The sequence below is a fragment of the Mytilus trossulus genome, unplaced genomic scaffold (genome assembly GCF_036588685.1).
Source record: "Mytilus trossulus isolate FHL-02 unplaced genomic scaffold, PNRI_Mtr1.1.1.hap1 h1tg000233l__unscaffolded, whole genome shotgun sequence".
Lineage (NCBI taxonomy): Eukaryota > Metazoa > Mollusca > Bivalvia > Mytilida > Mytilidae > Mytilus > Mytilus trossulus.
The window spans coordinates 2212535-2273482 of NW_026963314.1; the positions used below are offsets into that span (position 1 = coordinate 2212535).

Sequence of the window (60948 nt, forward strand, 5' to 3'; positions counted from 1 at the left end):
CACAAAAATACTGAACTCCGAGGAAAATTCAAACCTGAAAGTCCCTAATCAAATGGCAAAATCAAATGATAAAACACATCAAATGAATGGACAACAAATGTCATATTCCTGACTTGGTACAGGCATTTTCAAATGTAGAAATTTTGAATTGAACCTATTATTTTTTTTGCGCTAAACCTCTCACTTGTATGACAGTCCCATCAAACTCCCTTTATATTTACAACGATGTGTGAACAAAACAAACAGACTAGGTAAAATAGTCACAACGTCTACAAATGCATCAATAAACAATCAGCAGAACTCGTCAAAGTGTTTTGCTTATGAAGTTTTGAAATCAATAGATGTTACAGAAATTTAACGAACTTAAGTTGGTAACAATACTCTCCCCCAACAAAAATTGTTCTAATACACATTCTACACAAAAATACAAAAATAGTCTTATGAATTGTTGATTCATCTGTTTTGTTCTTTCCATCCCAGTTTTTATTCATAACAAGCAACACTTCTTGTTCAAATGTAATGGAATATTTCTTTTTTACAAAACAAGACAAACATGGGGAATAACAATATATCCAAAAGGAATGGCTTTACTTGGTCTGCTTGAATCTTAAGCAATTAACAAAAAAGCCATGCTATATCTGTTAAGTTATCGTTTATTTTTCGATTGCTGTTTGCTAAATATTCATTAGTAGTTGTATCTTTCATATGCACGACCTATACAAAGATATCATTGCATAATGTCGTGTGGTAGTAAGCCTGTCTGCAGAAAAGACGAGAATTAATTACATCCATCGCAACAAGCAAGATTCCATTTTTTTTTTAAACCAAACGTCAGCAAATGCTGCTTACATATAGTTTTTTTTTATCAACAATACGTATTTAAATTCGCTAAAATTCAACTGATTCATTATTGAAGCTTGTATACTTGGTTTCCTCGTTTGGATTGATTTGAATTTGTCATTTTGGGGCCTTTGGTTGCTGACTTTGAGGGTGGCTTTTGCTCATTATTAAAGACCGTACAGAGACCTACAGTTGATAACGTCTCTTTCATTTGGGCACATGTGGAGAGTTGTCTGATTCGCAATCTATCACATCTTGTTTATATTTTATAAAACTTTCATGGTAAGAAAATATCAGAGGCACGTTGACAGCATTAGTTATATGATTAGTACATAATTACCTCTACAAATGTTAGAAACGAGTTAATGATAAGTTAATTGCATTTGAAACCAGGTTCAATCCACCATTTCATACATGAGAAAATGCCTGTACCAATTCAGGAATATGACAGTTGTTATCCATTCGTTTGATGGGTTTGAACTTTTGATTTTGACATTTCATTGGGGACTTTCCTTTTTGAATTTTCCTTGGAGTTCAGTATTTTTGTGATTTAACTTTTTCATGAACTTATTACAGGAAAGAATAAATTCATTATCAAACAAATTATCATTCATGATAAACAACAACATATTAGGTAAACCCAGAAAAGCGTTTCGGACGCATTTAAATTGATGAAGTGTTGTTGTCACTTTTATGAAATACCTCTCAAATTGTCTGAAAATAGTTCAGTTATAACAATGTACAAATATAATACCTCCATTAAAAAATGTCTTTTGATAATTTCGTTTTTACAAGTACTTAATAGCCTTTTTCGTTTTTTTTCTAGATAATTGTATGAAACTGTACACAATGGCATCTATTTGCTTCGTTGTAGCATTGTATATTAATATTCGATGAGATTTGTAATACAAAAAACTGGTATTTGTATGCCCCTGTCTAAATCAGAAGCCTGTTTTAGTTGTTGTCGTTTTTTGTGTGGTTCATATGTGTTTCTCGACCGTTGCTTGCATGCCATTGGTAACTGTTTGTACATTGTGACTTGGAATGAGAGTTGTTTCATTGGCACGCAATCACATCTTCTTATTTATACAAATAAAGGCAACAGTAGTATACCGCTGTTCAAAACTCCTAAATCCATGGACAAAAAACAAAATCGGGGTAACAAACTAAAACCGAGGGAAACGCATTAAATATAAGAGGAGAACAACGACACAACACTGAAATGTAACACACACAGAAACGAACCAAGCATTAGACAAAATCCCACGAGAATAACAAATATAACATCAAAACCAAATACATGAATTTGTGATAGACAAGTATCGTGACACGTCTTATCGCAATGTGAATTTACACTAAACACTAAAAAAATAAGAGAAAAGAAAAGACATAACGTTAAAATGTAACATACACAGAAACGAACAATAATATAAAAATGGCCATCTTCCTGACTTGGTACAGGACATTTTTAAAGGGAAAAAATGGTGGGTTGAACCTGGTTTTGTGGCATGCCAAACCTCGCACTTTAATGGCAATGTCAAATATAATATTGAAATGACAACATAATATAACAAGACTACAATACAAATAAATAGGAGAACATATTAGACAAAGAAACACATGATTAATAGATAACAAAAAGCATCAGTTTTAAAATTCAATACGCCAATAAAGAGCCTCGTCCACACAAGACGCCCAGATATAAAAGATCGAAAGTGAAAAAAAGGTACAAAGTTGTACAGCACTGAAGATCAATAGTTGAGAAAGGTTGTGTCAAATACGGCTATGTTTTTATGCTTGGGAAAAGAACATCCTTATTATTTAGAACAATTAAAGCTATTGCAAGAACATCCTTATTATTTAGAACAATTAAAGCTATTGCAAACAGTAAATTTCATCAATTGAATATAAAACAGATATACATAATGAAACTTAATTATTAACTAATTACAGAAAACTAAACCCGAATACATAATGCTAAGACCAACACAGAATAGACACACCCGACTCAGTCCAGGCCTAACGCAATAAAGAGAGAGATATAAGAGAGAAACTTATAATTATAATACGGATAATTTGTGCCATAAAGAACTCGACAACAAACACAATCACACATTAAATGATAATACCAGTAGCAATAGTAAATAAAATACATTTACTGAGATCTTGTAGAAGTAAAGAGATTTAATTTACAAAGATACAATTATATCATGAACTGTGTGGCGTCTGTTCATCTTCACGCAATAGTAAATTAAAGTTTCGTATCAATTGTAACATTGTTAATTGCTATTCGAGAGATACCTTCCCAAACAAATATGGAATAATTAAAATATAACTTTTAACACGGTGGTTTTGGGCCAACAAGAACTTAACTATCACAAAACTACAAACGTAGAATAGACATTTTCTGATGACTTTAATAGGTAAAAAGATATAAATTAACAAAGAATAATTATTAAAGCGTCTCATACTAGATTATTTGTAAACTTTGCTGATTGAACTATAGTGACTATTTTGTTTAATTTTGTTTGTTATGATATGAACTGATGTTTGATATATAAGTTTTGTTATTAAAACACAGATCGTTCTCTATGATTGTCAATCGGCATACAAAGGTCGGTTGCAAAATGATAAAATATTTATAAAGTACATTATAAATCATATTTTTGTACACTATACTAAGCTAAATTGAAAAAAAGGTGGAGATAATCTTCGCAAATGACTGTTTGCCTCGTTCTCTGGTCCCTAATGATTGGTCGCAACATTTGCAATTACAGCGTTTATATGTAAACTTATATTCGTATGATCACACGACGAAGAAGATTTTAGGAAAATGCTTGAATTTGTCATCGCTGTTATCCATTGATTAATTGATTGATCTGAACGCCATTTGCAGCACTGTTCGGATCATCGTGGCGGTCTGATGTTATTTAGAAAGGAAGCCAAGCTTTCATGGCTCCAAAATGTTCGTCGAATTTTGTGCATAAGTGTATTGAACGCAAACTTGCTTTTAAAGTTATTACTAGTTATACATCACTACTCGCAAGCTTATTGTTATATATATATAAAGATGCAAAATGTGTATTTCTTTCAGATAAAAAAGCAATTTTTAAATATCGCACCTGCTATATCCGACAAGGATTTATACAGTGTAGTAAACTACTTTTGGGACTTTTTTTCAAAATTAAAGGAAAGTCTAACGACTCTAACTCACATTTTGAACATTTCATGTAGCGGAGTCTGTAATCAGTTTGACAGATTCAGACATACTAATTTTTGACCTTTTCGAACTGGATCAAATCACTCCTGGGCCTTAGAAATCATGCCATAATTGTTTTACATGTAATTTCAACCCACTTACTATTGTATCCATAAACTTTAAAGAATTTGGAAGGTGTATTAAACATATTGCAAATTGTACACTGTCATTACTAGGGACTCTATTTGTAGACAACACCAATCAAAGAATGCTAACTGTGTCCCTGTACCATACGGGGTTAATATAGCAAATATGTATCAACCGACCTGGACATATGTTGACTCATCATTCATGTATACAAAATTACAAATATGATAATTTCATTCAAACAAATACAAATATTAATGTTTAGTATCCAATGTAACAATATAATTTTTGTAAATAATTCGAAAGCCTTTTTAAGTTATAAAAAAACCAAGGTGGGATTGAAAATATGATTTTCAAACATATGATTTTCAAACGATGAACTTGTGCCAGAAAAAATCTGACTACGACAAAACCAACAATTATGATAAGCGGTAATAATCTAGAATAGATAATTACTAAGGACTTTTAAAGTTTAAAAGATTAAATCTAGAAGGAATACTTAATTAAAGCGTCTTATTTCTCGAACATATGTTAATGTAGTTGATTAAATTATTGTGATTATTTTGTCTAATTAAAGTTTATAATAGTATTAACTGATTATTGATAAACATGCATTGTTATTAAAACACAAATCATTATTTATTATTATCAATTGACATTCAGAGTTTAGTTACACAGTCATTGAAACGTGTATATAATAAAGGATAATTGATATGTCATATGTTTTTACCCTCTGTTACTCTAGATATCTCGGTCTAGAAAAAAATATTGACTGCAATATTTCTCGTCAAACAGTGATTATCATGTCCTTTGGTTTGAATGAATGTCTCATTGTCAACGCTAGCACAAACATGTATTCCTACGTGCATTTCACTAAGTTATACATGAAAATCGAATTTTGTCACTCATTCAAAGTCGCCTGAACAATGAGGCACGACATCGAACTGATCGTTAAACTGATATATGCCGATGGTAATGCAACTTCAAATATCAATGATTTATCGCAAGTAGTTCCCATCAAACTAACTTAATCAGAAAACTTGACAGCTATTGACACCAACACCACCGCCGTCGCGGAAGAAATATATATAAGTATATATATCCGTCCATGACATTTGTCGCAGGCAAGACAAAATAAAATTAAACTCTTTATCCACGATAAACATAAATGTAGAAGATGAATAGAAGGAATTACAAACGTTTGCCCCTAAAAAATATGTATACTAGTACAGTGATAATAGACGTCATACTTAACTCCGAATTATACACAAGACACTAAAATTAAAAATCATACAAGACGAACAAAGGCCAGAGGCTCCTGACTTGGGACAGGCGCAAAATTGCGGCGGGGTTAAACATGTTTAAGAGATCTCAACAGCCCTACCCCTACACCTCTAGCAAATGTAGAACAGTAAATGCATAACAATACGCACATTAAAATTCAGTTCAAGAGAAGTCAGAGTCCGATGTTAAAAGATGTAACAAAAGAAAATAAATAAAAGGACAATAATACATAAATAACAACAGACTACTTGCAGTTAGCTGACATGCCAGATCCAGACCTCAATTAAACTGATTGAAAGATTATGTCTTCATCATATGAATATCAGATGTTGCTTTATCATTCAGTCATTCAAATTAAGTGATACAAATATAATTCTGACGTTCAAAAACAACGCTGTTCTACTACTCACATGTTTTATTTAACTTTATTTTTTGTAACTTTGCCTCTTTTTAAAATACATATAGCACAGGTGTATCATCAAGTATCATCGTAAATTAAAAGTAACCTACGTTCAAATCTGTGGATATGGATATTTTACAACCCTGAGGCAAAGCCGAAATGTGTACATGGTACTGAAGGCTGTTCAAATATCCATATCTACAGATATGATTGTAGATAACGAATTTATCCCCGTTCATAGTCCAAATTGGGTGATTTTTTAGAAAAATTCAACTACAAAATTGAACGTGAAAGAAACATGTTTTTTTTCAAATCTTTTATTGAACTTTATTAGGAATTTGACATCTTTCTAACGGGATGTACTATCTTTGGTACAACACTACAAGTAGTCAAATATAAAACGTTTTTAATCCAGAGACACTGGAATAAGTTGAATTGGCGCTCAATGTTGTGAGAAACACACCATAGACGCTGTGACGTCAACCCATAGCATTTGCAAAACTAGGTCAGTGGTCTCATTCATTTTCAATGGGGCAGCCAAGTGATGCATTTACTAAATTGAATGTAAATGATTGACATAATAAGATACAACTGTTAGTGGATTAAATATTTAATAACAGACATCATGTCTTATCTACCGAATTTCATATATCACAAGGAAAATCCCGGAACTAACAACATACACGTGTAAAGTTCTCCGGTTTACGTGTAGCAACGTCCGGGTTTATGGATGAGCAACATCCCGAGGTTATGTGTTTTGTATCGACCTGAGTTAACCAATGAAAATAGTAGAAACACACTTAGCATGGGATCCTGCTGTTAACATCCTAGCTCTGTTGTTCTAACAGGGGCGATCTGAACCTGATCACCCCTACCAGATCACACCAGTTTGAGTTTTCTTTGTTTTGCATGCTTTCCTTTGTTCTGTTACATTTTGGCGGGAATGACAAATCCACTATAAAACTTACAATTAATTATACGGAAAAGGCTATCTATTAAAATTTACGTAGAAAAAAATCCAGTTTATATGCTGGGATTCGAACTCAAGAACCTTACCGTATACAAGATATTTTGCAATTGGGGCGAGTTGGTAGACCTTTATTCAGTGGGGTTTAAACCTTTTTCGTTAATAAGTAAGTTATCAGATTGATTGTTTAATTTGATTTTATACTTTTTCAAAAGTGGGGCGAGTCGGTAAACAAGAGTGGGTCGATTCTTTTAAAAAGTTGCTATCTAGTGTGGGCCGATTGACCAGTGGGACGAGTTGACATTGTTTTATTTTTAAATCATAAAGTTATACATTAAATAATAATATAAACAGTACATTATAATGGTTGTGTTGCGTTCTAAACTTACTTTTATGAATTGTAAATGATTTTTCGTCTAATCTTAAACAGCTGGGATGTAAAATAGTTATCCCATTCGGACTTGGTGTGTCAGCGGTAGATCACCATCCGGTCATCGGGGTGATCTTGCACTGACACACCGCGTCCTCGTTTGATTACTGACAAACACTCGTAATTACAAATCATTTCAAGTGGACAATCATAATTGTCATGTGATTAGTGTATTCCAACAAAAACATGACTAGATGCATGATATGTTCAACGAACACGTGTCATGATAATAACAAAAGCAAATAAAAATAGACTTATACTGAGGTTTCTTAGACCCCTTTCGCACTGCGACATATTTATCGATCTAATCTAGACCGGTTCACTTTAGATAGGTTAAAAGCAAATTTAAACGCTTTGGGTCGATCTTTAATCGGTCTAACCTAAAACACCAAAAGAGGTAGTTTAGTTTGAATCGATCTAAAGTAAACCGATCTTACTTTAAATGTGAACGCAGATATCGGTTGAAACTAGTCAATTGAATCAAAAATAACGTATGCGCATGTATAGCGGCAAAACAATCTCAGGTTTTCGTTGTTTGACCCATATGTCTCTGTTAACAGACCTTTAAACCAAACTGAAATCATTTGGTCGTCGCCGTAGCATATTTATAATAGATTTGCAAAATCTTTGTCCTCTTTTCTTATGTTGATTTTTTATTCTTTTTAGGAACCGCAGTATTTCGTCATATTCTAACTTAGTTACTGCAGTTACTTTTTCTAAATTAAAGAAAACTGCAATTTCACCAGCATCAACATTTAAAGATTTAAGAGACACAATATCTTTATCCATTTTTTTAAGTGTGTGTATCAGTGTATCAACACACACGAATTTGATACATCAGTTCTATTTATACACACTGTTTACAGTTTTACGATAAACAGGCTAGATCGATTGCGTTTTTAATTTAAGGGTGAACGCAGTGGTTCATATTAGACCAATAGAGATCGTTATGATAAGAGGCCGGACATTTAAACATTGACGTATCCGCATCTGCAGATATATCAACAAGTATTATGTGATATCGAGCTTAAAACAATTATATGTTTTGCTTCATTTAAAAAAAACTAATTGGAATCTCTTCGAATTAATCAATCATCCACTTTCAATATTTACGATAGGTGTGTTTTGTAAAACAAAATAAGGGGGTCTATCAACTACTTTTACATTAGGTAGCAATAAACAGTTAGGAAAAAATACTAAAATTTGCCCTTATGAATTTTACCATTCCCTTTTCATTGCTTTCTTGCAATATGAAGCCTACTGTTTGTGTCATATATGGGCATATGTATGTAATCAGAATCTTCCATAGATTTTATTTCCAGTATATAAAATGGTAAAATATAATTTCTTTTTGGTGTATCCATGGCAACAATCTGCATTTATTTGTTATAAAAAAATGCAAAAAGGGGGGGAAAGATGTCACATATTTCCCCAAAATTTGACTAAAAGTAGAATTTTAATTGCTTGAAGTAATACCTTTTCTGAAACTGTGTACATATATCATTCAGCAAATCCAATGAAAATCATATGTCTTTCATCTCATTTTTTGGTAAAATTGCGTCAAAAACTTCGTGTAGAAAAAGAGTGTTTGTAAACAGTACATTAATTTCTGGACCGATGGCCGGTCTAGCTATGAAAATACGGACTGTCAAACAGAAAACAGCCCATAAAACATGTAAAAAATAATCTTGATGCTCTTATAAACAACCTTTGAAGGCTAAATTAGCACTCATCTGTCTAAAAATGAATTTTATTCCACAATAACTTTCCTATTTGAAAAATCCACAGGGGCCATAATGCGAAACTAATCTCCTAACTGTGTATTGCTACCTTAATAGTAAATATTTTTTTCAAATTCTCCCTTTTAACTTATTTTCTGAGTTCTGCTAGCTAAAACGAGTAAATTTGCCTTTTATTTTTGAAAATTGGTTGAGTAATGAATATTTTATGAAGGTTAGCAGTTGACACTGAAACGCGACAAAAACTGATTTAAAGAAAGGTGCCAAGTCAAAGTGTAAAATCTTGTCCCTACCTCAATTTTTAGCCAAATCTTAACAATTGTACCTCTTTTGTCAGTTTTTTAATGTTGAATATCATAATAAGATCTTTGATAATGCACCATTGTACAAAATTGAGCAATTTTAAGCATAAAAATGTTAATCTTTATGCTTATTGCATACCAAAGACTTGATTAAAAAACTTGGTGATAGGGAATCAATTTCTTACATCTGATTTAACTATACATCTAATATATGCCAAAATGTAACATGAAATCTTGATAAAAACAATAATATAATATATTCGCAAGAAAAAAACCAACGCGTTCAATACTTGGGCTACTACATGCAGCCCAATCCATCAGAAGCAAGCGTTAAGCCGATAGAGAACAAATAAAAGCCTAGTGTCAAAATGTCTAATTTTGGTTGCTAAGGACTGTAAACAAGAAAATTGACACATATTGTCATTGTTAAACACTTTATTTACTCAGAAGTTGATTTTGAATCTAAATATCAATAGATTTGTGGCATGAAAAGTCTTAAATTATACAATTCTGAGCTTGGTAAGTATGCCATAAGGTAGCAATAAACAGTTAGGAAAAAATACTAAAATTTGCCCTTATGAATTTTACCATTCCCTTTTCATTGCTTTCTTGCAATATGAAGCCTACTGTTTGTGTCATATATGGGCATATGTATGTAATCAGAATCTTCCATAGATTTTATTTCCAGTATATAAAATGGTAAAATATAATTTCTTTTTGGTGTATCCATGGCAACAATCTGCATTTATTTGTTATAAAAAAATGCAAAAAGGGGGGGAAAGATGTCACATATTTCCCCAAAATTTGACTAAAAGTAGAATTTTAATTGCTTGAAGTAATACCTTTTCTGAAACTGTGTACATATATCATTCAGCAAATCCAATGAAAATCATATGTCTTTCATCTCATTTTTTGGTAAAATTGCGTCAAAAACTTCGTGTAGAAAAAGAGTGTTTGTAAACAGTACATTAATTTCTGGACCGATGGCCGGTCTAGCTATGAAAATACGGACTGTCAAACAGAAAACAGCCCATAAAACATGTAAAAAATAATCTTGATGCTCTTATAAACAACCTTTGAAGGCTAAATTAGCACTCATCTGTCTAAAAATGAATTTTATTTCACAATAACTTTCCTATTTGAAAAATCCACAGGGGCCATAATGCGAAACTAAACTCCTAACTGTGTATTGCTACCTTATATTAAAAAGGAGCCAATGAAGGGCATGTACACGAATATCGTACATAATCCTTTAATAATCTATAGTTAAAAAATATTTCAAGATCTAAAAAAAAAAATGAACACAAAAAACATCCAATGTACTACTTGTATACGTGTAAGGAACTATTGATACTGTTCATTTGAGATTTCATAAAAGGTGATAGAAACATGCGTTGTCTTCGAATTGTCTTCAGATGTCAAATAATATCATTTGAAAAAAACAGTACTGAGTATCAATCTATTTGTCAAATATCAATTTAGTTGTACGTGAGCACAAGTAAGCACACAAACAAACAAGTTTACCGTATTCACTCCTATCATGCATGTAAACTGTTCTAACTATCCGGAATATCTTCGAAAGTCGGATTACATGTTTCACAAAAACTCGATATTTCCTAATTGTTTTGTTAATTTTTGGATTAGAAATTAATCAGTTGCAGATTTGCATTATTGAAAGGACATAGAATTAAATTTCAGGATCACATACTGTGTTTTGGTATATCTGCAGATGCGAATACGTCAATGTATATGATACGGTTGATACGTCTTTAAATGACCGACCTCTAACAAAGATAATGTGAACGCAAACTGGTTTAATTTAGATCGATTCTAGTAAGATCGATTAAAAAATGCTAGAGTGATATGAACGTGGTCCTATAGGTTAAAAGATGCAATTAACAAGTAACATTTGATAAAAGTGATAAGAGTTTTGTAACTTTTTTGTTCATTCGAAATTTAATAGATTACCAATGATTGTTAAAGAATATTGTTACTAAATATACATTTTTCGTTATAATTGCCAATCTTCATTTATATTTTCGTCGTAAAAAGATAAAATAAGTGTTGATACTGTATGATTTGTACTAAAATTTTATTGTCAAATATTATAGCTTTCTTCACATATATATGTTCTCCTTGCCCAATTTAATAAAGTGAGTACTTTAGACCATTGATCAACACATTCTACGTCATCGCGAATAGCTTTTACATACCGTGTCTCCCCTATTTTTATTTGTTCACAAAAATTGTAACAAAAGATCCATATTATTTGTATTTTGTAACAAAAAGTCCTACACTGTTAAAAGAACAGCGTTGTTCCAATAACAGAATAACCAGCTGCGCCATGAGCGCATGATACGTCCGCCTTCTTGTGTGGAAGTTTTATGCAATAATCATCCGTAGTTTCTGAGAAAGTTTTGAGCAATAACCATATATTGCTTTTGAAATACGGCGGGACATGTGAAACCCCCTTTTTTTTTTACCAAATATCACTAAAAATAAATTTTGAATCAATACCAAAACGTATACAGATCTTTAGATTAATATAAAAAAGAAGGGTGTAAAGTTTTAAGCAATTATCTTATTTATTTTTTTGGAGATACGGCACGACATGTGAAAAAAATCCCCCTTTTTTACAAAATACTCAATGAAATGAAATTTTGAGTCATCACCAAAAAGTATACAGATCTTAAGATTAATATAACAAAGAAGTGTGTAAAGTTTTAAGCAATAATCAAAATTCGTTTTTGAGATACGATGCGACATGTGAAAAAAAACACACCCATGTTTTAGTTACAAAGTGCCGTATCTCAAAAAAATTTAATATAATTTTCACCAAAAGATATACAGATCATTTGACCATCATAAGAAACAAGTATATTAAGTTTCATAAAATTTGGATACGTCATTCTCAAGTTACGGTGCGACATGTTTAACAGACAGACGGAATGGTCATTTGTATACCATAATACATCCGTCAAAATTTGAACGGGCGTATAAAAACTAATGATGAAATAAACAAAATGTTTTATTCATGGTTGAATTATTGGTTGATAAATATGCAGTGGTAGATATTTTATGCATATTAAGGACAAGAACAAATAACCATCCCTTTGGTATCTTTCGTCCCTCTTCTTTAAAAATAAATATATAACGTTTGACTGCCAATAGAATAAAGGGTAAACTAGAACCGGACAGAAAGTTAGAATTATATGGACCTAAAAGCAATCCACAATCGCGATGGTTCAGAACAGGGACCTTAAAATAGATACACAGTCTGACTTGATCAGTATAACGCTGGGTCAAAATAGGAACATAACCATAATAACAAAGTCTTGCTTGGTCAATACAGGTTCTTAAACATCGGTACACAATCGCGATGAGTCAAGACATCATTACACCATTAACAGGCTGGGTCAGTACAGGGGCCTTACATCATAACATATTCACAATTGGTCAGTATATCAGTACAAATCCACGGTTAGACAGTAAGGGAACCAAACAGCATAACACAGTCCAAATTGGTTAGTACATGAACCTTTATACGATTATGACTGATGTACCCATATTTTGACTATTTTATTTATTGTGTTTGTTTATTTAACGCATCAATGTAAATTTAACGGAATTTGATGAGACTGTCATTGAAGTGAGAGGGTAAGCGCTATAAAACCAGGTTTAATCCACCATTTTCTACATTCGAAAATGCCTGTACCAAGTCAGGAATATGACAGTTATTGTCCATTCGTTTTTTATGCGTTTTGTTATTTGATTTTGCCATGTGATTATGGATTTTCCGAATTGATTTTCCTTTAAGTTCAGTATTTTTGTGATTTTACTTTTTACATCAATATACAGTCACAACGGGTCAGTACAAACACCTTAATATCAATACACAATCTTGATGGGTCAGTACATGGACTTTAACATCAATACAAAGTCTCTAACACACAGTCTTGATGGATCAGTACATGGACTTTAACATCAATACAAAGTCTCTAACACACAGTCTTGATGGATCAGTACACGGACTTTAACATCAATACACAGTCTCGATGGGTCAGTACACGGACCTTAACATCAATACACAGACTTGATGGGTCAGTACACGGACTTTAACATCAATACAAAGTCTCGATGGATCAGTACACGGACCTTAACATTAATACACAGTCTCCAGTGATAAGTACGTTGACATTATTATTCATACACAGTTTCGATGAGGCAGTACACGGACCTTAGAATCATTACACAGACTCGATAGGTCAGTACATGAATCTTAACAAATATACATACACCCAACGGGTCAGTACACGGACATTACCGTCGACACTCAGCCTCGATGGGTCAGTACACTGACTTAAACATCGATACACTTTAACGAGTGGTCAGTACATAGAATTTTACATCAATACAATGTATCGATGGGTCAATTCACTGGCCTTGACATCAAAACACAGACTCTATTAGTCTGTATACGTACCCTTGTATCAATCAACAGTCTCGATGGGTCAGTACACTGACCTAAACATCGACACACGTTAACGAGTGGTCAGAACATCGAACTTTACATCAATACAATGTATCGATGGGTCAGTACACGGGCCTTGACATCAATAAACAGACTCTATCGGTCTGTACACAGACCCTTGAATCAATTAACAGTCTCGACGGGTCAGTACACGGACTTTAACATCAAAACACAGTCTCGATGAGTCTGTTCGTGGACCTTAACATCAATACACAGTATCGATGGGTCAGTACACGGCCCTTGACATCTATGAATTGACTATATCGGTCTGTACACGGACCCTTATATCACTGCACAGTCTCGATTGATTAGCAACGGACTTAAACATCAATATACAGTCTCGATGGGTCATTTTGTGGACATTAATATCAAAACACAGTATCAATGGGTCAGTGCACAGCCCTTGACATCAATAAATAGACTATATCGATCTGTTCACGGACCCTTACATCAATACACAGTCTCGATGGGTCAGTACACGGACTTTAACATCAAAACACAGTATCAATGGGTCAGTACACGGCCCTTGACATAAATAAACAGATTATATCGGTCTGTACTCGGACTCTTACATCAATACACAGACTCCATGGGTCTGTTCACAGACCTTAACATCAATACACAGACTCGATCGGTCAGTGCAAAAGCCTAAACATCACTACACAATATCGATGGGTCAGTACACAGACCTTACCATCAATACACAAACTCGATCGGTCAGTGCAGAAGCCTAAACATCAATACACAGACTCGATGGGTCAGTACACAGACCTTAACATCAATACACAGACTCGATGGGTCAGTACATGGACCTAAACATCACTACACATGCAGTCTCGATGGGTCAGTACACAGACCTCACCATCAATACACAGACTCGATGGGTCAGTGCAGAAGCCTAAACATCAATACACAGACTCGATGGGTCAGTACACGGACCTTACCATCAATACACAGACTCGAGGGGTCAGTACACGGACCTTAACATCAATACACAGTCTCGATGGGTCAGTACACAGACCTCACCATCAATACACAGACTCGATGGGTCAGTACACAGACCTCACCATCAATACACAGACTCGATGGGTCAGTGCAGAAGCCTTAACATCAATACACAGACTCGATGGGTCAGTACACAGACCTCACCATCAATACACAGACTCGATGGGTCAGTACACAGACCTCACCATCAATACACAGACTCGATGGGTCAGTACACAGACCTCACCATCAATACACAGACTCGATGGGTCAGTGCAGAAGCCTTAACATCAATACACAGACTCGATGGGTCAGTACACAGACCTTAACATCAATACACAGACTCGATGGGTCAGTACACAGACCTTAACATCAATACACAGACTCGATGGGTCAGTACACAGACCTTAACATCAATACACAGACTCGATGGGTCAGTACACGGACCTTAACATCAATACACAGACTCGATGGGTCAGTACACAGACCTTAACATCAATACACAGACTCGATGGGTCAGTACACGGACCTAAACATCAATTCACAGACTCGATGGGTCAGTAGAGGGACCTAAACATCAATTCACAGACTCGATGGGTCTGTACACAGACTTTAACATCAATACACAGACTCGATGGGTCAGTAAATGGACCCAGTAAATGGACCATAACATCAATACACAGACTCGATTAGTCAATACACGTACATTAACATCAATAAGCTGCAGACACGATAGGTCAGTACACAGACTTTAACATCAATATTCAGTCTTGACCTAAACATCGAAACATAGACTCGATAAGTCAGTGAATGAACCTTAACATCAAAACACAGTATCGATAGGTACATGTACCTTTACAGCAATACACAGACTCGATGGGTCAGTACACGGATTTTCATGTCAAAACAAAGACTTAATGAGTCTGTTCACGGACCTTTACATTAATACACGTACCCGACGGGACAGTACACGGACCTAAACATCAAAAGACAGATTCGATGGTTCAGTACAGGGACCTTAACATCAATACACAGACTCTATGCGTCAATGCAGGGACCTAAATATAAATACGCAGTCTCTATTCGACAGCGTGTTGTTAATCAAAGATGTAACAAAGAAAACGAATCTTGAAAAAAATTATGAAGTTTATGTTTGCATCTTGATTATTCAAGTAAAAGTGTGAGTTTCCTGCGTCATTATTTTGCTTTTTATAAAGACACAAATGCACAAACTTACACTTAGACCAATACATGCTAAATGTGACGATATTAATTAACCCATTTGAAACATCAAAAACTCAGTAGTAATTACAAACTGCTCAAAGTCTGAATTGACCAGCGTTTGTACTCGAAAAATAAAATCGAGCACACATTTTACTCAAATAGTCTCGACATTGTCTCGACAGTACTTAACTGTACTCCACTGTACTCGACTATGTCTCGACTTTACTCAATAAGTCTGATTTAGTACTTGATGATCCTGAATTAGTCTGAAATGATCTCGACCAAGGCTTGACCAGTCTCGACCTGTCTTGATTAGTATAGACCGTCAAATTTACTCTTGACTAATGTGTCTCATCCCATCTAACTAAATTAAATAAAAAATTCCACTTTATTTGGTAGTTTGGTTCATAGAAATCCAAGAATTTGATTAAATAGTTGAAAACAATATATTGAATATAGTTCAATTTGAAATTCTAGCTTTTTTTACCTAGATTAATTCAATCCTTAAATTTGACAGCAATACACTAAACTACATAACGACTTGTGATTCAGTAATATCAATATATTACCAAAGTAACTGTGTAGATGGATTAAACTCAACGTTGATTCGAAAAAGTTATAAAAAAATTCAAGTATACTATCGAAATTTTATCCTATCTGCAAATCCTAGCTTTTTTGACATATATAAATTTAAATCTTTAATTTGACAGCAAAATATTAAACTACAATGTACATACAAACCTGGGATTCGGTAAGTGCATTGTATTTCTGATATCGCTGCATAGTTTGATGGAAATCCAAGTTGATTTAAAAGTGTTAACAATAATTAAAGATCTGAATTTAATCATTTTGTTTTTAAGAACAGTTAAGTACTGTCGAGACTTGGCGAGTAAAATGTGTGCTCGACTTTACTGGTCGATCACAAAAACTGGCCAACTTAGACTCTGAGCAGTTTGTAGTGTGATCTTCAAGTGAAGCGTTAAATTATCGTTAATATACATGCAATAACATAAAATACTGAAAAGAGTTATTCAAAAATTAAATCACTTAAAAAAAATATGCTATCTACAATATTAACATGATTAACCTATGTGGAAAAAGAATAAAGTGGTTTACAAACTATAAGACCTATCATATACTAGTATATGACTCATAGTTAATTTATTCTAATCTAGATACAAATATAATACTGAGGTTAAAAAAAAATATATTTATCGACTACTCACATGTTCTTTTTTACTTTATCTTTCAATTTTCCATTTGCCCTTGGGAATTGAAAACTTCTATGTCACAATGGTAACGTCCGGTAACATTATATTGTTTTTTGGTAGGCACTCGTAATTAACGAAACATGCTAAGTATATGCCATCATGACATTACTACTGCCACCATACATTTGTCATGATAATACCAATAGCAACGATGAATAGGCTCTATATTAAGGCAGATAATAAGCCAAACGATTCATTTAACAAAGAACATTTGATAGAACCGTTTTATTTCTCAATTCAGTGTTAATTAAGTTTATAAGATCATTGTAAATCTTTTGTTCATTCAAAACTGATTACTGATAAATGCCTATTGCTTTTAAAACATACATTGTTCGTTGTGATTCTCGCATATGGTCATTTAAAGTTATGTCGTAAAAAGATTCAATCAGCCTTTTTCTGTATAATGTGTATGCAATGCACATCAATACATGTTAGGTATAGTATAGTTTTTTCACGCATTTTCCTCTTTCACAATTTGTATTTATAAGTTGACAACAATTAGTCATTTGTCAATGCACTTTCTGTCTTGATGAAGAGTAAAAACATCATGCATAAAGCTACCAAGTTAATGATGCAAATGCAACTCTCTGGCAATTTTTTTTTTTTTTTACATAAATGGGAAGAATAGATTCACATTTTTTTTAAATTGTCTCACGTTGTATAGAATATATTTACCAAAGGTACCAATCTGATAATTTGATACACAATATTTGCGTTTTGTCTGCACAAGACTCATTAGGGACGCTCTGATCAAAATAGTTGGAAAGCCAAACAAGTACAAAGGTGAAGAGCATTGATGACTCAAAATCCTAGAAAGTGTGCCATATACGACTAAGGTGATAAATGACTAGGAACAATTTCATTTTTAACAACTTTTAGGAATTTTGGATCCTCAATGCTCTTTAACTTCGTACTTGTTTGTCTTTATAAATATTTTGATATGAGCGTCACTGATGAGTCTTATGTAGACGAAACGCGCGTCTTGCGTTCTAAATTATAATCCTGGTACCTTTAATAACTATTATAACAAGTCATACTGAAAATGATTTAAATAAAGCTTGATAAATGGTTAGATAAGTGGTTGCTTTGCGCCCAATTGCAAATATTTTATGTTTATTCTGCACATGATCATGCTTAACTTATATACAAGCGACAGGTCCTGTAATTTAAGTTTATCCTGCTTTTTGTTATAAAAAATGGCAAATGTAAATACAAGTATCATTTCTTATGAAGGGAATAATAAAACTGTGTCTTGAGGGTGAATAAACCGGATGGTTAATAATATGAGCATTACGACGAGTGGCACGTGTGAAACAGTATCTGCTTACCATTTATACCCCTGAGATCACTTCAAGTTTATGATGGGAATTGTCTGTCTTAGTCTTTGGTTCTCTTTGTTGTGTTTTGTGTATTTTTTTTTTTAGCCATGGCATTGTCAGTAGTTTTCGACAATTGTGTTTAAATGTCAATCCGGTATCTTTCCATCTTCTTTTAATGATACGACAATTGGCATCACGTTAATTCATAATGAAGGATTTCATACAACAATAGGTATCGAATGGGCATTACTATCATTCTTTCATGTGGTATTTTACATCACAATCATTCGTGACAGAATTATTTCATACGACAATTGACATGACGATCATCCGTGAAATATAAAAAAAATGAATATTTGATTTGATTGCCAATTAGATAACTCTAGATAAGAGACCAAATGACACAGATATTAGCAACTGTGGGTCACCGTATGGTCTTCAACAATGAACAAAGCTCTCTATCTTCTTTAGATCCCCAACTCAAAAAGGTATAAAAAGAAACTCCATTAAAGGGCAAATATCCATAAGATAGCAATGAAAAAAGTAAAAACACAAAAATACTGAACAATCAAAAAGGAAAATCAAAAATCAAAAGGCAAATTCAAAAGTCCAAGCACATCAAACGAATGGATAACAACTGTCATATTCCTGACTTGGTACAGGCATTTTCTAATGTAGAAAACGGTGGATTGAACCTGGTTTTATAGCTAGCTAACCTTTCACTTGTATGCCAGTCGCATCAAATTCCATTACATTGTCAACGATGTATGAACAAAACAAACATACTCAAAGAGTAAATATGTCAAAAATAGGGGTACATCAGTCAATATTATGTTATCATCTTAATATCACTATAAAAACAACAAATGTAACGAAGAAGCACAATCAAATTTAACATACTCATTTTGCTTTTCTTATACGACTTAATTTATCTACATAAAGTTTCTTTTTCATACTTAAATCTGTAGGGAATTTAATTATGTGTCTCTCTTTTTTATTCTAAAATCAGTAGGAAATCAAATCAAAATTAAAAGGGAAATACATTTTTCCAGTAATTATAGTGTATCTACTATAACGAAAATCAATCAGTTTTTAAAAGTTCAAGATTAACGCGTTTCTTAAACATGTTAAAGCACGACTAAACGTTTGATATTTGAAATTGAAATTTAAAATTGGGAATATGTCAAAAAGACAATAACCCGACCACAGAGCTGAAAATAGCACAAGGTTACCAATAGGTCGTTAACACTAGCGAGAAAAAAAAATCCTCTTATGGGTTTATCTAATGTACGCAATGCGTTACATGTACAATGTACAACTAAATATAGTTTTGTCGATTATAACTGTTCACGGTGGTCGAAATACAATTTTGAATTCAGTTCATATAGTCCAAATATACACTGTTTTCAGGTCCAAATGTACATGCTAATCAGAAACACATTTCTGCACACTCTTTTTTCCAGTTCAGCTAAATGACATATACGCTGTTCTAGAAGTTAAGTATACACTCTTTTGTTAAGGATTCTCGCGGGGATAAGATTCTAGAAAAAAAAATAAACATTAATTTTTCATTACAAATTTTATTTATTACCTTTAGTAGTTGTCACTCTATCATATGCTACAAAAATCGTTACAAAAAATCAATTCGTGTTTGCCCCGGGTAACTTTTAAAATGAAAATATCATTGAAAAACCGTCAAATTGTCTGCCTTTGGTGCAAAAATACCATTTTTTCTGTGACCTATATTTTTTATTGTTGTTTTCGAACAAGCTGTACATAAACTAATTAATTGTAAAATTTAATCGATTTCTTTAATTTATTTCTTTTTTCATTTCGATATTACCGCTATTTCGCCTTTTTCAACAGAAAAAAAGGACGTAAACAAAAATATATGCTTCTTTCGAAGGCAGATTGTGAGCGTAAGTGAACCGTGACCCCATTTTTATTTCATTTTTCTATTAAGTATAAGATAGAGATCATTTATAGAAAAATATAGAAAAATCCTATATTAAATAAAAAAATTGATTTAGACCCGCGTAAAATTTCCTCCCGGATGTTATCATCAGCCAACATTTATGTGTTGAGCACTCTTGTGTGACATGATTTATCATGGGCATAATAATTTTTGAAACTTTCATATTTGCCTAATACTAGAGAGTTTCTACCCTACGTATAAATTACCCTTGCTCTTAGTAGCAAGAAGCTTTCAAAAGTTAGGTTCTAGATGTCCTTTCATTTCTTATTGTTTATGACATTTTTATTTTCAATTGAGCGAAAAGAACTAAAAGTCCCTCTGGCATAAAATAGACATGCAAGTCATCTTTCATAAGTTTATTTCTTTACACTTTATAAGTAAATATAGCTTTTAACTTCTAATGTGCCTTTTGCAATATCAATCTGATAACTAAATATAAAACGAATAGAAGTTACTTTATATATGAGAACATAGTTCCTTGAGTAAGCTAGACAACTATCTAAGTAACACAAGTAGGCTTGTTTTATTATAAACAATGTAAATTTCACACCAGCAAACATCATGAAATATGCAAAATAAAACTTGTTATGTGATTTGTAAGTGACAAACAATTAGAAAACTAAACAATTGGTTTACTTTAAGATAATAAGACATCAAAACACGACATCGGATTTACATATGGTGAACTTAGTTTCTTATTTAATCTAAAAAAAATAAGTAAGAAAACAGCAAGAAGCAATTACATCATTCAATGGACATGCATCCGACATAATTCATGTAGCTAAGGAAGATGTGCAAATAGATCGTATACATGACATTCAATGTAAAAGAAATATGTCAATATTAAACATTGTTAGACTGAATAACTAAACTCTTCTGAAATACTGTAAACCAACTTATTTTCGCGGATACTTTATTTTGCGTTTAGCCCTTTTTAGTCCACTTCGCGGCGATTTATTTTCACGATTTTCTAATTCTCTTTATGTGTAAGATAAGGACGATTTATATTCGCGTTTTTACTATTCGCGAAAGTCACAAAATTAAATCGCGAAAATAAGTTGGTTCAAAGTATACGTCACGTTTCTTATTTTAGCCACTAAACTAGGAATAAACTAAGAAATATATTTAATTATCAGTAATACATTTTGTTAATAATCAAATATTGATTAATAAAATCCAGATAACACTGTATACAACAACAAAAAACTATCACTCTAACTTTTCACAGTTCTGTTTACTCATTGGACTTGACAAGGATCTTCAAGAACAATCCGTCTTCCTTCTGTTAAAAATATCAAAAACAATTAATTAAAATACTTATTTTTAGTTTAATTGATTGCTACTAGTTGTTAAAAAAGATAATAGAAAAGTAGTGGACATTACATCAGACAACATTTACCACAAACAACCTTCTCTTCCGAAAATGCATAGACAAGCGTTAATATGTGCAATCAGCTTTGCTCATTTTTCTGTGTGGTTACCTATAGTTACTTTTACGTCATATGTTCTTTTTTGGACTGTTGTATTATTGGCAATCATTTAACATCTTTTTATGTTTAACAAACAATTACGAAAATCAACTAGTTCAGATAACTGGTTTTTAACTGTACGTGTTTTTTCAATATAGTTTTGTCTTTCTTTATCTGAGTTATTCGGAAAATATTTCAACAATTGTTTTATATATACAATATATAAGCATGAGTAACCTTCTTAAACAGATAAGGGAATTAATCATTCAGTTCAATTTGAATACCAATTGCGAGTCAGTGGTCGCAGATTAGAATCAGAACAATGATAATTATGATGATAAACAAATGTCAAAAGTAAACTTCAATTGAATGATTTATCTCACGATAATCAATTATACGACGGGTGCGACACGTGGAGCAGGATCTGCTTACCCTTCCGGAGCACCTGAGATCACCCCAGTTTTTTTTTGTTCAGTTCGTGTTGTTTATTTTTTAGTTTTCTATGTTGTGTCATGTGTACTATTGTTTGTCTATTTGTCTTTTTCATTTTTAGCCATGGCGTGGTCAGTTTGCTTTAGATTTATGAGTTTGGCTGCCCCTCTTGTATCTTTCTTCCCTTTTTTTATTAAAACACGTTATAAGTTTCATGCATACGAAGCGCTTTTCTGAATTAACCTTTATCAACAATGCTCAGAGCGAAATGTTGAAACGCCGAGGAAATATATAATGCCTAAAACAGTTGACGAGCTATATGACCAAAACGGAATCTAACAATAGCAAGATTTATCTAAGTCAACTTGACAATGTGTTAACCTTATTGCAAAAGCCTTCTAGTCAAATCACAACATAACACAGTGTATATGCATCTATAAATACCAATATAAAGCGAAACTTACGATTATCAAGCCTTGCTTGTACTGGTGACCTACACTGTGGACACACATTAAATCTCAGACTGCACTCTTCGCATACTATTTTGTGTCCGCATGGTACAAACTTTGCATTAGCAACATTCTCTCTACAATTTGCACACGGCTTAACTAGCAATGCCGCCAGTAAGTCTACAAATGGATCTCCCGTTGCTCCCCGTGTAGTGGCTGGTTTCTGTTGTTGCGGTTGCCTTTAAATGACAAACAATAGATTTGGTAAGTTTAAATAAGGTGAAATATCAGAAAACATGTGACGAGTCATACAATTTTACCTTCAATCTAAAAGTTGAAAACTTTGTCAAAAATAAGATACCAATACTTGGTCTTTTTATCATTTAATTTTGATCAATCTTCTTATTATCTTGTTTTGTCCGGTTGCTTTTCATCTGATGTTTACTCCACGAGTACATCGGTTTGTTGGTATCTTGATGTTTAACCGACGGGTACATCGGTTTGTTGGTTTATTATTACTTATCAAACGGGTACAGTTGTTTTTTTGGTGTCTTGATGTTTAACCGACGGGTACATCGGGTTGCTGGTTTATTGTTATTTATCAAACGGGTACATTTGTTTGTTGGTATCTTGATGTTTAACCGACGGGTACATCGGTTTGTTGGTGTATTTATAATTGCCCAATTTGCCGTTTAAGAATCTAGTGCATTCTGAGAAGCGTACACCGAAACGTTTTGAGTGGTTTTAAACGTAATAATCAATACAAATTCCACTAATGACGTAACGATATTTTTATTTTGTATGTATTTTAATATTTATGAATGGTAAAACAACAGTACTTCAAATACTTGAAATACCTTTGATAAAAATGTATCACATGAAGTAATGTATATCTGTATTAACCGTTGTTAGATTAAAAAAAAATATAAAGTAAATCTTATCTGAATATAACTGATAATGTAAACCCAGAAGAGATTTTTGGATGCACGAAAACTATAGTTCTTGCATTTCCCATTAAGGTTGACAAATATGACAATTATAGTTCAAAATAATTACTTTTGTCGTAGGTAGTTTTCAACTGCATTCTTTACTCTTTGGCTTCGACAAACTTGAAGAGGTGTTTTACCGTTGTTGTTGGTCGTTTGGATATTTGCTTTATTTTCCATTAATAAACAGGCTATTTTGAAACGATCATTGTCATCATTTGGCTGGGCCATCAGCATTAAACCAAGAAGCTATATATATATATATAAAATAGTGTTACTTCCTTTCTACGGAATTATATTCATCCAGTTTTATACATCAAGATCAAATAGCCGTATATGGCGTCTTTAAATAAGCATGCAAACTTAACAGTAGCAATATAACTCTCTTGTTTATTTGATACGGCTTTTTTGTTAAGAAAATTGTGATGGTTAACAAAAACAAACTATGTATATATATATATATGAATATAATTATTTTCTGTGACTGTATCTTACATTAATTTGTAGGATCCTTTACTATAGATAATTTAGCTGATCTGTAACAATAACATCTTCATGCCTTATATATCATGTACTGTAGTACGCCGCTAGATTAAAACTGACGTGGAAAGGTAACATATGGCCACCGAAAGCTCTTTTTATTAGAGAGCCCAGGTGGTCGTGTGGTCTAGCGGGACGGCTGCAGTGCAGGCGATTTGGTGTCACGATATCACAGTAGCATGGGTTCGAATCCCGGCGAGGGAAGAACCAAAAATTTGCGAAAGCAAATTTACAGATCTAACATTGTTGGGTTGATGTTTAGACGAGTTGTATATACATTATGTACACAGCCATGTATCACCATCATTGATGGCGATCCGATGGATACATCTGTTGTAGGGTTGTCACTGACTCAGACGTACTTATGAATATAATTATTTTCTGTGACTGTATCTTACATTAATTTGTAGGATCCTTTACTATAGATAATTTAGCTGATCTGTAACAATAACATCTTCATGCCTTATATATCATGTACTGTAGTACGCCGCTAGATTAAAACTGACGTGGAAAGGTAACATATGGCCACCGAAAGCTCTTTTTATTAGAGAGCCCAGGTGGTCGTGTGGTCTAGCGGGACGGCTGCAGTGCAGGCGATTTGGTGTCACGATATCACAGTAGCATGGGTTCGAATCCCGGCGAGGGAAGAACCAAAAATTTGCGAAAGCAAATTTACAGATCTAACATTGTTGGGTTGATGTTTAGACGAGTTGTATATACATTATGTACACAGCCATGTATCACCATCATTGATGGCGATCCGATGGATACATCTGTTGTAGGGTTGTCACTGACTCAGACGTACTTATGAATATAATTATTTTCTGTGACTGTATCTTACATTAATTTGTAGGATCCTTTACTATAGATAATTTAGCTGATCTGTAACAATAACATCTTCATGCCTTATATATCATGTACTGTAGTACGCCGCTAGATTAAAACTGACGTGGAAAGGTAACATATGGCCACCGAAAGCTCTTTTTATTAGAGAGCCCAGGTGGTCGTGTGGTCTAGCGGGACGGCTGCAGTGCAGGCGATTTGGTGTCACGATATCACAGTAGCATGGGTTCGAATACCGGCGAGGGAAGAACCAAAAATTTGCGAAAGCAAATTTACAGATCTAACATTGTTGGGTTGATGTTTAGACGAGTTGTATATATATATATATATATATATACATTGTTGGGTTGATGTCTAGACAAGTTATATATATATATATTCCTTTTTAAACTTTATTTACATTTGTGTATATATAACATACCCCAGTCACCGGTGGTCTCTGTTGAATACCAAGAATAAGATGTAAAGGTGTATCACCATCATTATCCTTTATATTAACATCAGCTCCTGTAAGATATTTGATATTTCCTTTCTATAATAAATCTTCTGTAAATTCATTGGAGGTGTTCTGCGGTTAATATGTACTATAATATTATTTGTTTTTTGTATTTCTTTGTGCAGAGTGTTATTGTGTTTGCTCGGCTGTATTCATGTCACATAGTATTGTCAAATTAGCGGTATATTTTGCATTTCCACATAAGCAGCAGGCTTTGCTAGCCATAAACCCAGATTCAACCTAGCTATGTTTTTTTCTCAAAATGTCCTCTAACTTGTCAGGAATATGACAGCTGTTATGTACGCTTTTTATCAATGTATGTTAGCGTTTGCTTTTGTTGTTGTGCAGGATTAATGTTTTTCTGGTTTCTTTTTCTTCTTATACTTGATTTTTCCCTCCATTTTAGTGTAACCCAGATTTGATTTGGTTTAAACGATTGAACAGCGGTATTATATTCTGTATTTCAACTGTACGTGTTAAATCATTCGATAACATTGTAGTCATAATAGACTGATTTCTTACACATCCATATATGTATATTGTTGTTCCTGTTTGACTATTTATCTAGCTGTTTCTTTCCCCAGAATCCATAACCATATTTGTAACATTTGTTTCGTTAACTTTACATTTGATTGGTTCGTTTTAGAACTTCTTCGATTCGATTTGTTTTATACTCTTTTCAAATCTACAAATTACCGATCAAACAAGTAGGTCTATAATCAAATAGATAGAGAATATCATTTTTTTTTCTCAATATCACGTCCGTATTAACCCAAGACATCAATATTCTATGCTTGAGATTATTTTGGTTGAGCGTTGTTTGATATTGAAAAATCCATAGTATATACACTTTATAATATAAATTAACATGTAGATACATGTATGTGACATGACGTTATATGCATATAAAGGGTTTGATAAAGCCTTTGTAACAGTGAATGATATCGATGACTGGACATCATACTGAGAAAATGTGTTATAAATCATATGCAATCTTGGCTGATAGCGATATCATCAAGGCTGGCTGATACAACAAGATTGTTTTTGACCGTTCTACACATACAATTTATCAGTTTTTACTACTTGGTTAAAAATAATAGTAAAAAATAAAATAAAATGCAAAGCTATTAAACCAATAATAACGTATCATATATCTGTTTTTGTCAAACCAAGCAGCAAAGGATAACATTTAGAAAATGCCTATTGTACGTAATATAGTGTAATAGTTTGTATATGTAGAGACTACTACTAAAACAAACTCCCTTTCCATTGACGTGAAGAACTACCATTTGATAGTTTTGCGGGTGGGGTGAGGGAGGGGGCAGAGGACAGGAGGAGTTTTCACGAATTGATTTTTTTCATCTGTTTCTACGCATTTTATTTTACACTCTAGGATACATTTGACAAATGTTTGATTCTGGTCTTTCGTATTGCAGAATAACCAGTTTCATCCTGTCAATTACAAAGTTATTATTTTTTCCAGGCACCGCAAAACAAACAAAAAAAAAACAAATCAAAGATGATCAAATAAATGGCTCAAATTAAAATATATATTTCATTTATTTTTTATCACACATTTTCAATTTATAACAATATCAATTAATCAATTAGTAATGACATTTCAATGATTTAGATATAATCATCTTAAAACTTAAACGACTTACCGTTCTGCATTAACAACTTGACCATATCAAAGTAAGCTTCATGACAAGCTAAATGGAGAGGAGTCAATCCTTGTTTATCCTTAAAGTTCACATTAGCTTTACCCTGAAAGTTCATATATTGATTTGACATATTTCTGTTTTCAAGAATATCTATTTTTCGGTTTAAGCGTTTCGTAATGGAACGCTTCTAATAGACATGTTAGAAAATTCGACGCTACTGCTGGCGGTCGAGTTGAATGGTAGATGAATACAATTTGATAAGCGGACCATCTCACAAAAGCTACATATGTTTGTTACCTTAGCGGAATCAAAACACGGTTACCTAGTCGTATATATAAGAAAGTCATAAAGGGACATACACACAAAAATTTATTTCAATCGTCCATTTCATGTATCAATTGCTTAGTCTGTTGAATCCTTTCATATTTTTTGTTTGTATTGAAAGGGAAGTTACTCCGTTATGCAAACAATAATAACTTGTAAGCTTTAATTAGGTTTTATGAACTTATTTTAACCTTTCATTATTTGTAATGTCTTCGTCTTTCAAATTATTCCTCAACACCGTGTTTATTATTATTAAGGGTTATGGCATCTTTTGAAAGGGAAGCAACTCATTACTAACCCTTTTTGGTAACTAACCATGTATGGTAGCTAACCATATTTTTTTAGGACCCCTATATCAAATATAAATAGTCACCACTTGAATCCTTTAACCAATCATTTCTCTATAAATCTATAGGAGGTAAGATGAAGTAATATATATATTCAGTTTGTAGCGGGAAATCATGTCTTCTGTTTTTCCTGGTTTTGGTCCTGATCGTCAACATATCGCACACTAAACCAGCATTTTACAACAAATCAACTGAACCGGTTGTAAACTAAAGCAATGTTTACCATTTACCCTTTATATTATGTTTTCAATGCACTTATTTATTTCTACAGTTGTTATAAACAAACCTTTAATATAAGAATAGACGCAACCTGTCGATGATCATTGAATGCAGCAATATGCAGTGCTGATTTCCCGTCTGACTTTGTCATCTTCATTAAACTTTGAGACTTTTCCAGAATCTTTTCTACCGCACTGTCGATATATTTGATAATAATTTGTCATCAAATTTATTTTTTAAGCTATAACTCTACTGTAAAAGTTACTGTAAGTTATAATCAAAAGTTTATATGAAAATAGTTTCGATGAAGTATTAACCCTTGATTGGAGGCTATCTTCCTCCTTACTTGTTACTACTATGAGACACGAATACAGGTTACAACGATAAAATTACCATTCACAATCGTCACGCTCAACAAAGGCGTCATACAACGAGCGTTGAATTGCAACTACTACAACAGCAGGCAAAGTATCGCACTCAGAATCAAATGTTTACTGAAGGCTGTAATGAACTTGCAGTTGGATGAGAACGCATAACATATTACATGTAGGAACCTCTGGCCTTTGTTAGTCTTGTACTATTTTAATTTTAGTTTCTTGTGTACAATTTGGAAATTAGTATGGCGTTCATTATCACTGGACTAGTATATATTTGTTTAGGGGCCAGCAGAAGGACGCCTACGGGTGGAGGAATTTCTCGCTACATTGAAGACCTGTTGGTGACCTTCTGTTGTTTTTTTTATTTGGTCGGGTTGTTGTCTCTTTGACACATTCCCCATTTCCATTCTCAATTTTATTTTACTGTTGGTCAACTTTTGATGCCGAAGTGAACATATTACAAAAAGGGATCAATTTATGTTTGATGAGCATATTCCTGTAAAATCTTTCAATATGACTGTTCAAAATGCCAACTTTTTAATACTGCAGCAGTTATTTATCAATTGTTCCGTTGATTGATAGCGTTGTTTTTTGTCAGTTTCAATGAACTTCATCTTTTAGTATTTTGCCTTAGAGTCGAGTATTTGTCATGTTTGTGTTATTCTTTTTTGTACTTTGCTGTGGTAAATCAACTCACAATTCATTTTCTTTGAGAGCAGCAAACATAAGTGGATGAAAACCTTTCTTGTTTACAAGGGTCATGTCGATATTCGGATGACTCAGTAGAATGTTGACTGCTCTATCGTGTCCTTTAGCAATGGCGTCGTGAAGAGCAGTATCACCCTCAATATCCTGAAATATTATTATTCTAGTACCTCACCACACACATTCATAATAAACTTTTAATGATTGATATATTCCAATTGACAAAACCCATTCCCGTTCTCGTCCACTTTTCATCGCATGCAACATAACAAATAAGACTTATCACCGATTTTGTGGACAAGACGCGTTTTTGGCGTATTGAATTTTAAACCTGATACCTGTTGTTATCTATTAATCATGTTTTTCTTTGTCTAATGTATTCTCCTATTTATTTGTATTGTAGTCCTGTAATATTATGTTGTCATTTCAATGTTATATTTAACTTTGCCATTAAAGTCCGAGGTTTGGCATGCCATAAAACCAGGTTCAACCCACCACTTTTATTCCACTTTAAAAGTGTCCTGTACCAAGTCAGGAAGATGGCCATTGTTTTAATATTGTTCGTTTCTGTGTGTGTTGCATTCTAACGTTGAGTCGTTTGTGTTTTCTCTTTTTTTTGAGATATTGAGATAAGACGTGGCACGGTACTTGTCTAGCCCAAATTCACGTATTTTGTTTTGATGTTATATTTGTTATTATCGTGGTGTTTTGTCTGTTGCTTGGTCCGTTTCTGTGTGTGTTGCGTTTCGATGTTGTGTCGTTGTTCTCCTCTTATATTTAATGCGTTTCCCTCGGTTTTAGTTTGTTACCCCGATTTTGTGTTTTGTCCATGGATTTATGAGTTTTGAACAGCGGTATACTACTGTTGACTTTATTTAAACCCATAGGCCAGATGTTTTCTGGATTCGTGTTGCTTAGTCTTTAGCTTCTATGCTGTGTTGTATAGATTGTTTTGTTTCATTTATTGTTTCGAGTTATGATATTGGCTAGCCCTTCTGTCGCTCTTTTATAAATATTCGTCATTTTATTTTTTCTATTGTCTTTTTAGCTTTAAATTAGGTCTCACATGACATCTTGCAAATAAAAACCCGCAAAATCAAAGATATTTTGTATATTAATTCTGATTTAAATACAGATTATTTTGCATGTTCCAGATCTGGAAATGCTGCATTTTCTATTCTGATATTAACTATTTCAAGACAAATGGTTTAATAATTTGATTTAAGTCATGTTACATTACAACAAAATAAAGAGCCCTGACAAATTAATCAATTAGATTGTTAACTAACCTGCACGTTGGGATCACACCCTTTTTCTAAAACAGCTTTCAAAAGAGCAAACATTCCACAATAACTGGCGTGATGAGCAAGACTTCTTCCATTTTTAGCAATTTCTGTAACAGTTGCCCCTTGGGAAACTAAATACAATGCCAGCATTTCTTTCTTACTGCAAATAAAGGCAACAGTAGTATACTGCTGTTCGAAATTCATAAATCGTTATAGGAAAATCAAATCCGAGTTGCAAACTAAAACTGAGGGAATCATATCAAATATAAGAATGCTACGACACAACAGAACACACAACATTAAAATGTAACACACACAGAGACGAACTATGATATAATAATGGCCATTTTTTCTGACTTGGTACACGGCATTTTTAGAAAACAAATGGTTGGTTGCAAAATATGTTGTGCATATCAGGTTTTTTAAAACAATTTCACAAACTGAAAGCATCGGATAATAATATTTTTTTTAAATACAAGACCTATATTTTTTTTGGTACATAAATGCTTTTTTTTTTTGTTAACTGCATGCTGTATTGTGTAGCGGTTCTTAGTTAAATAGATATTACACGATATTTTACGTTGAGATTGTTACGAAACATTGACGGTGGTTCGTTAGAAGTTTCCCTTTGCATCTAAGGCCGATTAAATTTAAACAAATACTTATAATTTGACATGAGCTGTCATACCAATACCAGAATCTGTGGCGATTTTTGATTTTGAAATTATTAATTTCCCCCACCTTAGTAGCAATACACAAACTTCACCTTTTTATAACAAAAATATCGAACTCTAATAATAATTCTAATCGGAAAGTCCCTTTAACGAATGACTGCAATATTTTTTCTGTCTATGAAGAAATAACATAAACAATTTAGTGCACATTGAATAACACATTTAACAGTGTGCACTAATTTTTGTATGTTATTTCGAATAGACAGAAAAAATATTAGAGTCGTTTCTTATAATTTAATTTTAAAGAGGGACGAGAGATACCAAAGGGACAGTCAAACTCAGTTAAACCGTAGAAAACCATGAAAAAACGTTGATGACGTCACGGTCAAATGACTAAATAATGTATATGGGCTAATAACGAAATATCGTCAGCCAATCAGAAGACGCGTTACATCCAAAATTAAATCTTTATCAAATGGCAAAATCAAAAACTCAATATATTTTTTCTGTCTATGAAGAAATAACATAAAAAATGTGGTGCACACTGAATAACGCGCGTATGTTATTTCGAATAGACAAAAAAAAATATTACAGTCATTTCTTATAATTTAATTCTTAATTCCAATTATCAAATGGCAAAATCAAATACTCAAACATACCACACGAATGGAAAACAACTGTCATACATGTATGCATTGGTACAGGCATTTCCTTGTGTAGAAAATGGTTGCTTAAACTATGTGTTATACCTAGCTTTACCTCTCACTTGTTTTACAATTTGAGCAGTGCTGACTGCTGTACCCTATGTTTGGCATACATTGTTATCAATATAATGGAGTTTTATGTGACTGTCTTACAAGTGAGACGTTTAGCTAGCTATAAAACCAGGTTTAATCCAACATTTTCTACATAAAGTTACGGCTGTATCAAGTCAGCTTTTAATTCTTCCATTTGAAAAATGACTTTTCGTTTAGAATTTTTCTTGAACTCGTTTTCATTTTACTTTTTACTTTGAATATGTCCATCGTATCCCTCATGTGGCGAAATCGACAAGTTAATATTGGATAAGACATACTCACCCTGCTGCAGCTGTAAGTAGTGCTGTATTATTTTCGCTAGTCTTTGTGTTGATGGTAGCACCATTGGCTAATAATAATTTAGCAATATCCATATGTCCTTCATGACTTGCTATCATTAATGGCGTCAAATCCTTAAACTTACAATTGACCTTTAATCAAAAATATACATAAAAATACAGATGACATTTATAACAACGAAAACAATAAGCTTTCGTAATACACTAAAGTATCACTGTAATTTGTATGTATGTTCTCTTTGTCTTTTTAATCGATGTTACTACTAGTATATGGATGTAGTTGGTGAAATGATGCATGTATTACATTTTTGTTTATTCAACGAGTGAAATCGAACATTAATTCCCGTTTTCTGATACACTTCCTGATTTTACCAATAATAAATGTACAAAATATAATATCCTATAGCAGGTACTGCTTTGATAGCTAGAGAAGCAACCAGTCTAGTTTGATTCAAGATTGAACTACTTGTATTTCCTTATACTCTGTTTATAATCTTGTTTTGTGTATTCTTATTAGATTAACGGTACCAATATTTCAACACAAGATACGCATATCAATGTATAAAGAACATGTGTGACCTATTGTTGCTTGTTAATTATAGTAAATATATCCTTTGTATCACCTTCACGGGCTTTTATGTATATACAGATTTAAGTGTTTACCAAATCTTTCTTCATTTTTATAAGTTGTTGCACTGATGCAACATCGCCTTTAGCACACGCCTGTATCATTTGCTCTGGACCAATTGTTTGGAGTCTTTGTTGATGACCTAACACCACCAGGTTAGCTACCAACCGAGCAAGGCTATCTGCAAGGTCATCTTGAACATTCTCTTAAAGAACAAAGAATTTATGAGAGCGTTGGTTGATATTACTTTTCTTACAATTGTTTTTTTTAATTGGTTGGGTTTTTGTCAAGGTCACTTTAACAGTAAAAGACCACGATAGTTTTATAGCTGACTATGCGGTATTGTCCGTACAGTGACCTAAAGTTGTTAATTTATATGTCAATTGGTCTATTTTGGAGTGTTGTCTATTGTGGAGTGTGGAGTCACGACGGGTGCCGCATGTGGAGCACCTGAGATCATCCCTAGTTTTTGGGGGGTCGTGTTGTTTATTCTTTAGTTTTCTATGTTGTGTCATGTGTACTATTGTTTTTCTGTTTGTCTTTATCATTTTTAGCCATGACGTTGTCAGTTTGTTTTAGATTTATGATTTTGACTGTCCCTTTGGTATCTTTCGTCCCTCGTTTGTCTCATTGGCAATCATAACACATCTTCTTTTCTTTTATATCTATTATAGATTATTAAACACCTCTTCATCAAAAACGTCTGTGGGATATTGTTGGTTTGTTTATGTAAGTGATGCACTATAGGTTGGAACCAGCAATGACTTAATAACACACACATTTACATACTTATATAAATATGAATAAGTATGAAATATTGATGCAATTGATCAATGAAATATTCGCTGTTCGTTTTAAACCCCTTCGCTTTTGATAAGTAGGTATAAATTTAACAATTATGCGAATTGAAGGCCTCACAATGATTTGAAATTAACCACGTTACTTTGTAATTTGTCCTTTAAATATGTGTTTCTAGAAAATCCTAAAATTGATTTTCAGCTTATATAATACTTATGTTATTAATAAAATCATTTGTGCATTATGTATGTTATGTTGTTTTTTTTTTATAAAAAACAGACAATATTTTTTTTTTATAAAACGATACACGATTTCTACTTTGCCATTTTCCCGATACACTATTTTTTCGGTAAGTGGAATCATATTTAAAACAATATACTAGTCTGGTGTAGAGTGATGGTATATTATCTACATGTTTACTCCATATTATAAGTTACTTCATACCAGCACCACGTCTTGAAGTTGCAAAAGATGTTTCTTGTTTGCCTTCAAGTGTATCGACTTTCTTTCCTGGAGCAGGTATCATAGAAGCGGGGCTATAGACCCAGACTTGCTGACCAAACTGTACAACAACATCACCATCACTGTCTATCTTCTCGACCTTTCCAACCTTCCCACATGCCTGATATATAAGTATAGTAAACAAGAAGGACACCAATGTATGTGTTGTCGGTGTATTGGGAACGAATTTAAAACAAATACATACAATTAATGGTATGAAAGAGAAGGATAGTATGCAAAAATAACAAAGATATTTTTTTACTAAAAAATTTAGCCGGCAGATTGTTAATATACATTTCATTTAAATATGTTTGATTGTAAGAGAAAAGTCGACCGTAAGTCATTTTTAGTCCCATGAAAGAGTCAATTTCAAGGATCTTCTACATACACACGGATTACAATTTTAAAGACATGGTTGTGATTTGGTTAAAGAGAACTACAATACACAAAAAAAACAAAGGCTTCAATTTTCAATTGTTAGAAGACTAATAATCATATTGTGAAAATCAAATGGAAAATTATACAATATTACCAAGAAAACATTGTGCCTTACCTTTATCATTGCATCTTCCCACCCACCATGACCTTTCTGTAACAATTCTACAGTATTTGGTTCACTAAGGATTTTTACTGTGTCTCCCGGTTTAATGTCATAAACCTACAAAAAATTACATAAATTATATATATCAACAGATGATTGAGTACGTTGTTTGTTTTGTTGTTTATATCGACAGATGATTGAGTACGTTGTTTGTTTTGTTGTTTATATCGATTGATGATTGAGTACGTTGTTTGTTTTGTTGTTTATATCGACAGATGATTGAGTACGTTGTTTGTTTTGTTGTTTATATCGATTGATGATTGAGTACGTTGTTTGTTTTGTTGTTTATATCGACAGATGATTGAGTACGTTGTTTGTTTTGTTGTTTATATCGACAGATGATTGAGTACGTTGTTTGTTTTGTTGTTTATATCGATTGATGATTGAGTACGTTGTTTGTTTTGTTGTTTATATCGACAGATGATTGAGTACGTTGTTTGTTTTGTTGTTTATATCGACAGATGATTGAGTACGTTGTTTGTTTTGTTGTTTATATCGACAGATGATTGAGTACGTTGTTTGTTTTGTTGTTTATATCGATTGATGATTGAGTACGTTGTTTGTTTTGTTGTTTATATCGACAGATGATTGAGTACGTTGTTTGTTTTGTTGTTTATATCGACTGATGATTGAGTACGTTGTTTGTTTTGTTGTTTATATCGATTGATGATTGAGTACGTTGTTTGTTTTGTTGTTTATATCGATTGATGATTGAGTACGTTGTTTGTTTTGTTGTTTATATCGACAGATGATAGTACGTTGTTTGTTTTGTTGTTTATATCGACAGATGATTGAGTACGTTGTTTGTTTTGTTGTTTATATCGATTGATGATTGAGTACGTTGTTTGTTTTGTTGTTTATATCGACAGATGATTGAGTACGTTGTTTGTTTTGTTGTTTATATCGATTGATGATTGAGTACGTTGTTTGTTTTGTTGTTTATATCGACAGATGATTGAGCACGTTGTTTGTTTTGTTGTTTATATCGACAGATGATTGAGTACGTTGTTTGTTTTGTTGTTTATATCGATTGATGATTGAGTTCGTTGTTTGTTTTGTTGTTTATATCGACAGATGATTGAGTACGTTGTTTGTTTTGTTGTTTATATCGACAGATGATTGAGTACGTTGTTTGTTTTGTTGTTTATATCGACAGATGATTGAGTACGTTGTTTGTTTTGTTGTTTATATCGATTGATGATTGAATACGTTGTTTGTTTTGTTGTTTATATCGACAGATGATTGAGTACGTTGTTTGTTTTGTTGTTTATATCGACAGATAATTGAGTACGTTGTTTGTTTTGTTGTTTATATCGACAGATGATTGAGTACGTTGTTTGTTTTGTTGTTTATATCGATTGATGATTGAGTACGTTGTTTGTTTTGTTGTTTATATCGACAGATGATTGAGTACGTTGTTTGTTTTGTTGTTTATATCGATTGATGATTGAGTACGGTGTTTGTTTTGTTGTTTATATCGACAGATGATTGAGTACGTTGTTTGTTTTGTTGTTTATATCGACAGATGATTGAGTACGTTGTTTGTTTTGTTGTTTTTTTCGTTACATTTAAATGTACATTTTGTTTATTTTCTTTGGTTACATCTTCTGACATCAGACTCGGACTTCTCTTGAACTGAATTTTAATGTGCGTATTGTTATGCGTTTACTTTTCTAAATTGGTTAGAGGTATAGGGGGAGGGTTGAGATCTCACAAACATGTTTAACCCCGCCGCATTTTTGCGCCTGACCCAAGTCAGGAGCCTCTGGCCTTTGTTAGTCTTGTATTATTTTAGTTTTAGTTTCTTGTGTACAATTTGGAAATTAGTATGGCGTTCATTATCACTGAACTAGTATATATTTGTTTAGGGGCCAGCTGAAGGACGCCTCCGGGTGCGGGAATTTCTCGCTACATTGAAGACCTGTTGGTGACCTTCTGCTGTTGTTTTTTTATTTGGTCGGGTTGTTGTCTCTTTGACCGATCCCCATTTCCATTCTCAATTTTATTGTATATTTTTTTTCATCTGAGACAGATTACAGCTGTAGATTGTGATTACAACAACAGACACATTAGATCGATGTTAGTCCTTCTATTATTATTTGGCAAGATATAGAGTTACATTTACCATGTATCTTTGTCAAACTACTATGTATTTCAATCTAATTAAATAGTTAGTGAGCCTTGGTAGAAATGTCATGACCTCCATCATAATCTCTTTTTAAGGAATTCATAGTTGAACTGCAACTTGGTGCTGTCATACTGACTTTTCTTAAATTCTTAATTGTAGAGTTGCCATGGGTAACCATCATACTAACTTTTCTAAGTGCTCCTTGGTAGAATTGCCATGTATTGCCATCATATTCAACTTCGATGATTTCGTCTGATTCTATATTCTTCACTTTTCCTATCCGTCCGATACACTGCAAAAGAAAAATATACTAATTTAGTTCAACACTCAACTTAACTGATACGTACTATTGAACTATATAGTATTAATGTTGATTATTGTTAAAGGCCTTACGGTGACCAGCAATTGTGCACATACTTAACTTATGTCTTTCTTGTTAGTTGTCTCATTGACAATCATACCACATTTCTTTTTTATACAAATGATCAACCATCGCTGCAGTTACAAGAAGATAAGACACTGCAAACATTAACCACTAAAAAGTATTCAAAAAAGGGAAACGTCATATATAACCAACTGCTTTCTCGAGAGAGAAAACAACATGAAGAAAATTAAAGTTGAAGTAGCTCAATGCTCAGAATATCCTCAGAGTGTTGACTTTAATTAATGTCCCGCATTGTAACAATAATGGAAGCAAAAAAATTGCTTGTTTTTAAAGGTCGTATAATGACATCAAAATTCAGTTTTGGAACCATTTATAGCTTGATGTTCGATGTGAGCTAATGTTCCATGTTGAAGGCCGTGTCTTCCCCTGTAATGGTTTACTTTTACAAATTGTGACTTGGATGAAGAGATGCATCATTTAACCCTTTTGTCAATTTGCAAGACTTACATCCGAAGTGTGCCTGTAATGCAATGTCTCTATGTGAATGTCACCTAGTACGTCTGCGTACGCAGAGTGCAAAGGCTTTCAATGTTTGTCTATAGATACTGAATCCTTATATTCTAACAGTACATGGAACTTAGGGAATAAAGATAGATCACTTTGTATCGTTTGTGATTAAATCTTCGTTGCTTTATTCGGGTCTGATTTAGCAACAATATCATGCTATATACCTCAGTCATACGCATGCTCCATCCACCACGTCCACGCTGCACTTGTTTTAAGTCTTCAGCAGGAATGAAAACGCACACCCGATCTCCTACGTGTAACACTGTGTCTACAGAAGATGTCTCCGCTTCTTCAGTGCTACTCTCGTTCCCCTCAAACGTACTTGTCTCCCTTGTTATTCTGGCGGACGAATCTGTAAGTTAAATCTACTAAGTTCATACTTTTTCAATGCAAATTTCGAACAATATGTAGCATTATCGTTTACACAGATTTCTAATTGACAGATGTACCAAAACGCACTGCGAAACAAATGTGAAGTTTTAAATCTGAATTAAATTTCTACTAGAGATTTGTTGGTTGACGTTGTTTTGTTTATCAGCTCATAGAAATAATTTTGTCATCCACGTTTTTTCATGATTTACCCCGGTTTAAAATGGAATTAAGAATTATATTATAAGAAATGACTGAAATATCTTTCGGCCTATTCAAAATAGTATGCAAAATGTTGAGCACACTTTAAAATTATGCGGGTTATTGAGTATGCACAATACTTTTATATTATTTCTTCATAGACAGAAAAAATATTACAGTCATTCCTAAAAGAGTACTTAAACAGCAATACATTTTACATAAATTTAACATCGTATCTCCCTTTAAGAATAATAAAATAAAGAATGTTGCAGATATTAAAAAAAATAGAGGCTCTTAAAAGCCTGTGTCGCTCACCTTGGTGAATGTGCATATTAAACAAAGGAATCAGATGGATTCATGACATAACTATGTTTTGGTGGTGGTGATGTGTTCGTAGATCATACTTTACTGATCATTCTTGCTACTTACAATTTCCTCGTTCTGTAATGAATTTGGCCATGTAGTTACAAAGGAAAACAGTTTGTAAAAACTTACCAAAATTTACCAAAATAATGAAAATTGTTAAAAATTGACAACAAAGGGTAATTACTCTTTAATGGGTCAACTAACCCCTTAGTCATGTCAACTTTTTTGTAGATCCTAATTTGCTGAACATTATTGCTGTTTACAGTTTATCTCTATCTATAATAGTATTCAAGATAATAACCAAAAACGGATAAATTTCTTTAGAAATTACCAACAAGGTGGCAGCAACCCAACTACCAGTGTTCCAATTCATCTGAAAATTTCAGGGCAGATAGCTATTTACTAGATAAACAAGTTAACCCCTTGTAAGATTTGCTTTAAATGATTTGGTTTCAAAGTTATAAGCCAAAATCTCCATTTTACCCCTATGTTCTATTTTTAGCTATGGTGGCCATCTTGGTTGGTTTGCTGGGTCACTGCACAGTGCTTTAAAACAATATACATGTGTACCCTAATAATCATTGTAGCTAAGTTTTGTTAAATTTGGTCTAGACTGATTTGTTTAAATATACTGTATTGTTTGAAATGACAAACGGATAGACACAAGTTTTACAACTTTGTATCGTCTTCGCCAATAACGTGATGCAGCGTGCTGAGGAAAGAACCTGTGTAACATGCAGTGAGGGAGGCTTAAAATCTTAAAAGCTATGCAAAAAAAATAATTAACCTTAGGATAAAGTGTATGCAGGGAAGTGATCCGAAAATCGTATAAGATATCAACTGAAATCTGATGAAAATGTGAATAAAGTTTGACCAAAGAGTAAAATGTCTGATATATAAAAGAGCAGTAGTTATATGTTCATTTGTACCTGCATATATACAAGTGTAAGTTGTGAGAAACAGTTGTAAATAAGTATTGACTTCATTTTGTACATGTACGTCTGAGAAACTATGAATGAGTTGTAAAGATCATTTAACAAAATCATATTGAATTTTCCCATTTCAAACCCTAATTAGACATTAAAGAGCAGAAATATTTCATTCAACCTTCCGAAGGAATTAAGAAAAAAACACAAACAAGGAGAATTTGTATAAACCCGTTTGAGCAAAATTTTATATTTACCTGTTTGTTTAGAAGGTACGTCCACTGAATCTATATTTTTGTAAGACTGATATATACTATATTATATGAGATTTTTAATAACAATATACTGTAAAACTTGAATCTCTTTCATTTGTTTCCAAAACTTCAAATATTGTTAGACGATCAATATAATTTAACCAGACTCAAAATCAATGGACAAATTTACAAAAGAGCCTTCTAACAGGGTTTTTGATTATGTGAATACTTGGCCGTTTACAATAGCGATTACCAGACCACATATTACATGTTTTTTTGTTTAAAAAGAATTAATGATTATGTCATAATATTGGCAAAACATTATGTAAAACTTGAACACAAGCACTCATGAGGGACCTCACAAAAACAAAACGTGATTATGTTTATGACGTACTTACCAGGTATATCCAAATGATCCCTGTAATAATCGGTTCCCACTCCTGGTTCCATAAACTTAAGATCCACTTTTCCACCAGCTCCTAATTTATAAACATTAACTTCTCCATTTTTCCATGTGACCTTGACCGCATTCCTTGCACCAGTGTCGCCTCCATAATTTCTTATTTCCGTGACCTTGCCTTCTGATCCTTGACCACCTTATGTAAAAAAATATACATATTACGTTATAAAAGTAAGGGTATGTGGTATTTATCCATGACAGAAAAATCGCTACATGCACAGCAAGAAGAAAAAATAAGTTAGGAATATCTCTGTGGGTTCTTCTTCTCCAATACACATGAAGGATGTTCGCTGCTCAGTTTAAAAATAAACAACTTTTCATAAAACTAGTATGTATTGATAGGGAATAAATTGAGAAATCAAAAAAGCCCAAAAAATATAGGGGTTAATGTGCTTGTTTTCGAAATATTAGCCATTGGAATTTTAGCGGGAAAATGTTCTCTCTTGATTTTTAGTAGCTTTATCATTGACCAGTTGAAGTTCTCAAATACTATTGAAAAATAAATAAAATGTTATAAGACTTTGACAAATGATTAATAATTATGCATGTAAAAGATTTATAAAAAGAAAAATGGGGGTTCATGGGGAATTTTTTAAGGCATTCAAATGGATAAATGTTGTGAAAAGGTTTTCGCTATTGTTGTTGGCAACTGAATGTCTTCGTCAATTGTTGTTGTAAATTGAACATGGTATCTCTTGTAAATGTTGGTATTATGGTTGTCTTTGTTGTTTCTTAATTGATTACATGATGTTGATTTGCCTCTTCTTGTTTTCTGAGTTCTTCTACCGTTCTTGTAGGTAGAAGGATGTTTGGACATCTGGGGACTACATGTCGTTGTTGTGGACAGCTTGGCAGCGAGAGTGGGACTCGCGCCTTCTTACCCTTTTTAATGAAATAAATAAGACAACTCAATTTGCTGGTTGGAACAAGGATTGTAATGTAATGTAATGTTTCTTTTCTTTTTGATCGTAAAATATTACAGTGCATAAATCATACAGATTAACAACAAGATTATCATTTAACAATAACAAATATATTTCTATTTCAAATATTGCTCGAATTAAACTTATTATATTTAATGAATTATTTCCTATTAATTTGCAATTAATTTATTTTATTAAATTACTTTAATTAACATTATATAACTTACCTTTTTAATGAAATAAATAAGACAACTCAATTTGCTGGTTGGAACAAGGATTGTAATGTAATGTACGGGCAGTAGACTTATATTTGCTTTTATAGTCACTACTCATTACCCGACATTCTTGTTCCCCAGACAAGATTGAGCTTCTTGGAATGTGTTGCCAAAACTTATATTGCTTCATAATATGCAAATTGTATGTATTTGTTTTTGAAAAGCATATGGACTTTTATTTCTTAAACTAAATAAAATAATATTTTTGGAAGAATTTCAATTTCTGATCTTTCTAATAATTGATAATTAAAGATTTGTTAAATTTTAATTAATATATTGTGTACGTCAATCTTCGTATCTAAACTTTTTGATTGGTTATTTATACAATCTTGTGTGCCTAAATGTATTACTGAATATTCATGATGCTGTAGTATCTACACATTCTGTGAATATGGTTATAACCTTGGATGTAATATAAATTCGACATACATCTGTCCGTCGACCTAGCAACCTTCTAAACACGTGCCAAATAACTAATGAGGTTCTTGACTTGTACTATGCATCTAAGATAATGCTTGTTATTCGCTATCTTCTTTATGTGTTTTCTTCTTACTTTAGTTTCCTATATCAACGAATTGTTTGACATTTATATTAACTTTTACTTGTAACTATCTTAATAACCTATAAACAAATATTTTTGTTTAAAAAAGATCTATTTTAATTCAATTTCTAATTATTTCTAAAAGTGTCCTAAATCCTTTCATAACATAAAACCAAAGGATTCTGAAAATCTGACAAAATTTCCAAAACCTGACAAGCAGACATCCTTATGGCCTTCAACACGGAGTAAATCATTTCACCTCATTGCTTTGAACGACTCCTATCTATGGTTTGTGCGGTATGTTAGGGAGTATTTGGGTGATCTGTTGAATTTTCATTTGTTTCTGATTTCTTTTCTGTTTGGATTATGTATCTGTCCAAAGCAAGAAACAACAGCATGTGTTAATTTGGCTTTGTGTCAGTGTGTTGAATTTTATATGTAATGCAAGGAATGCTGTAATATGGAATTTTTTTTAAAATCTTCAATTGGTGGGAGAAGATATAAAAGGGAAACGTAGTGTTCGTACAAAACTGTATCACCCTTGGGCGATTTAGAATTTGACATATTGAGTTATTATTCAGGCGATTCAGACGTTCTGGTTTTTATGTCGTTATGCTGTGGCATTATGTGTCTATTTTCATATCCTTTAAATCGTATTTTGTTGAAATTCACTTTTTTAGATAAGGCCACAGATCAATATTGTCTACACACAGCAAATAAACACAAATAACCCAGTATTTTTACAACTTCACAGACTCTATATATAATGACTCATGATCCTTATAAGTACAAATCAATTTCTCTATTTATAGCAGGGAACTTTTGCAGTCTGCTTAGTACTGTGGTCTCATTGTATTGTTGATCATTGTAAGCCGAGCGTGTTTAATTTGGGATATTCTAAAGAGTACATCTGACATATATAGGCAATATGTGTAAGTTCAAAACTATGTTAATATACAATAGACAAGAACGGGCACATACATGACATACATCTGATAACCTGCTATGTCATTCGGTCAGCGATGCAGAATTGTCTCACTGGCCATCACATCACACCTTCTCAGCAATAAGTTAAAAGTGTAGATAATACATTGGCGGACCCAGGGGGTCCGGGGGTTGGAACCCCCTTTTTTAAGATCAATGCATTTGAATGGGAGCAGTTGGAACCCCCCTTTACTCAGGGTTGTGAACCCCCCTTTTTAAAATGGTTGGATCCGCCCCTGTAGTACTTACCATCTTGTGTTCCATAGGACCAATCTTTACCCCGTAATACCACAGCTCCTGGAAATATCCCCAAGGCTCTCATTCTCTGTGACGTTGCTCTCTTAGGAAGCTTTATTCTAAATGTCAAAATAAACTAATAAAATGGTTATAAGGCGCAAGTGGGTTATTTTCTAGAGTGTTGTGTTGATACCTCGGTGCTGACGAAAAGTCACATATAACCCTCCGAGAGGAATTTGAATTGAAAACAGAGAAACTGAAGTTTGTTAATTTTTCAAATGTTATTTTCGTTTAGATAATGCGTTGCGTAGTATTTTCTCGCTTATATACATAAAAAGAAAGGAAGGTGTGGTATGAACATGATTACAACCTTCCATTCAAGTCTCAATGCATTAAGAAATTCTATAAAACAATTATAGCTCAAAGTGCGGACTTCATAAAAGCATAAATCAAATATGTTGGATAGAAATAATCTATACTTATACAAATGTATCAAATCATGTCTTGTGAATAATATAAGATTTTTTTCAAAAAGTCTAAGATGAAATTCTTTTGGATTTTTAATTTTCACGTTACAAAAAGGTTATCAAGTCAACCATTCTTCTATCGTACATTCTCTTGTTTACCAACTCTGTCTAGACAATGGCTTATCTTTTCTACTTATTATTATGTTTAATGATAGAAAACCCTATTCATAACTTTGCATAGTCTGATATAAAAGGCTCCGAAATGACAATGTAAAATATTCAAATGAGAAAACTTACAGCCTTATTTATGTACAAAAAATGAACGAAAAACAAATATCACTGAACCATATTGAATAATAGGCTCCTGACTGGAATGTTCATAATACATGTACACTAAATGTATTTTCATAATGAAATTAATAGAAAACCGTGAAAAAATGGGAATTTTGGAAATAAAGGAGGAGGGTTAAAAAAAACATTTTCCTGTCCCCAAGTACAACACTTTACATCCTTTCAAATACGCTCTGAATGCCCCCGATTTCGCGGGTGTTTTCTAGTTATGTTTAATGATAGAAAACCCTATTTATATCTTTACATTTGCTTTGCAACTGAATATAATTATGTGAAATGCTTACGGTTTACTCGACTGCTTGTTAATTCTCAAAAACTGATGACTCAGATTGTGTTTGTCACCATAGTAACAAATAGTACACAAATCGTAGTCGTCACATACGGAACACTTCCAACGTGTTCCTATTACAGTCCTCTGTTTGCATTCGTCACATTGTACACCTAAGTGCTTCACACCTGAAACGTTACATATATTTGTTGTACATTGTCTTATAATTCAACCATCAATTACCAGGCTGAGCATTGCGTAAAAATTAAAACAAATATTTTGCGATCTATAATACATTTTGTGATGATGAAAATTATTTGACAGTGTAATGGCGGGAAATATACGTTTCTTTCAGGGCTTCAAGAATCTGGAAACAAATCTTGGCAGGAATATTTCACAGTTTCTGAAATTATACGCTTTATTCTGTGCTCTCCTAGTTTCCAGAAGAAAAACACCATTAATGTAAATATAGTTTAATATACATATATCACCTAACTAGCAGTATGCAGTGCAAAGACAGTAAAGTTACACAATAATAGCCAGCATCCTGCAAATTCCTGTATCATACTTGAACATTGACCTATAATGGTTAAATTTACTTTTAGAAATTGTCATTTGGATGGAGAGGTGTCTCATTGGCACTCATAACACATCTTACTATATCTATTAACCGTCATTAAATTTGTAACTGTACATCCTTACAAATGTGTAACGCTTATTCGGCATATGGACGGACAAAAGGTGTCACAAAAACTTTAATTTTATAAAACATTTAATTCAATTTTGCACTTGCGATTGTGTGACTATTTTCAACCCCATTTGTTTAATTCAAAACCATTTGAATCGCGTCGAATTTAAAAAAAAAAGTCTTTTAGAGTTGTTATCAAAACCTAAAACCATTTCATACATTTGATCACACTTGTTTGCTCTTCAATAGTTCTGAGAAAACCCTTAATTGTAATGTGTGTTCATGAGCATGTCTATCCTGTACAAGACAAAAAGTGTAAAGAATGAGGCTTTAATGCCAAGCATAGGCTTAGTTTTTACAAAAATAAGGCTGTTAGTTTTCTCGTTTGAATTGTTTTACATTCTCTTATCGGGGCCTTTTATAGCTGACTATGCGGTATGAGCTTTGCTCATTGTTGAAGGCCGCACGGTGACCTATATATAGTTGTTAATGTCTGAGTCATTTTGGTCTTTTGTGGATAGTTGTCTCATTGGCAATCATACCATATCTTCTTTTTTTATATTAGTTGCTTGTTTTTGTCATTGGTGATTTATTCTTTATTTCCTCTTCTTCAATACATCTACCTGCTGGTGCATTGTCAACGACTCTCAAATCACGTGATCCTCCTTTTCCGATGTTACACTTCATTTCACGGCCATTGTCCCATACTACGTCACATGTATTATCTTGACTGACAGCAATTATTGATCCTACGTGACCTTCTCCTCCATCTTTGTCGCCATAACTCCAGTCTGGACCACGAACAACTCTAATGCCGACTGACATGACTCACATAGACAACCTGTTGATTACAGAATTATCGATTACAAAATCTAATTGTAGAACCGTTTTTATAGGTGTTTAAATTGGCTGTTTTCTGATATTCGGTAAGACCGTTTACATTCTCTATCATATTACTTATAAATGTATAATGATGTTAGGGTGGCTGAGTGGTCTAAGTAGTTACTACTGTAATCACTACTCGGTCAAAACTGAGGTTGTGAGTTAGAACCCCGGTCGTGCATTTGCACTCGACTCCAAGACTAATAGGATTGTCAGTTTGCCTATCGGAGGTAAATGGTTTTCTTCGGACACTCCAGCTTCTTCGACCAATAAAAACGAAATGGCCAAAACATTGTGGCGTTAAAACTCAAAAAATCAAAAGAAAAATAATGACATTAATCGGTTCGACAATTTTAATTAAAGTAATAATTAATCTGTATTCTCCAATTATTGCGCATGTTAAAAACTTTAGAAGACTTACATGTAAAATAAGTATTTTTCTTCTTACCTTTTAGTAACATTGTTTTAGTGAATGTGAAGATTTTTTACTATGATGTATGCCCTGTAAATAATATTCAAAACTTTCTTAAAACTTTATTAATAACCTTAAGCTTTAAATTGGGACACATTTTAAATGTACATAGAAGTTTTTATTATTATTTTTGCAAGGATTTAACTGTATATATATATTTTTTAATGTTATTTTTGAATAGTTATGTTTTCACTGAATAATTAATTATATAAGAGTTTAACCAACTTTAATTTAGTAAGGTTTAAAGTTGGTGTACTTCAACTATTGGAGGATGTTATAGAGGAAAGAAGAAGAAGAAGTATTGACTTTCGTCTTTGTTGGCGACTCAATATTTACGCATATGTTTTGCTAACTGGTGTTTTGTGAAGAAGAAAAATTATAACAGATACGTAATTCAATGAGCTTTGATTTACTCTTAGTTCTCTATAATTTGAAGTATGAAGGGTTATCAAGAAATAGGGGAATGTTAATATGCAAGTTTCCAGTTTTTTTCACAAATAAACATTAATTAAATCAACGTGTGAATCAAGGCTGATCATTACTGTTGTAAACAAGTTATAAACAGTGTTGCAAATACAAATGTTATTTTAGTGTCAAAGCAAAAAAAATATATCAAAGGAAACTAATTAGCCCCCAAAAAATTATTTAAATCTGAAATAAGATATTGTATAGTTACATTTTAACAGACGTCGTAAAGATTTACATTAATGGTGCCAACTTTACTGAACCAGAGGACCTTTTTGACATTTAAATAATTTTGTTCAGTGACCTCGAAGTCGAAATATTTTTAAAATATTTAGAAGTTTATCATTCTATCTTTTGATTTGAAATATTTATAATTCTTATATCGTATTAATAATTTAGACACGACGTATTATATTGTAATAGTAATAATAGCAGTAACATAAGACGTCTGTGACAGCCTATATATAATCAATAAGATCGTGTTAATTTACAAGGAACGCCACGTGTCCTTGGTTAGTACATGTACCAAACATAAACATTTAAAAAAAACTTGAACAAAGCTTGCAAAATAGATATTTATTTCAGTTTGAGTCTGTTGGTTGGTGACAAAAAAAAAATTACAAGATAAGTGACAGACGCGAACGACAAAGTGACCCGGTTAAAAACAAATGCCTTGTAAACTCAGCACCAATATACGACTTGTAATCTTACTATAAATTCATGTATCAGGGGCGGATCCAGCTATTTAAAAAAAGGGGGGTTCCCAACCCAGGACAAAGGAGGATGGGGGTTCCAACTATATGTCATCATTCAAATAGATATAGGAAGATGTGGTGTGAGTGCCAATGAGACAACTCTCCATCCAAATAATAATTTAAAAAGTAAACCATTATAGGTTAAAGTACGGCCTTCAACACGGAGCCTTGGCTCACACCGAACAACAAGCTATAAAGGGCCCCTAAATTACTAGTGTAAAACCATTTAAACGGGAACACCAACGGTCTAATCTATATGCACTAAATGCATTGATCGGCCAAAAAAAAGGGGGGTCCAATCCCCGGAACCCCCCCCCCCCCCCCCCCCCTGGATCCGCCAATGTGTATTTACACAATATAAGTCTATATTTATAAAAATTATAGTAAAATTAGTGTTAACTTTTACTTTTGCCATTTCATTTACATATACATGTAACATGTTATGTTACAATATCGATAACGTTCTTGTTGTTTAAAATTCTTTTAAGATGTAATTTAATGATCGATGAAAACGTCATGGCTGGTTGATAAATGTTTTACGGAATATAATCTAATAAAGATTCAGTTTATTACCTTTTAAATTATATTCTAAAATTACACAACTCTTGCATATAGATTTCTACTTAAATTGCCACAATAATAAATAAATCTTGAGGATATATTTTAGCGACTAAATAAAATAAACACAAGGACTTCTTAACTTTTTATAATAATGATGAAACAGAATAATTGAAATTTATATTTTACCCGACATTATCCCAGTCAAATAAGTTTCCGTCATATAACAAACATTAACTTTGTTGACAGTTTTAGAAAATAAGAAACCTTAGGCTTTCCACCACTGCATTTTCTTCTACTTTGGCGGTTCCAAGCCTGGTTTGAAACAACTAAAACAACAATCGTACAAGATATAACCTCAAAACAATTACAACTGTTACAGCAATTGTACAATTGTTTAATTAATCCTAAAACAATTACGAATAGCAAGCAGGGAAAATAGGTTTATTTGAGATCTAAAGACAAAATATTATAAGCAAATCAAAAGCGAAACTGAAAAACAATAATTGTTAAAGAAAATGTACAGATGGTTTGTGTTGCATTACTCATGTTACTTCTTACACCATGTATTTAATGTCAGTTTGAAGCCTTTACAGGTCTCAGTTACAGGTAACAATATTTTATTAAAAGGTACAAATCTGTATAATTTCTTTTTGATTTTTTTGTGGAAAATTTGCTTGTTCATATCATCCAAATTTATAAAATATATCTAATATTTTTAATATTTTTTTAACTTACCTTTCTTTGTTAAGTTTAAAATTCAGAATAAACTTAATCCAGCATTAATATAACATTTTTTAAAACGAAAGCAAAAATTGGAAAACCAAAAATGATTGAGGAAGTTAATTGGCAAGTATCCAGTTTATCTATTTATTACCCTTGACCCGGAAATTATCCTTTGTTATTTATACGATTTTAAATGGTAAGATAAATTGTTTATTTTAATACATTTGTAGCGAATGTAAGGGTTTGTTTATGATTTAAATTAGAAAGTGACGAGACGGACTTTTAATTTTTTAGTCACACTTTAAATAATAACTATATTTTTTTTGTAATTTAGTATGAAAATATCGAGATAAAAAATGACAATGATAAAACAACCTTACGGCTATTGACATAATAACCAAATGTTTGACATCACATCGCGCAAAATGTTAACATTTTGATAAATTGTTTTTTTTTTTCGATGGCTATATGCGCTATATTTGTGCACATGAATTTCTGCTGTTCTCTTTTGACACACTTCATCCTGTTTCAACATTAACCTCATTGCATGTTCAGCGCTTTCAAACAGGTATAATTCAACTGCGAGTACCTTCAGATCTGTACTAAGTGTCTGTTTTGTTGTTGGGATGTACAATTAGGCAGCAACCATTTGATTTTCGGGGGGGGGGGGGGCAATGGATTTTTCCCGAACAACCTTTTATAGCCAAGTATACGGTATAAGCTTTTCTTCATTGTTGAAGCACTACGGTTGTCTTTAATTGATTATATCCACATTAATTGAAATTAGGAGTTAATTGTCTACTTGAAAATTATACCACCTTTTTTTTTAAATATTTGCCACTGAACGTTAAGCAATGAATTGTTCGAAGTGATTGAAACCCAGTCGGCCGCAATCCCTGGACATCTTGGCGATGTCACTTTATTTTCTACTTATGCTATTGAATGTTTTTCACCTCTCTTGAAAGCTGAAATGTTTTATTTTGTTTTATTATTTTACTGTAAATATGAAGAAAATGTACATGAAAAATAACACAGTGACTGTAACAATTTCATTAGCCAGAAGAGCTTTTCTTCTACCTCATTGTGTACGCTCAAATCACGTCAATTGAAATACAGGGGTGTTTGAATACGTAGACACTTTGTAAGTTTTACTGTTGCTGTCAAGTATGTAAGGTTTTGATTGAGAATAGCGCTTTTATATGTGTTGATTTCAAACCTGATATAATACATTAAAGGAAGCAGTGTAACCGATTTTGTAGATGATAGAACAAAAGCACCACTACCGCCACCACCCCTACCCAAAGTAATTAAGGGAACCTGTGTAATAGAAATGTGTGTGCTCCGTCTGACCAACCCTGCCAACGTTGTGCATCCGTTTGTCTGTTGCGAATGTGCAAGCATCCGCGGCCAATTGGAACTGGGACGTTAACTCCGATGTTAGAGATTGCCAGGTTCTCTGTTCGTTAATGGATATTGCAATAACTCTATGAGCGGTCCGCAGTTAGTCTGTTGCAATTATTTATTTTTATATATCTTCTTCAGAACCGTGGAACAGAAACAATTACTTCTTACTTTTCTACAACACCTGATTATTATAACAGACGGACGTACATACATGTTTCTCGTTTCTCGTTTTTATATAGATTATAGACCGTTGATTTTCTCGTTTGAATGGTTTTACGCTAGTAATTTTTGGGGCTCCTTTATACATGTAGCTTGCTGTTCGGTGTGAGCCTAGGCTCCGTGTTTAAGACCGTACCTTAACCTATAATGGTTTGCTTTTATAATTGTGACTTGGATGGAGACTTGTTTTATTGTCACTCATAACACATCTTCCTATATCTATAAATGTAAATTAGTGTGGCCTCTACTTTAGAATCCTGGAATAAAATCAGTTACTGCCTATCTTTGTAGAGCACATGAGGGGTGTTCTGAACCACAGACACACAGTTGAAAATGAGTATGCCCTCTTATTTAGAAAAGGGGAACAGAAACAGTAACTACCTACCGTCCTACCTCACCTAATTTATTTTGTGCCCTATACTTAAAATCCGTAAAATAGAAACAATTACTGCATACCCTTCTAGAGCACCTTAGTTCTGTAACAGACAGACGGACAGCTAAAAATTAGTAATTATAGCCTCTACGTTTAAACAATGGAACAGAGCCATTTCTGATGTTGACCGATCTACAGCACCTATGTTATGTTACGGACGGAGAGCCGTTACTGATGTATACGAATCCCTTCTAGAACACATTAATTTACATTACAGGAGTTGTGTTACGGATGGATATATATTTATATAAATTAGTATGATCTCTTATTTAAAGAATTGGAACCGAAATGTTTACTGCTGATACTTCTGATTTCAATACGGTTTTCGTTAACTTGGGTTCATTTTAATGAATACTGTGTCGTCTTTGATGAGGTCTATATCATTCATGTCTGTCTATTTACAATGTTGTTGTATGAAATTTGTTTTTCATTGTTAGTTTTGATGGACCACTGTAGCAGTACACTGTGCATAGATATGACAAACGAACTGAATAATTGAGGGTCTGGATGGGGTTAACATAATACAGAATAATGTTCAGAATTAAGGGTCAAAACAAATAAGAATAGAGAAAAATAGGCGGAATTCATTAAAAATAAAGAATAATGGCATTAAAAATGTAAGATTACTCTTATTAAAGAACCCCATATCCCAAACCTCACGATATACATGTATCGCTTTTTTTTCAACTTTGAATATTATAATACTAATAAGACAATAAGATATAATTTTATTTGCTGAACTTTATTTTTATTAATTATATTGTTGAAATAGGCTAACTTCCAGTTGTCTTATCTTTCTTTTAGTCTTTATCTGAATGTTTCTCCTTTCATGGTTCACCAGTTACATCACCGCTTGAGCCATATCAATCTGTCCGTAGGGTGTCGGCACTGTTACCTGGATCTGTTTAGTTATATTAAAACCAAGCAGCAACAGTTCGTGTGACGTAATGGTGGCTTTGGCACACTTTCCACTACCTGGTATCATCACAACTTGTTTTGTGAGTTGAGATGTAGAAAAGGGACCCAGTCCTGTGATTGTTACAGGAGTACTATGATCTATTTCGGAAACCACTACAGTAATTGGTTTTCCTGTAGTCTCAGATTCTTTATTCAAAATGCCTTCTGAAAAAAAGGAAATAATACTTCTGTTTTTTAAGATTATTTTACTTTTATTTTTAATCATTTATTTCTTGGGATATTGGCAGTGAATATATATCTGTGGTCCCAAAATATTCTAGCAATATTTATACAACTGTTCAAAAGAATGAATATCAAAGGATACATGCCTTGAATAAAAAATAAAATATGAAGAAGAATTCTGAAGATACGACTAAATACCCTTCTGAAGAATTGTAATAAGCTTTGATGTGTCCAAGTTATAAATCAGAATATTTCTAGAACGGTAAATGACTTACAAATTTATCTCTGTCTTCTTGTGATGGTTTTTGTCATTGTGTATGATTTTGTTTTAATTTTGATCACGCAAATCCAAGTGAAGATACAAACATTGGACGGATGGACGGAAAACAGACAAAAATGACCTTGAACGCCCCGGCAGGGTCATATTACAGCACCCAAAAGTCAATCATTACCTTAACAACAGTTTAAAATCGAGCAACAATAACCAAGAGGATGCATATGAGGTATAGTAGCCAAATGATCAATAAACCAGACATACTATTTTCTTCTGAAAGTGTCCCTACCAAGTCAGTTACATGTACATGGCAGTAGTTTTAACTTGTTCGGATAATTGACAGCCTTTTATTGTCGGGTTGTGTGAACTATTTTTGTTATCCTTGTTTTACTATCATCTTTCATTTGAAAACTAATGCATGTACAATGTATCTATATCAGAAAAATAATGAACTGATATTTTTTTTAATTTAGAACAACCATTGCCGTATAAGAATTCTTTATAAATTTTCACACATAAGAAGGCAAATACAATGGCCGCATTAAAGAAAGTGTGAAATAAATGCTAATGAAATGTCTACAAAAGACCAAATGACACCGAAATGAAAAACTATAGGTCACCGTACGGCCTTCACAATGACCAAAGCCAATATCGCATAGTCAGCTTAAAAAAGCCCCGAAATGACAAATGTAAAAGAATAAAACAACGACCATGTTCTTCATCAGCATTGCCTTATATGAATTCTCAAGAAATTTTCACACACTATTTCTGTATTCTATTTCATACGTCAAGCTTAATCAAATATAAATATCGGTCTAATGTTTACAGAGATGTTATAACCAGTAAAGGCAATCAAGCATATTATCAATTTCATTTATTGTCAACCAAAATCTCAAAAACCAAGACTTTGAATCATTGTATGGTATTATTTAGGTTTTAAATTTATTTGCCTAAACTTGAAATAGGATGTTAAGATCCGATATCATTTTCTAAAATAAGAAATACAGTTTCTGTTCGATAAAACTATATGTATATTCCTACACCTAGGTACAGATTGTATCACCAATATTTGTAACTAGATTTCGTTTTATTTTTCATTTTCTCAACATTCCTAAATAATTTTGTTTTAATTTCAACATCATTTATTCAATCGCAACAAATAAATCATGTGTGGACAAGACGGGCGTTCACATAAAAGCCCTTAAAATGTTTGCAGTTCTGATTCGTTTTTGTTTGTTTGTTAGATTTTATGAAAAACATACATATGCTTTGCTATTGATTGTTTTTTCTATCTAAAGTCTATTGTAAATTATATAAGAATGTAGTACTTACCTTGATCTACCAGAAGAAATCTTTGGGGATCCCCACTATGATATAGTTCCATGGCCAGGATTTTTAAGCAAGATGAGAAAGTATTCTGTCCTCGGTAACTGTCGTCTCTAATGCCCTGTACTGTTTCACTTCTTTTTACATGTTGCCAATTCCAAGCTAAAACAATTAGATTCATGTTGCTTATTCTTTACCTTTCTATGTTGTGTCAAGTGTACTATTGTTTGTCTGTTTGTCTTTTTCATTTTTAGCCATGCCGTTGTCACTGTATTTTCGATTTATGAGTTTGACTGTCCCTGTGGTATATTTCGTCCCTCTTTTTTATCAATCTTAATATTCTATTGTAAGTAAGCAATTGACCTACGGATTTTATTTAAAAACATTTTTGGTACCAGGAATCAAATGCTAGTAGCACAACACTGACGATCCAGTATACAGTACTGCAAACAAAAACAAAACTGGAAATCAATATCTAATATCCGGCAGACATACTAACCAACAACCAACAAAACTCCAGAATCAAGTTGATACAGGAACTGGTGTTATCACCAACACAAACCTACTGATGTTTCATTTGTTGCTTATAAGTGGGACATAATCGTGTCAGCTGAGATACACAAACGTCATTAGATAAGGGAGACAGAACGATCATTCTTATGAATGGAAAGTTTACAGGAATAGTAAACCATCAACATTATTACATACCCACAAATCATGATTGATCAATATCTTACAAAGACCATCAACATTATTACATACCCACAAATCATGATTGATCAATATCTTACAAATCCTTAGATATAGGAAGATGTGGTGTGAGTGCCAATGAGACAACTCTCCATCCAAATAAAAATTAAAAAAATAAACCATTATAGGTTAAAGTACGGCCTTCAACACGGAGCCTTGGCTCACACCGAACAACAAGCTTTAAAGGGCCCCAAAATTACTAGTGTAAAACCATTCAAACGGGAAAACCAACGGTCTGATCTATATAAACAAAACGAGAAACGAGAAACACGTATATATTACATAAACAAACGACAACTACTGTACATCAGATTCCTGACTTAGGACAGGTGCAAACATTTGCAGCGGGATTAAACGTTTTAATGGGCCCAAACCTTCTCCCTTTTTCTGAAACAATAGCATAACATCACAACATATAAAAACATACGATAAAATATCAATTGGCAGACTTAACTCAATCAAAAAACGTATGATTACACAATGAACGAATAAATTTGATCTGCGATATCTGAATACAAATGCACAGTTAATTAAATATTAGAGACAAACATTCATGACCAAAAGGCTTACAAACAAATTCAAACACACTGAGAAATATTTAACCAATCAATGTTCACTTTAGAAAAAAACCGGTTTTTTATAATCTTGAAGTTTATACAAATGTTGTAAGAATAAGTGAAAAATTGAAGATATTACAAATAATCAAAGCTGGTATACAAGAAAGATCCATATAAATAAAAAATGACAAAAAAGCATTATAAACAGTATCTACAGGTCGAATTAACAAGAAAATACGATTTGAGAGTACTCGCAGTTACTGACAGCTAGTTAAAAGCCAAAACCAATTAATAGTAAAAAATCATGCATCAGAGACTAAAATCGACTAAAACACATCACAGGGATTTAGTATTTTAACGTCATTAATAGTCAAAGAAGACATGACTTGTGCAATGCCAAAAATAAATGTATCGACAGGTAGTAGTATAGTGAAGTTACTACTTCTATAGAAATAAAAGTTAACGTGGCTGTGTCCCCTATACATCTCGCCTCAAAAGATAATGAAATTTAGTTATGTTTTAATTTGCTAATGACAAAATCAATATTAGTGCCAATGTGAACTATATTCAGAGATCTAATTACAATATTGGTACGATAACCCTTACTAATAAGTTTGTTTAAAGGTTCGATGAGTTTACAAGGATCACATAGTGATTTCCTCGCTTTAAGTACAATATTACCATAAAATTGCATACAAATAGTAGTATAAAACAACTCATTGTAAAGGTCGAATTGTACGCCAGATATATGTTTGATCTTCAAAAGGCGTGTCAGTGACATCAAATAAAAAAATAAAGAAAAAGCAGAACTATGTAAGAAATCGAAAAGCATTTAGAACCCAAATTGAAAAAGAGAACTGTACAGTATATGAAATTAAATATTTGTGAAAATGAAAAAGAAAATATAAGTATTTCACATTTAAATCAATTGTAAACTACTTATTTCAATAATTAAACATTAATTAGTCCGATAATAGAAGATGCGGTATGAGTGATAATTTTCCATCCAAGTCACAATTTGTAAAATGTAAACAAAAATAGGTAAAGTACTTACATGGATGTAAATCTCTATTCGTCCATCGTGGTGTTCCCTTACTTTCCTGTAACAGTACCAATAGAGTAAAATTACTTACATGGATATAAATCTCTATTGGTCCATCGTGGTGTTCCCCTGCTTTCCTTTAACAGTACAAGTAGAATTAAAGTACTTACATGGATATAAATCTCTATTCGTCCATCGTGGTGTTCCCTTACTTTCCTTTAACAGTACAAGTAGAATTAAAGTACTTACATGGATATAAATCTCTATTCGTCCATCGTGGTGTTCCCCTGCTTTCCTTTAACAGTACAAGTAGAATTAAAGTACTTACATGGATATAAATCTCTATTCGTCCATCGTGGTGTTCCCTTACTTTCCTTTAACAGTACAAGTAGAATTAAAGTACTTACATGGATATAAATCTCTATTGGTCCATCGTGGTGTTCCCTTACTTTCCTTTAACAGTACAAGTAGAATTAAAGTACTTACATGGATATAAATCTCTATTGGTCCATCGTGGTGTTCCCTTACTTTCCTTTAACAGTACAAGTAGAATTAAAGTACTTACATGGATATAAATCTCTATTCGTCCATCGTGGTGTTCCCTTACTTTCCTTTAACAGTACAAGTAGAATTAAAGTACTTACATGGATATAAATCTCTATTGGTCCATCGTGGTGTTCCCCTGCTTTCCTTTAACAGTACAAGTATAATTAAAGTACTTACATGGATATAAATCTCTATTCGTCCATCGTGGTGTTCCCTTACTTTCCTTTAACAGTACAAGTAGAATTAAAGTACTTACATGGATATAAATCTCTATTCGTCCATCGTGGTGTTCCCTTACTTTCCTGTAACAGTACAAGTAGAATTAAAGTACTTACATGGATATAAATCTCTATTCGTCCATCGTGGTGTTTCCTTACTTTCCTGTAACAGTACCAGTAGAGTAAAAATTACTTACATGGATATAAATCTCTATTCGTCCATCGTGGTGTTCCCTTACTTTCCTTTAACAGTACAAGTAGAATTAAAGTACTTACATGGATATAAATCTCTATTCGTCCATCGTGGTGTTCCCTTACTTTCCTGTAACAATACCAGTAGAGTAAAAATTACTTACATGGATATAAATCTCTATTCGTCCATCGTGGTGTTCCCTTACTTTCCTTTAACAGTACAAGTAGAATTAAAGTACTTACATGGATATAAATCTCTATTCGTCCATCGTGGTGTTCCCTTACTTTCCTTTAACAGTACAAGTAGAATTAAATTACTTACATGGATATAAATCTCTATTCGTCCATCGTGGTGTTCCCTTACTTTCCTTTAACAGTACAAGTAGAATTAAAGTACTTACATGGATATAAATCTCTATTCGTCCATCGTGGTGTTCCCTTACTTTCCTTTAACAGTACAAGTAGAATTAAAGTACTTACATGGATATAAATCTCTATTCGTCCATCGTGGTGTTCCCTTGCTTTCCTGTAACAATACCAGTAGAGTAAAAATTACTTACATGGATATAAATCTCTATTCGTCCATCGTGGTGTTCCCTTACTTTCCTTTAACAGTACCAGGAGAGTTAAAGTACTTACATGGATATAAATCTCTGTTCGTCCATCTTGGTGTCCCCTTACTTTCCTTTAACAGTACCAATAGAGTTAAAGTGAGGATCATCTTTACACATTCCATGTTTATCTCTTCCTATATTCAACTGTCTCCCGTGGACAATGTTTAGACTTCATCATTATATATAATGGAGCGTTTTCCATTTTTTTGGTTTATGTAATCCGTTGGCGTCACTAAAGACTAGGATACTAGACACAGTACAATAGAATTTATAACCAGTCTTTTATTTCAAAATAGAAAATATCTTATTTTCAGACAATAAACACACTGAAGGTGGAGTTTGTATGGTTGTCTTTTGTTTGGCCGTCTGAAATAATTTTTCATTCATCTAGGATGAGTTGCTGCACATGCATTTGTGTTAATAAGCACTAAAAGAAAAATATGTACAGCGTGCTTTGTTTCCAATCAGTTGATTTACGACTTCAAACTGCAGACCCTTACTGAAAATGTTGATGTCAGCTTCATGTGTTTAGAAAAAAGAACGTTATTGTCCATATTTGCTTTATTTATGTTTACAAAATCCCGAGCATATTTCTTTATTCTGACGTTGAATTAAACTACAATTAGGTGCGGGGATGGTAAGTACGCATCAAAACGTTAGTGCAAAACTATTTTACCATCCCTTTTCATTACTTGTCTTTTTTATTAAGATAACTCATTTCAAGTTTGCACTTTTCTCCAAGTCGCAAAAAAACGATTAATTTTCGTTTGTTCAGTCTTTAAAACTTAAATTGAGCAACTTATTAAACATACATGACTTTTACCTTATTGGTATTATTTAGATCTTATACCAATAGAAAGGAAATCTTGAATATGTTGGAATCTTCGTAAATAACAATTAATAGGCTATTGCACAGTATTATATGAACAGAACCATCGGAATAATAGGGGAAATGTGTTTAGTTTAAACATATTTATTTATAGTGGATTGGGAAACAAGTTTTGCAACTTATATTAATCCCTTTCCACTTTACGGGTGCGAGTGCTGCCTTGTAGCGGCATTAGCCTACTCTTTTTCGAAATCTACAAGGGTGTCTTTAACGTGCAAGAGATGTGGCTCTGTCTTAACAAGGGCCAGCCATTTATCGTTCCCGTCCGACGGACTATCATCGTTTCCTCAACACCATACTCGCAAATGGTGTCAAGGGACAGCCGAAAATTGAGTTCCTGAAATTTTCATCCCAAACAGAAATCGAACCAGGAACCTTTGTGTTAGTAGTCCGATGCACTAACCACTACACCAGGGTAATGTGTTCCCAGTATCATAGGACAATAATGAAAATCTGACAAAATTTCGTAAACCTGAACTATGTTTTTTGGATGTGTACGGATTGATTGCTTAGTCTTAGAGGCATGATTTTTTATTAGTTGTTAATGGCTTTGAACTAGCTGTCAAATAACTGCGAGTACTCTCAGATCTGTGCATTGTGTCTTTTTGTGTCGGGATGTATAAGTACCCGGCCACGTCCACTTGTATTTTTTGTCTATCTGATGAGTTAAGCCTGTTTCAACTGATTTTTATAGTTCGTTCTTATGTTGTACTGTTATACCACTGTCTATGGTTAGGGGGAGGGTTGGGATCCCGCTAACATGTTTAACCCCGCCACATTATTTATGTATGTGCCTGTCCCAAGTTAGGAGCCTGTAAGTCAGTGGTTGTCGTTTGTTTATGTGTTACATATTTGTTTTTCGTTCATTTTTTTTTTACATAAATAAGGCCGTTAGTATTCTCGTTTTAATTGTTTTACATTATCTTATCGGGGCCTTTTATAGCTGACTATATGCGGTATGGGATTTGCTTATTGTTGAAGGCCGTACGGTGACCTATAATTGGTAATATTTGTGTCATTTTGGTCTTTTGTGGATAGTTGTCTCATTGGCAATCATACCACATCTTCTTTTTATATGTAAATCCTAAAGGTTTAGAGTTAACAATCAAATTGAATGTAAATAACGTAAAATAGGGTAAGGATCTTGCTAAAACGTTGAATTAAAAAGCTGATTTGAGAACCTGTGAATATTCGTGTGTGATATTAATTAAAACTTCCTACCCAAACGAGAGACACCCAAAATTGCAAGGCAATAGATTCAATCTATGGAATATGATAATGAGCTACGTCGATCTTATGCATTTTGTTGGGTAATTTATTTTTATTTCATCTGAAAATACACCAAGTATATATTGTGATATATAATTATATAGTTATTTCATAATACATATATTGATATTAAATTTTTCAATAACAGTCTAAAATTAAAAAGATAGTTATGCTAACTGTTCTAAATTTTCTACTAGCAGGATTGGAAAAAAACCGGGTTTTATGAGTATTGCCCAGCCCAGTGGGAAATACTGGGAAAACCCGGGTTTTACTGGGTTTTAGAGGGTAATACTGGGCAATACTGGGTAATATAAAATACTTGTCTGAATTTTAAAGAGGATTCAGTGATAAATACAAATGTTAAACATATAATAAGATATTTATACCCTATTTTGTTTGTCTAGCATTTGTCTAGATTGGCATACTGCAAACATGGTAAATATAGAACAATTTTTTTTTCTCCAAATAAATATAACTCCTAATTTAACATTTTTTAAGATGTACTTGTAAGAAAAATTACAATTAAATAATGTCACTAATTGATTAGTAATTATTCAGATTAGAACACATTTGTTTATGTAACAATAATCAGCCCTTATAATTCTATAAGTTTTATTGGCATGACCCCTTAGGGTGTTTATTTAGCAATATGAATGTATAACAAAAAATCAAAAAGTCACTTAAACACTGCAATAAAATGCATGTTTCAAAGTTTGGATTATTAAAACAATGCTTGGTAATTAAAAAGGTATCTTTAAATGTACAAATCTTCTGTTCTGC

The 60948-nt window shown here is 32.9% G+C and overlaps 2 protein-coding genes across 3 annotated transcripts; both read right to left on the bottom strand.

Moving 5' to 3' along the window:
* Nucleotides 1-20953: 20953 nt before the first annotated feature.
* On the bottom strand, nucleotides 20954-49421 carry LOC134701146 (E3 ubiquitin-protein ligase MIB2-like). 2 transcript variants are annotated; one of them, XM_063562290.1, is made up of 20 exons: nucleotides 49308-49421; nucleotides 46061-46278; nucleotides 44766-44937; nucleotides 43676-43782; nucleotides 40642-40839; nucleotides 40247-40276; nucleotides 38292-38479; nucleotides 37363-37467; nucleotides 35000-35104; nucleotides 34390-34567; nucleotides 33183-33352; nucleotides 32503-32651; nucleotides 30753-30909; nucleotides 29456-29610; nucleotides 28449-28575; nucleotides 27492-27594; nucleotides 25753-25838; nucleotides 24019-24197; nucleotides 22978-23201; nucleotides 20954-21894 (listed from the first exon to the last, which is right to left on the bottom strand). In XM_063562290.1, the coding sequence occupies exons 2-20, from the start codon at nucleotides 46260-46262 to the stop codon at nucleotides 21851-21853; spliced, it is 2679 nt and encodes an 892-aa protein (XP_063418360.1). In that variant the 5' UTR covers nucleotides 46263-46278; nucleotides 49308-49421; the 3' UTR covers nucleotides 20954-21850. The 2 variants fall into 2 exon arrangements, with proteins under 2 accessions (XP_063418360.1, XP_063418361.1); XM_063562291.1 differs by lacking the exon at nucleotides 40247-40276.
* A 2707-nt stretch (nucleotides 49422-52128) lies between these two features.
* On the bottom strand, nucleotides 52129-58376 carry LOC134701212 (uncharacterized). Its single transcript, XM_063562348.1, has 3 exons — nucleotides 58036-58376; nucleotides 54098-54253; nucleotides 52129-52473 (listed from the first exon to the last, which is right to left on the bottom strand). The coding sequence occupies exons 1-3, from the start codon at nucleotides 58130-58132 to the stop codon at nucleotides 52193-52195; spliced, it is 534 nt and encodes a 177-aa protein (XP_063418418.1). The 5' UTR covers nucleotides 58133-58376; the 3' UTR covers nucleotides 52129-52192.
* Nucleotides 58377-60948: the final 2572 nt, after the last annotated feature.

What these genes read in the sequence shown, in the direction of transcription:
- LOC134701146 (XM_063562290.1), bottom strand. Translation starts at nt 46,262, where the DNA reads ATGTCAGTCGGCATTAGAGTTGTTCGTGGTCCAGACTGGAGTTATGGC. An exon ending in GGATCATTTGGATATACCTG is followed by an intron (nt 40,277 to 40,641) that starts GTAAGTACGTCA and finishes ACAAAAATATAG; the next exon opens with ATTCAGTGGACGTACCTTCT. An exon ending in GGTGTGATCCCAACGTGCAG is followed by an intron (nt 29,611 to 30,752) that starts GTTAGTTAACAA and finishes ATAATATTTCAG; the next exon opens with GATATTGAGGGTGATACTGC.
- LOC134701212 (XM_063562348.1), bottom strand. Translation starts at nt 58,132, where the DNA reads ATGGAATGTGTAAAGATGATCCTCACTTTAACTCTATTGGTACTGTTA. An exon ending in GAACAGAGATTTATATCCAT is followed by an intron (nt 54,254 to 58,035) that starts GTAAGTACTTTA and finishes TAATTGTTTTAG; the next exon opens with CTTGGAATTGGCAACATGTA. An exon ending in ATTTCTTCTGGTAGATCAAG is followed by an intron (nt 52,474 to 54,097) that starts GTAAGTACTACA and finishes CCTTTTTTTCAG; the next exon opens with AAGGCATTTTGAATAAAGAA.